This window comes from Candoia aspera, chromosome 14 (assembly GCF_035149785.1).
Source record: "Candoia aspera isolate rCanAsp1 chromosome 14, rCanAsp1.hap2, whole genome shotgun sequence".
Taxonomy (NCBI): Eukaryota; Metazoa; Chordata; class Lepidosauria; order Squamata; family Boidae; genus Candoia; species Candoia aspera.
In genome coordinates this window covers 17,118,106-17,190,194 of record NC_086166.1, presented here as the reverse complement: position 1 = coordinate 17,190,194, position 72,089 = coordinate 17,118,106, and the positions used below count along the sequence as shown (strand labels likewise).

General features: G+C 44.0%; 3 protein-coding genes across 3 annotated transcripts in view; 2 read left to right on the top strand and 1 right to left on the bottom strand.

Moving 5' to 3' along the window:
- The first annotated feature begins 39,025 nt into the window (after nt 1-39,025).
- LOC134505419 (mesothelin-like protein) lies at nt 39,026-49,881 on the top strand. Its single transcript, XM_063315101.1, has 9 exons — nt 39,026-39,196; nt 40,701-40,786; nt 41,081-41,207; nt 42,172-42,362; nt 43,381-43,471; nt 43,827-43,968; nt 46,337-46,521; nt 48,814-48,969; nt 49,744-49,881. The coding sequence occupies exons 1-9, from the start codon at nt 39,128-39,130 to the stop codon at nt 49,879-49,881; spliced, it is 1,185 nt and encodes a 394-aa protein (XP_063171171.1). The 5' UTR covers nt 39,026-39,127.
- A 584-nt stretch (nt 49,882-50,465) lies between these two features.
- On the top strand, nt 50,466-56,275 carry LOC134505292 (mucin-2-like). The gene is made up of 4 exons (XM_063314942.1): nt 50,466-50,599; nt 51,275-51,369; nt 51,885-53,598; nt 55,596-56,275. The coding sequence occupies exons 1-4, from the start codon at nt 50,479-50,481 to the stop codon at nt 55,673-55,675; spliced, it is 2,010 nt and encodes a 669-aa protein (XP_063171012.1). The 5' UTR covers nt 50,466-50,478; the 3' UTR covers nt 55,676-56,275.
- A 9,130-nt stretch (nt 56,276-65,405) lies between these two features.
- MSLN (mesothelin) overlaps nt 65,406-72,089 on the bottom strand; it is a 16,126-nt gene continuing 9,442 nt past the window's right edge. Inside the window, exons 8-12 of the mRNA XM_063315100.1 lie at nt 71,784-71,914; nt 71,026-71,159; nt 69,087-69,181; nt 67,208-67,382; nt 65,406-65,553 (exon numbers count right to left, since the gene is read on the bottom strand). Of these exons, the coding sequence (XP_063171170.1) occupies nt 65,546-65,553; nt 67,208-67,382; nt 69,087-69,181; nt 71,026-71,159; nt 71,784-71,914 (543 nt within the window). The 3' untranslated portion in view covers nt 65,406-65,545. The remainder of the gene's footprint in view (nt 65,554-67,207; nt 67,383-69,086; nt 69,182-71,025; nt 71,160-71,783; nt 71,915-72,089) is intronic.

Here is a 72,089-nt window from a genome sequence, read left to right as displayed (position 1 = left end):
CACTGCGTGGCATCCAAACACAGACGGATCAACAGAGATCCTAAACTCAACACTTGAACAGTTCCTGAGGGCATTCATAAATTATCAACAGGACAACTGGGTAGACCTACTACCTTTTGCAGAGGTGGCCTATAATAACGCGGTACACCAGAGCACTGGCCACACCCCTTTTAAGGTGGTCTATGGAAGGGACTTTGTACCGATACCAGAATTGCCGCAACCTGAAACCCTGCCCTGCTCACCAGACGATTGGGCGGCACAGCTGGCAACAACCTGGCCTATCATTCAAACGGCCCTAGCAGACGCACAAACAACGTACAAAAAATATGCGGACAACCACAGGGCGGAGGCACCGAACTACAAAGTGGGAGATAGGGTCTACCTCTCCACTAAGTTCATAAAGACCTCGCAACCCTCGAAGAAATTGGCACCGAAATTCATCGGACCTTTTAAAATCATACAGGTAATCAACCCAGTTACGTTCAAATTGGAACTGCCTTACAATTTGAGACGGGTCCACCCAGTGTTTCACTGTGCACTACTGAAACCAACGAGCACATCCAAATGGCATACGGAAGAACCTCCACCCCCACCCATAATGATAGACAACCAACAACATTTTGAAGTAAAAGAAATACTGGACTCAAGAAAGCAAAGAGGAACACTCCAATACCTCGTGAGATGGAAACATTTCTCACACCCAGAGTGGGTCCAGGCACGACACGTCATGGCTAGACAACTAACAAGACAGTTCCATGAGGCATACCCAGAGAAACCAGCACCATAGAACATCTTTGGGGGGGCAGCATGTCATGACCTCGTTGCAAGGCACAAAGAGCCTCACAACGTGGATCATGATCATTAAGGAAAAGGGGGAAGAAGATAATCCAATCAGGGATTAAAACAAGCACCCAAAGACACCCACACCCATGATCCCATCAACACCTGAAAAGAGGGACGTCAGAGGGGTGAAGATAAGGAGCACATGGTGCCCCGGAGAACTCAACCGTTGCAGGAAGACAAAGAGGACACCGGGGAAAACGCCCACGCAGCCATCAAGGATCCCATCAAGAGGGATCGGGGCATTGAGGGGTGGGGAAGCCCGGGGCCATACAGGAGGGTATAAAAGGGGCACCCCCACACTACCTACCCCGTTCCCGTTTTTCGATCTGTCAGCTATCATTCCAATAAACCAGAAATCCTTAATACCCATTAAGTGAGTCTGTGTCTTATTGCGAAGAGAGGCTGGCCCTGACACTCATCTCCAGGTGGTTGTGGCCACCTTTCACCAATACAACTCAGTTATAAAAGTTATGACATCCTCTTCCAGACGGCTTCATCCCATCCAGAGATCATGTTTAAATTGTCTCTGAAGCAGATTTCTGACCATTGTATCATGCTGTCATTGGCTGGAAATTCTTGCAAGGAAGGAATTTTTTCCAAGAAAAAGATGTTGAACCTGAACATCTATAGCTGCCTGTGTGTTCTCCCCAAATGTTTTCCTCACCACAGCTTTTAAATTTAAATTTAAGGCAGTTCTTAGGCTAATGACAAAAATGATTTGAATATGCAAAGCTTCATCATATTTAGTTGTACTTCTGATTCACTTAGTCTCCATTTAGATTTTCTGTTCTGGTTATTCATTAGATGATTTTTTCATCAGCTTTCCCTCATGTAGATCCTTGTAGGTGTGCTAGGATTGGAAATCCCAGAAACCCAACCTTCCTAACTGGAGGCTAGTAGTTTTGTTTCTTGAAGTCCTCATTTGTGTTGGGGATGGCTTGCCATTTTCCTGACTCTCTAACTGTAGGTGTCCAAGGCTGAGTTGGGCCCCTTCTGTGCACATTGCAGGTGTTCTGCTGCAGACGAGGAACTCTTTCCTGCCAAGCTCGAATCTGTGACGCCCCATTAATCAGTCTTTGTTGCAAAGCTTCAGTGTACAGAAAGAGTCATTTGTTTGCTTGTGTATATACACACACATATACACATACACTATATATTTATGTATATAGTTTAGCTGCTTTTTCATTGATGAATGGAATACAGCATTTGTTGGAAATTTCCCATATGTTTAAACCACAAAACAGCTAATCCTCCTCCTGTCCTGCCCCCCAGCCCCACCTCCACCCTGTAGTACAAGACATGGAAGCAAAAAATTGCTCACAAACAGAAGGTACAGCATTAACCAAAGGCCAGGGATAGATAGATAGATAGATAGATAGATATTTCATATATACAGTATATATACAGTATATACTGTATATATGAAGATATTCAGTGTAAGAAGCTTACATTGAGTCGCTATATGCATGCAATTCAGCGTAAGCTTCATTTTGTCAGTGAATCCATTAATTAACTGGCTAAAATATCTGTAATTGTCTGTAAAAAAAATGGAGACCCTAAAGTAGATTTCCTCTGTGTGTGTGTGTGTTGGATACATGTGTTTGACGGCACTGCAAGCTGGAGAATATAAATGACGTTTATGGCTGTCCTTGGTTTGGGCTGTATCTTCTGCAATAAAGCTGTTGATTCATTCAGAAGAGTGCTGCCAGCCATAGTGAATGCAAAGCATTATATTCACCATGCCCCAAAACATCATCTGGAAGCACCACTAGTCTGACAAGGTGATAACCATCTCCTTCTTTGAATATCCTCTCTGATTGTGTCTGTCCATGATAACAGATGGTAAAAACCATTATTTGGGGAGAAGCATGCAGTTCGCAGGCAGAAGCAGAGGGTCTCGTGTTTATTTTCTGACACGTCTAGCTGCAAGGATCCGAGTCGCAGGGTCCACTTGAAAGCTCTTTCTGGCTGGAGGCATTAATGGTGAACCAGGTAGCCAAGTGGCCTGGCCAGAAAAAGCAAAGGTCCCTTTCTAATGGCATCCCTCTTGTTTTGCAGCTTTCTTCGTTGCCACAGTGGAAGGTGCATCTGTAAGTTGCTTGTCCCTTTTGACACAGTCACGGTGCTATCCTGGCCTTGCTGAAATTTGCAAGGTGGTGGACACGGCATGTGGTGGCAGCCTTGGCCCTTTAGTATGCGACATCTTGCAGACTTTGATTTCCTCCTGTTGGGTGCCCTGGGAACGGCAGCTGTCCTGAAATTATCAGCAAAGGCGTCTTCCACCCATTTGTCGAAAATTCCATATCCTTGTTCCATAGTTGTGGGGCTTCTCCTAAATATTTCAGATTTTGAATAAACCTTTACTTGGTCATTCTCTTAAAGAAAAAACGGCAAAAATTAATTTAGCTGCCTGACACTTGACTTGGCGGAGATTCTTGGTGGAGGCACAAATTTCCAAAGAGGTAACAGCTCAACAAGGAAAGAAATGGTAGAGAATGGATGCTGAACATTTTTAAGCAGTGCTCCTATTTTTATAAATACTCTCCCTGCCAGTTGAAAAGTAATAACATAATATTGTCTTGTATTGGGTTTATGGCAGCATTATGAATCTGCAGAAATATAGGCTAGATTAATTTTAAAGTTAAGGGTTCTTTATTCTGTATCACAGTGTGCAATAAACCCATGCACCATGGCTGTGAATTCACTGGCGTATTAATTTGAAGGATTCAACATTAATTGTGCTTTTTCCCTCTTCTTTGTTTTAGTGTCCTGCTGCCAGGATTAATGGTATGTGATATATTGCAACATGTGGCACCTGACGTTCTCTAATAAGTATTCCTTTTCCGGGAGAAACCTGCTATTTTTTTTCATTTGTTTTTTGGTCTTCTTTCTTTTTTGCAGTTTCCAAAGCTTGTGAAGATGTAGAAAGGTATTTTTACAAACCAATTAACCAATTCCTGATGCTGGGAATGAGCCTCCCCCCACCCCCATTAGTGTAAAAGAGTCCTTACTTGTCTGCACTCAGGACTGCCATTTTATTTTATAAATCCTTGTTCCTCTGCTTTGAACAATATTTTAATCAGCAAACATGTCAGCGTTTATTGCTGTGTTGCCAAAAAGTTTTGCTTCTTGATTTCTGTAGATCAAAGCAGGGGTCAGTTGGGAAGAGCTGCTGCCTGGAATATGGTAATTTGCAGAGTAGGGCATGTAGGGACAGAAGGTATTCACTGCACGGAAGACAATATTTTGACTGGATTTTTTGCAAGTGAACGAACTAGAACGAAGGATGAGATAGATCAATATTGTGCAGTCTGTGGCTGGCTAGGCATCATAGGAACCGTACTCCCAACACATCTGGAAGGTGCTATGTTGGGGAACATTTGAGCATCTTTCTTTCTGGTGATACAAAACCTGTCAACAGTCACAATATTCCCATAGAATAAAGGAAGACATGGGTGTGGATAAGCTCTGAAACTGGAAGGAAAGCTGAGACCAGTTCCAAAATACAAAGTAAAAAATTGAAGGGAATGGAGGATTTTTAAATTTTTTTTTCCTCTAATGTGATAGGGAATAATTAGCACAAAATTAAAGTTAGTAATGGAAAAAAAGAACCCATCAAAACTTGGAAATTCTTTGGAAAATATGAACATTTTTGGCAGGTTAGGGATTTTTTAAGACTATGGGTGGGTCATATACCATGTCAGCTGCTGTAGAAAGTGGCCTGCCCTAATGAATGCATGGAATTAGGATAGCCTTTGCCACATTCTTGGATTCTTCCGTTCCCTTTTCAGCCATTGTCCCTCTGTGCCTGTCCTTTTCCCCCTTTTCTTACAGCATTGATGTCAAAGTGTCTGCCAACCTTACTCACCTCGTTTGTGACAATGTAAGTTCTCAATGTGCTTGCCTGACAGCATGCCTGCAATAGATTAAGATCAGGTTCGACCCAGAATGGGTGCAGGATGGGCCCTGCTAGTGTTTCACCCCTGGCAGAGGCTATGCCGGACTTTGCCAGCCTGATGCCTCCTCCGGTGCATGCTTCTAGAAACCCTGGTCGGGGGGTGGGGGGGACAGCTGAGGAAAACTGGACTACACAGAGTACAAATTTAGAATAGGGTGCCTCGAACACAACAATTCATAAGGAGTCCAGATGTTTTGTGTCTGGTAAGCCTCCATATTTTCTCACTACTTCTTTGGTGGCTTGGGGGTCAAACAAGTCAAGATGGCAGTCATGACTGTACAGTCAAAGCCCTGCTCCTTTTTTATATGCATTGCAATATGAACATGTCACCCCTGTGCGCAACCAGTGGCTAAAATCAAACCAGGCCAGTCTCTCTTAAAGAAGCAAAGAGAGATTTGCCATTTCATCAGCTGTAAGGATTCCTTTGGGAGAAAGTCTGTCCAATTTCATTCATGTAGATTTCAGAAAAGGAAGAACATCTGTTAATCCATCAACATCCTGATAGGCAGCTGGATTAAAATGTGTTTAGTGTCTAGCTCCTTGACTATTGGTGTATTGTTTTTAAACTGCTTTTGGGTGCCAGTTTTCCTAATTTTTTTTAACCCTCTCTCCCTAGCTTCAGAATCTGAGTCAAGTTAACAGTACTTTTATAATTCGAGCCTTGGAATTTGCCCTGAGAAAACGATATGACCTGCCCCTGAGTGTAGTCAGAGTCCTTCTGAATCAAGTGAATGGGGAAGAGCTGATCAACGCACTGGAGGAATTTAATGAAAAGGTAAAAATATAAACTGTTAAAGAAGAAATGCTTGCAGTCTTGTGACTGAAGAAACATTCTTGCTCTGTGTTCATAACTGAATCAGGTAAAGATACAATGCCTGCATTCACACAACATGTGATTATTTCTTTTGTGGTTTGGCTCGTGGTATAAAGGTGGGAAAGGAGGAGAGCCAGTTTGGTGTAGTGGTTAAAGACACCAGGCTAGAAACCGAGAGACTGGGTGTTCTAATCCTGCCTTGGGCACAGAGCCAGTTGGGTGACCTTGGGCCAGTCACTTTCAGCCCTAGGAAGGAGGCAGTGGCAAACCACCTCCAAAAAACTTTGGCAAGAAAACTGCAGGGACTTGTCCAGGCAGTCACCAGGAGTCAATACTGACTTGAAGGCACACAAAAGAAAAAGGAAGAAAGGTGGGAAAGGCAGGACTACAGTTCGTAGGGATCAAATATATGGAGCTACTGTTTGATTAAATTCTTAGCTGAGCGGTAAGCTTTCCATATTCCTGATGCCATCTAGATAATGTTGGATTACAGTCAACCAAAATGATTTTCTCTGTCATACAAAAGGAATTGTTAATAGTTAAGCTAATATTTATCTAATTACATTGTATTTACTTTAGTTTACTGTGTATCAGAGACTAAGAAAAGAAAGGGGGATATTTCAAAACATAAAGCAGGTGAACATAAAGCAGTGTCAAGCTTATTTGGGAAAAAGGCAGCTAGTCCTTTAACTCCACAGTTGGGAAAAAGGGGTTCAGGCAACTCACAGAGACCTTGCCTTACTGCATTCACTCACAAATCAGGGCAAGAGTTCTGCTTATTCCATTCCAAGATTATGTATCCTTATTTCTTGACATTGAGCAGCTCACAAATTTTGCTTCCCTGATCATGCTCTGCTGTTGGGGAAGCAGTTTATGAATTTGCTAATGAATGATGGATCCTAGCAAGAACAGATACCGCTACCTGTGGCTCATGGAACCCAGGGCAGCCTTCCACAAATAGGCCGTATGGCCTGGGACTAAGAGGAGATGTCCTTGAACATGTCTGGAAGGTTCAGAAATCTTGGGACGGCATTAACTGTTCTGACTGCCTTCATCTTTCCAAGGTCCCATACATTTATTCCTCACCCGGGGATATTTCAGCTGGGGCTGCTGGCTTGTGAGGGAGACAGTTGCACACGTTTACAGCAAGGGGCAGATGGAGTGAGGCAGAGTCGCCTTACTTAGAGATTTTTTTTGCATGATTCTCCTGCTAAAATGAGGCTAAAGCATTATGTGTTCCAAAAAACCTTAATGATACAGCAGGCATTGTGGGATGCATCCTAGAGCTCTTCCTCATGATTCATTAACGTCAGCATGAAGGTGCCGCACTGACTGTTACTAAAGGACATATCAGTGTTCTTCCTCTTCTGACACAAGTTTTGCCGTACTAACAAACTACAATGCCCTTTATATGGTGCTGGTGGTGATATGGTCAGGGACTGGGATGTGCCCAGCCCCTCTTGGCCTGTTGTGGCGACTGTGGGCGTGCCTCCTATCCTACAGTTGCTTTGCACTACCCTACAAGGCCTTTTTGGCTTGTTATACATTAGGGTGAGTTAATTAAGGCGAAGACTCTTTGGAACGCTTTCTCCCCATATCGCTAACATCTGTGCTGTTTCTTCTCACATGAGCCAAACTCCTGGCCCCAAGCTTTCTTCTTACAGCCTCTCACAACTTGGGCTACACGCCTGCCTTCTGTAGCTTCCAAATTGCTAACCCCCATGACTGCCACCTGTTTTTCAGGCTTGCAGGAGAAATGGGAAGGGACAGGTGAAAGGAAGGGGTTAAATTATCACCCCCCCCCCAATTCACCATACTTCTCCCTCCTGTCACCTCTTTTTTGGGCTGGCGGGATGTGGGGAGAATTTAGAGAACATCAGTTAACTTGTCTCCTCCCTTAGGGAGAGCAGTTGGTAGTTATTTTTTCTGCTGGCAGGTGACACAAGGGGATTCCAGCAGTTGCTTTCCTGAAGTTGTCCCACATCAGATGCACCCGCCACTGTGTGAGGCAGAATTGAGCTTGGCAAAGATGGCAGCTCAAAAGGTGCTGGCAGATGTTTTTGCTGCCTCAAGGGTTAGAGGAGAGCTCTTCTAGCGTGGTTGTGAGGAAGGCCTTCTAGATTTCCTAGTCCTGATTTTTGGGATCTTAAGCCATTCCTCATGTTCTCTGAGTTCACATCTTCACTCTACACCCACCACTAGGTGTTCCATTTTTTTCTCAGGCTGCAGTTTCTCTGCAACTCTCATGCTAGCCACCTGTCTCCCCTCCAGATTGTGAACTCTTCCCTAATTTCCAATGAAGCAAAAGCTGTCATAACTCGAGCTTTGTGGGATGAGAAGATAAGAAACGAAGATCGCTTCAATGAGACAGCCTTTGTGACATCCTGGTTCCAGAAAAGACTTAGCCCTTTTATCTCTGCAATTTCCACAGATATGCTCCAGTGTCTGCACAATGAGACAATGCAGTGTGAGCAATACCAGGCAATGTATGTGGTGGGACTATCAATCTTTACTGTAGTCACAACTGTATTCTGTAGTCTTGTTCAGCTACTCCCGGGGATTACCTATCACCCTGCTAGCATGTCTGCTGAAGAGAAATATTGTCAGTACTCAGGCTTCAATTATTTTGAAAGTGTGGTTCGTAACCTCGGCCATCAAATAGCAGCCTGAATATTAGGTGTATAGAAAGGAAGGGCTGTAGTGGAGAAGACATGCTTTACATGCAAACGTTTCATTTTAGCCACAGCATTGACTCTACAAAGGCGGTGTTGAATTCCATAGGTGGGTGCAGTAGTTTTCATAAGAACATGCGTCAGCTTAGGCCATAAATCCATCTGTCTCTTTTATCCATTTAGTACAGCATTTGTTAAGGGACACGGTGGCGCTGCGGGTTAAACCGCTGAGCTGCCGATCGGAAGGTCGGCGGTTCGAAACCGCGCGGCGGGGTGAGCTCCCGTTGCTCGTCCCAGCTCCTGCACACCAAGCAGTTCGAAAACATGCAAATGTGAGTAGATTAATTGGTACCGCTTCGGCGGGAAGGTAACGGCGTTCCGTGAGTCATGCCGGCCACATGACCACGGACGGGTCCTTAGGGACAACGCCGGCTCCAAGGCTTAGAAACGGAGATGAGCACCGCCCCCTAGAGTCGGACACGACTGGACTTTACGTCAAGGGAAACCTTTACCTTTACTTAGAGCATTTGTTAACTTTGGTAACTTCCGGTTATGTGGACTTCAACTCCCAAAATATGGCTATGCTAGCTGGGGAATTCGTAGCGTTGGAGTTCACGCATCTGAAAATTGCTCAAGGTTGTGAAGCAAGGCTCTAGTCTACGCTGAATATTTTTGTGGTGTTCTCCAGAACCTCTCTAAAAGATCTTGCTATTCTTTACTATCTGGTCTTTTTAACTAGATTTATTGGGAGATGATCCTGCAAAAGAAAACATTTAGTAATGAGCAACAATGCTTCTCTCATTTAAACCGTAAACTCTAGGTTGGTGGGGGGGTATTAGGGAGCTGCGCCACATCAACAAGATAGTTCTCCCCTGAGGTCTCTGACCCAGCCCTTCCCTGCGCAGTACCTTATGGACGTATTTTGCTGCAAGTTACAGGTGACCCACAGAGCAGCTGCTTTGTCCCGATGCGATCTGCCCTTGTTTTAGACACGTAGGTACTTACTGTCCCTAGTAGTAGACCTCAGAACTATCTCATTATTTTTTTTTACAAGCATGAAGGATCCAGTGGTTCTTCACTATATTATCGCTGCTGTTGTTATTTTGCTCTTTCTCCCAGTGACCCTGCAGTAAGAAGGAAGCTCTATTCTTTGCTACCTTTTCTTCTTCAATCTGTGGAAGATTGCTCGGGTTTGTTTGGAACTCCAACAATCTGACTCTGCTTGCGTCTGGAGGGCAGCAAAATTGCAAGGAGACCAGTTCGTTTCTGTGCTACACGTGGCTTCATTCCCTCCACTTTGGAGGATTTAGACCACGGTTCGAAATGGTTAGGCATTGCTCTTTAGAAGCAAGGACCACAGCAGAAATGTGGGTCGATGCTTCCCCAAGTGGTGCCCTTGGGGCGTTTTGGGAGTGCAGTTCCCAGAACTGGGGAAGGCCACAGATCACATCTGGAGGACCCCAGATTGGGCAGGCTGGTCCTACAGAACAATGAGTATTTAACCTTTGCCTCAGAAGATTTTTTTTTCTTCCTCTTTGTTCCGGTCTTCATTTCTCTACCTATTCCTTCTCTCCTTTTGCGAAACATGCTTCTGTTTCTCAGTGTTAAAGGGTTAGATGCAGAATTTATGAAGATGGATCACCACATCCAGTATGAAGTTTTCCACTCGTTCCAGCTTCTTTATTTAAAAGGATTGAATGCTAGTGGTAAGACAACAATTGTTTATCTCTATCTGTGGTCCCTTGGTGGCTTGTCTTAAATGCACTGCAGTGCAGTCACTGGATAGGCCAAATGATTAAAGAAATTGTTTTATAATTTTATAATGTTGGGCAATTACAAGATAACCTAGGGCCTCAGTATATGCATACTAACTAAAGCACATAGAACCTCTCTCTTCCTACCCCTGGTTGGGGGAAAAATAATTCCACTGGAGATTCAGGTAAAAAGATGAAACAATTAGTATGTATTATGAAAAACAAATCTTACCAGGACCTCTAGAAAGCTTGCAATCACTCCTGCCTCACCTTCTCATCCAATATGAGCTCTAATTTGGTGAAAATCCATGTTTCCCCATCCCCTGACCATAGTGTTTCCTGACAGACCACATGGAGTGCAGAGAAACCTCAGTCATCCTGCTAACTGGTCATCTGGGGCATCTCTGGGTGGGTGGGGGGAAGTGGACAGTGTGATTGAACACCACCCCTTTTATGTGTGGGGCTTCAACTATACCATCTTGACTTTTTTACCCCCACTTCACTTTGCCCCCATGGATGCCTATAGAATAAGCATGACAACCCCAGTCTCCTCTTGTGTGCACACACTGGCTGGATTCACTCAAAATATTTAAACCAGGTCAGCCAGGCCCATCCATATAACTTGCTCTACCTTAACAGATAAACCATATAATGGCTTAGCTTGAAGAACATTAACATACTAAGCAAACTGAGTTCACACAACTCACTAATCCACAAACTACCAAATCTCAGCCTATTGCAAACCCAGTCATTGCTGTTAAAAATATTCCATGAAATAAATGAGTTGATGAGCACCCCAACCGCATCCTCTCCAAATGTGTTGGCCTACAAACCTAACCCAACCCTCAGTGATCAGCAGTGACTTGGGGGTAATGGAAGGTCTGGGCAATGAATTCAACAATAGTTTTCACTTTTTAGGTATTTTAATTTTGTTAAATTTGCTTCATCTACCTTTTCTCCCCTTTTTTCTCATATACTAACTATATATATAGTTAGTAATACAGTGGAGAATTTAATATTAAGTAATTAGCTTAAGATCGAAACCATTATCATATAACCAATACTTTGATGTGAGCTGCAGCAGTTCTTTTGTTAATGTTCTGTTTAACTCTGGATGAAAAAGCCAAGTAATTTTATGTTTGTAATACTGACATCCTAAATTGTAATGAATATTAATAGATTTTTTCTTTCTGTTCTCTATTTTCAGTACATTAAGCTATCTAAATAATAGAATCTTAATAACCTCTAAACATATCATATAAACTTCACTGAATTGAAACACTACAATGTATCAAGATTAATGACAATATAATAAAAATAAAATAAAATAAAATTCAGGGGAAGAGATCTGAGACAGAGAAAAAAAGAAAATATTCAGTTGGAGAAAGCTGGTAGAGGGATCTTTAAAATGCAAGACTTTGTACTTCCACCCCAGCCTAGTTCTTTTAGAGGTTCTCTGAACTCTGTTTATGGGCCTAATCTTACCTCCCAGCTGTTTAATTGCAGGGTCAGCATGCAGAAAGGGCCTCAACAGCACCTCATGGCTGACGGTCAATTTTGCACATTTCAGTCGATATGCCAAGTATGAAGAGCTTCTTTCTCTGAATTCCAGGTTCAATGATGTAAGTAATTGCTTCAGTCTTTATAGGGAAGGGTACTAAGTACTCGCTTGGCTAGTTAAGTTTCCTAAATCTTAATGTATTTTATTAGCTCAAATTTGTATCAAATGTTTCTTTACTTTTACATGTTGTTGCATTGTTTTTTGGTAATGTTTATAGATGGTTATTTCATAGTATTGTGTTGTTTTATAAGACAACTAAAGGATGTGTAATAAAGATGTATTGAAAAAATGTTTGTAGGGAAGAGAATTAAACAAAATAATGACCTGGTCTATCTGCAAGTGGCCTCTGACCAGAGTACCAATGCAGAAGTCCTGTGCTTAGATGTGCAGTGTTTCTAAGAGTAGCTGCCAATGGATGGGGACAGGCGAGCTACCTAGGAGTTTCCCACAGGAATCTGGGTGAAAATGTTGGAAATAGGAAGCTGGACCTGATGGAACTTCCTTGGCCTCATCTGGCAATTCTTTTGTTCTTAGAAAAATTACTCCTTACTTGGTAAATCTGATTATGTTCAGGGTGTAGGAAAGAGGAAGAGCCTGCTCAGTTTGGTTGTGGCCTCTAGCAATCTGAAATGAGGTATATTCTATTGGTCATTCCTTCTTGGAGATTGCAAGGGTTCAAATCCATCACATTGCCTGTGGGGTGATAGCATAGGAGAAGGCATTTAGGGTCAGTCTCAGAACTCCTCACCTTCTTTGTAGGAGAAGATTAATTGTAGCTTGCCAAATGGGAGAAAGAAACTTGTATGGTCAATGGTGATAAGAAGACAAAAACCAGATGCACAAGGAATAACGATAGAACATTTCCACTTCCAGCTCAAGAAAAAACAGAGTCTCTTTCAAATCCACTGGTGCCATTTTCATGGCATGACGTGGAAATGGTTTGCCCTTGCTGATTCCCAGGGTGTTTTTTCAACATCTCAGTGTAACCTATAGCTCTTTCCTGGTGGTCTCCTGTCCAAGGACAGATCAACTGATTTTCCTTAGCTTTCTAAATCAGCCAAAGTTAGTCAGATGCTGTCATTTGCTGAGGACCAGTCTCAAAGATTCCCGTCAAATTTTTGACGCACGGGTACCAGTTCATTATGAACATTCTATTTGATCCACATTAGTAGAACATGGATTGTTTGTTGGTTGACTAAGAAAAACCAGGCCCTTCACCAGCCCCTGCTTCTTTGGGTCATTGCTGGAGCCCATTACCTAGCATGGATGAACTTGTTCTTCTGCCTGTTATTAGACATCAGCCTGATTTTCCTGCCTGGTGTCCTGAACAGCACCAGCTGGTTGAATCTATCATTTCAGTTTCCCACAATGCCTCTGAAGCACCCTAGAATGGTGGGAAATTAGAATGGCAATACTTAACTCCATTAGCCTTTTGCTACCAGCTACTGGTGGTTGCTCCCAGATGTGATGGCCAGGATGCATTTAGACCTAGAAGTGACCTCAGAAAAAAGTAAATATGGATGAAATTACTTCAGTCATGCCCTCCCCTACTCTCCCTTCCAGTGTCCCCTCCAGTTCCAATCAAGGCAGTAGTAGATTTAGAACTGAAAGGATTGCTTTATGCACCACCTAAATCATGATCTAATTATATACTTGACAAGGATTGTTCCTAAATTTATTGATACTGGTCAGTCCTGAGCATTTGCTGGTCCTGGGAATCTACTGGTACTGCATTGCGCCTACCCAGGTGTTATAACTTTGGAACACCACAACAAATGTCTTGTCCTGAAGCTATAGGGTGAGAGTTGCAAAAACTGCAAAACTGACTTTGCAGGGTTTCATGGTGTTACCATGGTGAAGCAGCAAATTTATCTGATGTTGTCCAACATTTACATCCTATTCCTAGACATCTTACCCTCTGTTGCCATTTTCTCCAACCAAGTATATTCAACTGCCACTATCCTTAGTTAGTTAGCATGGCATTATGGGAGCTGAAAGATATTTTATAACTTTAGGATTTCTCAATAAGTAAAAAAGTGGCATTTGGGAGCAATTTTGTTCTCAAAAGATGGACTAGAAATATTTTGAATACATAGATTAAAAAGCTGCAGTTTGATTGCAGTTCCCATCTTTCCACTGACTTGCCTGTTTTCCTTCTTAGTTGGACGTTCTCGAGAAATTAACAGTGAAGCAACTTGCACAATTTTCTGCCTCTGATGGAGCTCTCAAGACACCCAGAGATGTTGAGAGTGTGATGGATCTCATAAAAACATCTACACTGACAGAATACATTGATGAATTCAGCAGACAGGTATGACAGCAGATCAGGTGGCATTAGATTTCATGAAGTGTTTTCAATCATTACGGCTGCATTCAATTAACCATTGATCATTTGATGATTTTGCAATTCACTCAGTCTTCCAGGTTTGCATGACACACTGAACCACAAACTATTCACATGTAGGGCTAAAATGTGGCAGGCAAGTTTGTGGTTGCCACCAGGGTCCACAAATCATGCATAAGGAAGACTTGTGTTGGGAGAAGATGGAAACACCACAATGGATTAGGGAGATAATACTTAGGGGTTGGATGAATGTTCTTCCAGGACCTATACCCATGATGGGTATAGGTCCTGGAAGAACATTTAATAAGGCATCTTTGAGCCACAGTTAGGAGACTTGGGGATGAGCCTGTAGACTAAGGGTCAGTCAATAATTCTCTTATTTGAGAACTTTATTTCAACAAGACGACTTCCAACTACTTATTCTCTATGTCCCTCCAGCTCTATCTTTGTTATACTGTGCTGACTTATTTTCCTTTTCCATGTCTCACTGAGCTAGCTTTCTGTTCTGCAACTCTAATCCACGTAGCTAATTTCACATACATTTATTATACTTAGAGGACTGTCCCCTTAATATGGGTCTCATGCATTGATCAGAGTAAACTTTCTAAAATTAAATTATGTATCATTCATTTTCTCTGGGCACATCTGGAAGGCTTGTCTTTCCATCTTCCAGTCTTGATTCTGGTATGAAATGCACCCATTTTTTTTTTAAAAAATTGTGGATCTACGGTATTCCCCATCTTCCCTTTCTTACAACTCTTCCAATGGGGGTTGTAGCCCAGATAAAGCGAGAAGGAGAGATACTGACTAGAGTTCATTAGCAGGAAGTGACTGTTTTATTTTAAATCAGTTTCAGACAGAACAGGTACCTTGAAAGGGAAGTACATCCATCAAGGGAAATCCTTGGGTAGATACCAAGCATTCATACAATTGAAAAGCTTTAGTCACTATCCCATTGTCAGGTTCACTGATTCAGTGTAGTTTATACATCGTAACGTTTCCCATGCCATGGCGCTGACGCGTGTTTCTGTTTGGGAGGGAGCTGCTGTGAGACCTTGTGCCAAGCTCTGTATACGGAATCAGGACAATGGAATGTGTTTGGGTTATGTGCTCTGTTCAAGGCCTTTTCCCGCAGACCATCAGGAACCGTTAGGAGCACCTGGGATTGTGGACTTGAGAAGGTTCTACGGGGGGAGGGGTTTCGTTTGCACCGAGGCTTTTTCAGTTTGAATTTGGCACACTTTAATCATTCTCAGCTTTCTTTGTGATCCTGCATACTATTCTTTAATAAATCAGATATCTTTGAATTCCTGCTCATGAGTCTGATAGTGTTTTAGAATAGGCAACCATTACACTCATCTGATTAGCAGGGAGTCCACCTTGTGCCAAAACAGGGACTGCCTTCATCTAATATCCCTAAGAAACAATACAATATTTTTTTTCCTTTTCCACATAATTGTACATTTCTGAGCACATCTAGAAGTGTGGTGAGATTTTCTTCTCCATTTGTGACAGGATGGTATAAATGACCAACTTACCACTTGCTCAGCTGTATCACTCCACAGTCACACTCTTCTGACTGTTCTTCCTTTTGCTTTCAAGGACAATGTTGGTCTGCCAAAGGAGATCCAAGCAAGCCTCCTGGAGCGCATACTGATTGCTGCCCAGCCCATATTCCAAAAGGCAGATGATGTGGAGTTTACACTCTGGATGGTGCAATACCTCCCAAAATTGATATCAGGAATAAACAGTTCCCTTGTTCCACTCTTATTTGAGGATCTGGAGGCCAGAAATTGCTCTGCTGTCAGTGCTGTGTATGTGCTCTATTACTTATATATAATTGTTTCTTTTCAATAATTTCTTTAATTGCCATTATTGGTATAAGTGCCATATTATTGTTATTGTTGTTGTAGATATCTCATCTCACATTATTTATTTATTTACTTACTAGTTTTATAAGGCTTCCCAACTCAGAAATGTGACTCTGGGTGGCATAAATCCAGTAAATATGCTATGTTTGCTATGTCTTGTCTTGTCTTGTCTTGTCTTGTCTTGTCTTGTCTTGTCTGATCTCTTATAGACAGGAGAGTACAGGAGATGCAAAACAATTGGTTTTCCTAAGAAATTCATGGCTAATAGGGATTCTTTGCTCTTTCCTGGGCTTTATATTCCTTGTTGCTTTCTTCCCCAGCCTGGGTCCATTTCTGGCATAACAGTTGGACTGGGAAACGAAGTGCTCATAGTATGGGGAAGAGCTATACTTTCCTGTGTGTCCCTTTTTGGGTAAAAAGACCTAGAATCTCCCCAGTTTAAACATGAATGGCACATCAAAGTTGGCTGTTCTGCAGTGGAAGGTCTTCGGTTCAACTTGGCCATTGCAGTGGGATAAGGAGAAACTGTAGGAATCTGTTCTTAAGCATGCTCCTTCAGACTGCTGCAAGCTTCCTCAACATGGTGCTTCTTGTATAAGCTGGACTTCCACTCCCATTATCCCTAGCCAGCATCTAACACATGTGAAGGATATCAGGTTGGGGAAGACTGTTTAGAGGCTTCATATGGACTGAACTTTGGTCACAGAGCCTATGGTTATTATTTAGATAAGTTGAGTGGCTGTTCCCCTCAGTCTTCAAACTGCCACCCAATTCTGTACATAACTGCCTGACTATAACATGGGGTTTCTTGGGGTATTTCATATGTTTGTATTGTCACACACACAAACACACACCGAGCCTTACAAGGGCAACTTACAAGCAAGGTAAATAAATAAAAACAAAGTTACCCATTGTTCACTGTTTATTCAGCACAGTTGACTGAGTTTGCACAACACCCCAACCATAAGCTAGATACATAGGCAGGGGCATTCACGGTTTTCTCTCTCGTGTGTAAAAAAAAGTCAAGATGGTCCCTGCCTGTCTTGTATGTTTCCAATGTGAGCACTTTGCATTCCTTCTGAATGGTTGAGAGTTATAATACTGTTTCTGTATTACAGAGTAACTCTGTTAAATGGCTCCCTTGGTCAATCTGACAGTGCTACCCGACAGAGAGTTTACGAAGCCATCCTTAGGGTGATCTCAGGTAACCAGCAACCAGAGCAACCTCCAGTGCCTTGAACTGCACCAAGCAAAAGGCACATGTGCTGCATTTAGGATGGAGGGGGTAGAACAACAGACAGTGAGTGGTAAAGGACACTTTCACAAGACCCACATTCATAGGACTTCATTAGATGCCTTAGGATGCATTGTTCCCCCGGTGTCTGCATCCCTCTGCCCTTGGATGTGCAGTATAGGGATAATAGTGTTGACTTACCTTTTACAGAGTTCTTGTAATGATTGTTGATACGATACATCAGAGGAACTTTGCATAACATTGTCAGTTTTTCAAATAAATTCTGAATATGATTATTGCTAGGAATGCAGGCTTTGCTTTCATCTTCAGTAAAGGTAATGTTTAAATCTTAAGTATGAATTTGTAATTTTGGAGGAATCAGGCTTGAAGTTTCAAATATTGAACACCCTGATAATTTTTTACTTTGGAATTTTGAAAATTCTTAAGTGGAAAAAGTCTGAACTGATTTTTATTGAAATGTCTTTTGTCCTCCCCTCCTTGAATTCTTCAGCCTTCCCTCTTCGATGCTATGCTTCAAACACCAATTTTTTGGTGTTTCTGGAAGAGACATTTCAGGGTTTTATTGACTTCCTGACTTTGAAGGATCTGGAAACTCTCATTCCCTCCTCTGACCTCCAAAAGGTACTGTTGTTAGCATGGACATCAACATTGTATCTAATTATTCATGCAGGAATGACCCAACAAAAAAGTCTTACAGTCCCATTTAGCCAACACCAAAAACACCAAGTTTGTTTTTATTTATTTATACCTGAGGAGCTGCAGATTTCCCCCCCATAATTATCTGTTTCCCTGTACAATCAAGCCATTAGTATTTCCCCCTACCTCCATAGGCTAAGGTGCCTCTAGTCTCCTCATTTTGATGCTGATTTTCTATTCTTTTTCTTTTTTTCAGATTATGAACACAGTTTTACCAGATGTTCTGGCTGATCTGTTTTCTAGAGAGGGATTTCTTCATGATGATCCTTTCTTGACTGCTGTGTTAAAAGTCTATAATAAGAATGGCTTATTTATTGACAGGTTTAACCAGAAAGACATTATTGTAAGAAACAATTGTGGCTTATTTAACAAACCATTGTTAAAGTAAACTTTCAGTAAATATGTATGTACAGTATAAATATTATTTTCACTATTAGATTTAATGTAGTTTTAATATAGCTACCCATTCCAGTGGACTCTGGGTAGCTTATAAAATATAATACTAAATTCAACAATTAAAAACATAAAATTTTAAACAGCAGGGTGAACTAAAAACAATCATTAAAACAAAGCCCAAAAGCCCCACCCCCCCAAACACACCCCAGGCCTGGGACCAAAGCAAGGCTTTAAGGGCTCTCTGGAGCCCCAGGAGAGATGCTGGGCCAGAGGGTTGGGGCCGCCACAGAGAAGGTGCACTTCCTCGGACCCTTAAGATGATGATGTTTAATAGGAGGATCTGGAGTGCACCCACTCTGCCCAAATGTACTAAAAAAAAATGGGAGGCTGGCAGTCCCCCCGATAACCAGGCTTACGCCATGAAGAACTTTAAAGGCAAGTACCAGCACCTTGAATTGCCCTCATGTAGCCGCAGTGACACACCGGCATAGCAGATGTGCCCATTGCTGCTCGTGCCAATACAGTCTGAACCAACTGTAGCTTCCAGATGGTCTTCAAGGGTAGCCTCATGCAGTAGTCCAGTTGTGAGGTGACTAGGATGTGAGTGACCGCCTGCAAGTCCTCCCAGTCAAGGAAAGCGCAAATGGCACACAAGATGTATCTGTGCACAGGCCATACATCTTTATGTTTTTGGATTTTTCTCATCCTTGAGTTCTCATCCTATCAGATTTCTAGCACTCAGTTCTCATTTCTGTGGCTTTCCTCTTGCAGCATATTCTTCCAGACAGCACCAAGGCAGCTCTTTTGGCTGGGGTGTGGCCCAGCGTGGTTTCTGGCAGCAACGATACAGAGGTGTCCATGTGGCTTGATGGCCGCCTGACTCATTGTTTCATGTTTCTTAATGGTGACATGTTGAATGCTAGTGAGACCTTGAGCACCAGCTGTGTGACATTCCAAAAAATGTAAGTATACAGGTATTTGAGTATGCTGGGAAGGGAGTCCTTCCTCAATTTGGAATCCTCCAGATAGACGGGACTGCAGTGTAAGACATATAAGAATTAGGGGTGGAGGAGACAAAGGCTGGACCAGATCTTTGTGATACAGGTAGATCTGATACCAGAATTGGTCCTACAGAAGTCAGTCTCATGTTCCAACAAATGCATTCCTTATCATGAAAAATTGCTTTCTGTTAGTGATTCGGGATGAGAGTTTTGTCAGTTTCATTTCCTTTCATTTTTGTAATTACATCAAATTTTTTTCTTGATCAAAAATGTATATCAGGGGAATATCTATACAGGCCTTAATACCACATGTATCTAAAGTAATTTTCCTCTCATATCCTTAGTAAAGATTTATGCTGGCAACATTGCAGCCAAAACAAAGAATTAAGAGAAAATCTTGAGGGAATTCCAGATTTGTCAGGCTCTGCCTGCTACCCAGTAAAAACACAGACGCTAGTGTAGGCTTAGTTCTTTAGTTCTGGATGGGGTTGCACTGCCCCAGACAGACCTGGTGCATAACTTGCGGGTCTTCCTGGACTCACGGCTCCTGCTCAAAAAGCAGGTGGCAGCCGTGGCTGGGAGGGCCTTTGTGCAACTTCGTGTTGTGCGCCAGTTATGCTCCTTCCTGGAGCAAGAGGCCCTTCGTACGGTCACTCATGCCCTGGTTATCTCCCATATAGACTACTGCAATGCGCTGTACATGGGGCTACCTTTGAAGAGTATCTGGAAGCTACAGCTAATGCAAAATGCAGTCGCGCAGGCGATCTTGGGTTTCCCAAGATCAGCACATGTCACCCCTTTGCTCCGTGAGCTCCATTGGTTGCTAGTCTGCTTCCGGGTCCAATTCAAAGTGTTGATTATCACCTTTAAAGCCCTATATGGCACGGGTCCAGGTTACCTAAGGGACCATCTCCTCCCCATCACATCAACCCATCCCATCCGGTCATGCAGAGAGGGCCTGCTGCAGACCCCGTCTGCAAGAGAATCCTGTCTGGCGGGGTCCAGGAGGTGGGTCTTCTCTGCAATAGCCCCTACCCTTTGGAATATCCTTCCCCCGGAAGTGAGATTGGCTCCCTCCCTCCTGGACTTTAGGAAACAGCTAAAGACCTGGTTCTGTAATTATGCCTGGGGCGAGAGAGAGAGAGTAGCCATTCCTGGGGATGGTTAGTTTCTTAGAAGGACCCTACTCTGCTTGCAAATCATAAAGAACTTCCAGCCATTTGCTGTGTATATGACATTCTTTTTATAAAAAGCCCTAAAGGAATTCCTTTGATCTGCCTTTCAAAAACTACCTGAGCTTGATCAGAGTTGAGCATGATAATTAGCCACAGAATTTTTACTATGGCTGACTTACTTTGGCCATGTCATACGTGCAAGCTCACTAGACAAGTCAGTGATGCTAGGAATTGTTAGTGGAACAAGAAGAAGGGGCAGGCCAAGAATACGCTGGCTCGACACCATCAAAACAGATACCAAGATGAACATCCAGCAATTAAAAGAAACCGTGCTTGATAGGGCTGCATGGAGAGCTCTCGTCCATAAAGTCGCCAAGAGCCGGACACAACTGAATGATAAGAAAGAATGAATGAATGAATGAATGAATGAATGAATGAATGTTTAGTATCTTTTTAAAAATAGTAAAAGCAAGGGAGGGATGGAATGAAGTCTCCTAGAGGAGAGAGTCTAGCTGGCTGGCTTAAACTTCAACTCTAAGAAGCAAGATTCTACTCAGGATTCCATTTTCTTTATCTTCTGCTTGTTGCAATTTACAGCAGTTCCAACACAGCCAATAAGATTTTATATTCTGAAGCAAAGAGATTGTTTGTTTTCATGTGTGTATCTAACAGTTTGGCCAAGTGGTAGTCAACTAGTAAAGCTAGTGAGGTTGCAAGAAAGAAGCCTGCTTCTTTTAGATGTTTCTAGCTCTCTAATGGCCAGTACTTACTCCATGCCTCCCTTTCTGCAGAGTGAGCAAACTGAATGAAAATATTGTGATGTTCAAAGACAAGGAACAAGAGATTTACTTTTCCATCAAAGCTTATCTGACTGGTGAGTGTTCAGGCCATGGGAGAAGTTCTCTTTCTGTGTTTCCCTTGCAAGGGGTGCTTACATGGAGAACTGACCACAGGCCCCATATCCGACTATGCATAGCTCCTTATCATGCAACCTCCACACCTTCTCAAATCAGTACATGGCGCAAGGACCTTCACATCGGAATCAAGTTCATTCAGTGTCTACAGATCTTAAATGCAGCTCTGAATAGGCTGGCCTGTTAAAGCAGATGTCCACCTGATCTGGAACCTCATGTAAGATTATAGACCTCCTGCAATGTCTATCCAACTTCTGTGTATAAAACCTACCTCACAAGTCTAAAGGAGGAAGAGACGGTCCTATATCTGTAAGATAGTGGAAAGAAAGCTATCTCAAACTGCTGACAGTGGTAGAAATCCCTTACTTCATGTGCAACCATGAGAGTTTGGTACAACTGTCTTGACCTCACCTCTTAGAGTTGAGCTCAACAGAGGCTGGTCCTGCTGGTTTCATGCCAGAAACAATCAGACCGTGCAAGGTAGTAGGCAGTGCCACCTGCCTCATTCCCATGACATTGTCAGCCCTTCATCCTGAGTGTTCTGTTAATATTAACTTGTTTGTTTATAGCATTTCCTAGTGGTGTTAAAAAGTGATTTACAATACTTATAAAAGAGTAAAATAAAAATCAAGATAAAAATGCAATGAGGGGACTAATGTTTGGAATTAGGCTTCTTTAAATGTATCTAGCAGGACCTTTCTTACAGCAAGCAAAACCAGGCCTCAATGCTACAATGCCAGTGATCCAGAGACGTCCAGTTGGCTTGCTACATATCTTGGGAGCTATATTCGTTATAGCAGTGCCAGAGAGATGCGATTACTCACAAACAACAGTGCAGTCACAGTATGTATTGCTGCTGGAATTGTTTTAAACACAACCTTTTGGAAAGACTGAGGTCTGAACAAATCCTCTATGGAAAATAGTAACTTATACCTGATACATTTATAATCGGATTATATTCAACCTGTAGGCATAACATCACGTTGTTTTAGAACAAGAGAATGATCAGTAGGGCCTTTGCAGGGTGGTCAATAAAGCCAAGATGGCAACTGTGATTGTGTGATTAATGGGCATATTAAAAAGGGACAGAGCTTTAAATGCACAGCCATGGTTGCCATATTGACTTTTTTGACCCTCATAGGAATAAACATGTAAAATATATTCAAAGTATTTCACAAACATCTTTTTCTTAGTTAAGTTTATTATCTCTTATAGTGGCTTATACTGTCTATGCCCATCAAAGGAATTTGTGACGGATATGGAATTAAGCTAGAGACTTCTAGAATCAGAATGCACTATTATATTTTGAAACAGCATACAGAGAAGCATTAACTTTATTTATTCATGCAATTTAGAGTCTGCCCAACTCTGTAATATTCTAGGATAGCTTATAGTGTTAAAAACAGGAATAAGTCAAATCATCTGTGTCTGGAAAAAAACAAATACTCCATAAAAAAAATCTACAGGGGCTTGGGACCCCCCTAATCCAAGGCCTGAGAGAACAGGCAGGTTTTCAAAGACTTCTTGAAGATCACCAGGGTGGGAGCCATATGGATCTCTGGAGGAGGCTGTTCCAAGGGCAGGTGCTGTGACGGAGAAGGCCTGCTTCCCAGGTCCCCATAGGTGGCATTGTTTGATCAAAGGTAGCTGGAGCACACTCATCTGCCTGATTGTACAGGGCCAGCAGAAACTATTGGAGAGAGCTGGTCCCTCAGACAGGGTTAGGCTTAGGGTATCTGTGATCCATTAGAAATATATAAAATTTGTAGATGGTCTCTCCTATACTGGAAAGTCCTGGCAGAGATTTGTATTTTCTTAGTTTCAGGATCTTGCTTTTAATCGAGACAACCTGGAGCTGATCAATAGAAATAAGATCCGTAAGGATTTGGCAGAAATGTATGCTACAGCACTATTTACTGTTGACTCAGATTTCAGCCTTGAGAGGTGAGTGGAAATGTCTTTATGATGCAATTAAAATATTTGGAATAGACACCCAGTAACTATGCATGTTTAGGGAAGAAGCGAGAGGCCCTCCGAACAGTCACTCATGCCCTCGTCATCTCCCATATTGACTACTGCAATGCACTGTACATGGGGCTACCCTTGAAGAGTATCCGGAAGCTTCAGCTGGTCCAGAATGCAGCCACGCGGGTTATTTTTGGTGCCCTTATATTGGCACATATAACACCTTTACTGCGTGAGCTGCACTGGGTGCCAGTCTGCTTCCGGGTCCAATTCAAGGTGTTGGTTATGACCTTTAAAGCCCTACATGGCATGGGGCCAGGCTATCTGAGGGACCGTCTCATCCGCACAACATCAACCCGCCCCACCCGGTCAGGCAGAGAGGGCATGTTACGGACCCCGTTGATAAAAGGGTTCCATTTGGCGGGGTCCAGGAAGTGGGCCTTCTCTGCAGTTGCCCCCGCCCTTTGGAACATCTTGCCCCCAGAGGTGAGGCAGGTGCCTTCACTTCTGACCTTCAAGATGGCCCTGAAAACCTGGTTCTGCCATCTTGCTTGGGGCGGGAAGGTGGGCAACCATTCATGGGGTTGGCTCGCGCCTTAGAGCCCCTCCCACCTGATCAGAATTTTTAACCTCTTGGATTTTATACTTATTTATATTGTATTTTATATTTGCAAATTGTTTTTATAAGATCTTAATTGTTTATTATTATAGTCTTAATTTATTGTATACCACTCAGAGTCCCTCTTTTTGGGGGGATGGGCCATAGCAAAATTTGAAAAATAAATTAATAAATTAATAAATAAGAAGGGCTTGGTGGACGAGCAACTATTTTTTTGGTATATATAAGAGACAGAATTGTTGATACTGTTCCTTGAGGAAACAGGTAAGAGCAGAAATTCAAGGAAAAGTATTTGAATGCTGATATTTCAAAGATATGTATGTGAAATTTGGCTCCACCTGGTGAGAAAGTCTTCATAATTCTGTAGTTGTTAAAAAAAATTCCATTTTTTGATCCATCTTCACATCTTAATTGAGCTAACTCAAGAAAAATAGTATGCAAGCTTTTGAGCTCCAAGAAACCGTGGTGAAAGGAAATAAAACTGGCTGACATTCAAGCCATGAGTCTGAACTTAATGAAGTAGCACGATAAAAGCAATAGCTAGTTTTCCAGGGGTTTCACAAGTATTTTGCAATATGGGAGCATATTTCCTATAAATAGTTTAGAGAAAAGACAGATAGTAATATCATTTATGAATGCACACTGTCTCCCAACCAGTGATTCAGTGCTGAGAGTCACAAGGATCTTAAGGCATCTCTTTTACTTAAAGATTTAACCACAGCTGCTTTAAGAGATCCTTCAAGGTCCTATATTTGTGCTCCTGCCTGCTCCAAAGCACCTTTTGACATTGAACTGCAAGCACAGCACAGCCATACTGTATTACATCTAACCTGTATATTTGGCTTGTCCTCCAAGAGACTCCTTTTATCCTTAGAACCACTCTGTGAGGAAGATTCAGCTTGAGAAAAAGTAAGTGGCTGACGTCCACACAATGCTTCATGGCTAGATTTGGATTCAGGCTTTTTGGATTCGGCCCAACATACTTACTGCTTCATCATGCCAACTCTGTGGAGTAAATTCATATTTTGGGCAGGGGAAACAGAGTCGGCCCTACCTATCTTAGCTATCTTTGTTGGTCTCTCAGCATCCTGGAAGGCTGTTCACTTCAGCCTGAAACAGCCATTATATGAAGCACATTGTAACTTGTGCACAGGTAGCAACACTAGTTGACCTTGTTTGGTCTCGAAAAAGCAAAACAGGGTCATAGCTGATCAGTACTTGGATGGAGGACCATCAGGAAATCTCAGGCAGGCTAGAATGCATAACCTAAAGAAAACTCAAAAGAAGATGATGGTAAACTACATCTATATTATTTCCAAAACACCCTACATAAACGTGTCCATGAAGTCATCAGGAGTTGAGCCCAACTCAAAGGAGGCTTTACCTTAACCTTTAGCATTGAGTGAAGGTGAACAGAGTCTGTTGCTGTGGGCACCCTCCTTCCACGTGCATACTGTCCATAAAGCCACAGTTAAAGGCATCCATGAAAAATATGACATTATTAAGCAGTAGGTATAGCACATTACCCATTCAAAGGACACTAGGGACTCACAGCAGTTGCCTAGAGTTAACAGAAACCTTCAAGCATATGAGCCTCTGATAAATTTTAAGCAGCTACTAGGCTTTGCTTTCTTTTCAGTCTTCCAGATCAGCTCATCTGTTTTACGCAACGTTCAACCATGATCTCCAATCTGAGCCCTGCAGAGGCCCTGAGCTTCATTGCCCTGGTCAACCTCCACTGTAGCTCTTCTGAACCATCTGCCTCTGACCATCAGGTGAAATAAGTCTGATTTTATGTTTGCATATCCCATGACGGGGTTGCTCAGAAAATGATAGTCCTAAACTCCTTATACATATAGAGGTTTATTCCTGAGGAGAGATTCATGGGGCACTGCTTGGATTGGGAGGTGACAAAGGATTGGGACAGCTAACCTTTCAAGTCTAGATCACACAACATGCTAAGGTTTAATGGCATTTGTTCTTTGGTTAAAGATGCAGTCTAAACTAACCAATTGTTTATACAACTGGCTTCTTTTTAAAAAATATTTTTATTATTAATTGTTCAAGATATAATTAAGGCACATAATGCAGAATATAAGACCAATAGAATACAAGTCTAAAAAAGAAACAGGAAAAGCTAAAACGGTACAGGAATAAGCAAAAAAGCTTATCAGACCAGTGGCTTCTGACTTTTCCAGCACAGGTATAAAAGTACATAAAAGTTACTATCTTATTTACAAAGATAGTTACTATCTTACTGTCTTACTATTAATTAAACAATAGTAATATTGTATCTCTAAAATCAAACCATTAAATCATCAAAACCTAAAATCAAGACTTCATTCTTTTGTGTTACAAACGAATAGTCCAAGAGCATCTTCCAGATGGAAACGAATCTACCTACAGTGTTTTCTCTTATCAATGGTGTCAGTTTAGCCATTTGTGCCAATTCCATCAATTTAATCATCCAGTCCATTGAGGGGATTTGTGCATTCTTCCATCTTTGAACATGTAAGAGTCTTGCTGCTGTTATCATGTATAAGAACAAAGTTCCATGTTGCTTTTCAAGCTGTTGGTCCATCAAACCAAAGAGCAACAGCTCCGGTTTCAATTGTAGGTTCACTTTAAGAATCTTTTCAATAGTACTACATATTTGGTTCCAGAATTTCTTAGTTTTTCCACAAGTCCACCATAAATGATAGAAAGTTCCTTCCCCCTGTGAGCATTTCCAACAGACATTTGATATCCCATTATACATTTTAGACAGCTTATCAGGAGTTAAATACCAATGGTACAGCATTTTATAAAAATTCTCTTTCAATTTATAGTTCCAAGTGAATTTCAGACCTTTGTTCCACATGTTTTCCCATTGTTCTCTCATAATATTGTACCCAAAATTCTTAAGCCATTTAATCATACAATCTTCAACATATTCATCTTCTTTGCCTCTATTATACCTTAAAAAAATCAAACCAACTTTGAATCATTATAGAAAAATAGAATCATACAGCCTTGAAATCAATCCACATACTTATTCTTAATTTCTTATCCCACCTCATAGTAAACCAGAACATTTATTTGTCTCCATGTTATACACAGGACATTTTTTATAAATGAATTGAGGAGCCCGAGTGTCCCCCTTAGAATGTCCACAAAGAACTTCCCACATAACAGAGCTATCTCACTCTCAGAACAAACCCTGAGACAAACAGACCAGTCGTTATCTTGCAAGTCGAATTGCAGCTCCTTCCTGAGCAACACATATCCATTGCCTTTTGTTGTCAGTGTGATGTCTCTGCTCTTAACTATTTTATCAAGATTTGTCATTGCTCTTCTCCCAAGGATTAAGCGTCTTCTGATTTCCTGACTGCAGTCAGCATCTGCAGTAATCTTCGCACCTAGAAATACAAAGTGTTTCACTGCTTCTACATTTTCTCCCTCTATTTGCCAGTTATCAATCAAGCTGGTTGCCATAATCTTGGTTTTTTTGAGGTTTAGCTGCAAGCCAGCTTTTGCACTTTCTTCTTTCACCTTGATCATAAGGCTCCTCAGTTCCTCTTCGCTTTCAGCCATCCAAGTGGTATCATCTGCATATCTGAGATTGTTAATGTTTCTTCCAGAGATTTTAACTCCAGCCTTGGATACCTCAAGCCCAGCATGTCGCATGATGTGTTGTGCATACAAGTTGAATAGGTAGGGTGAGAGTATACAACCCTGCCATACTCCTTTCCCAATCTTAAACCAGTCTGTTGTTCCGTGGTCTGCTCTTACTGTTGCTGCTTGGTCGTTATACAGATTCTTCAGGAGGCAGAGAAGATGGCTTGGTATCCCCATACCACTAAGAACTTGCCACAATTTGTTATGGTCCACACAGTCAAAGGCTTTAGAATAGTCAATAAAACAGAAATAGATGTTTTTTCTGAAACTCCCTGGCTTTTTCCATTATCCAGCGGATATTGGCAATTTTGTCCCTAGTTCCTCTGCCTTTTCTAAACCCAGCTTGTACATCTGGCAATTCTCGCTCCATGAATTGCTGAAGTCTACCTTGCAGGATCTTGAGCATTACCTTACTGGCATGTGAGATGAGTGCCACTGTTCGATAGTTTGAACATTCTTTAGTGTTTCCCTTTTTTGGTATGGGGATATAAGTTGATTTTTTCCAGTCTGACGGCCATTCTTGTGGTTTCCAAATTTGCTGGCATATAGCATGCATTACTGTCATGAGTGCCGTTGAGCTGAAGACATCAGCGCAATGGCACACATGACAATAACAAGGAAACAGGGGAAGGGGCTCAAGATAAGCAGCCATCAACTCACAAAGACGAAAGAACAAGATACAATGGCTAAACGGATCGCAAGGCACACCCAAGCTGTTAGCGCTAGCGCAACAAGATCGCCCAGCTGACAGCAATCACCGGAGGAATAGGGAAACCGATGATGGGCGATCCCGGAGCGCCAGCGGGGCCTCGCAACCCCTCACCTACCGGCAAGACAGCATGTTGGACAAAGGGGGGGTGACGTAACCTCGAGTGAGGGGGCGCTGACCGGCGCGGGGTATTTAAACTCCGCACCGGCGCGCTCCTGTCACTCTCAGCTTTTTTCTACCACTGTATCTACACTACGAATAAACCAGAGCCTGCTTCAACGGAATCAGTGTCTGTGTGTTACTCGGAGGTAGGCAGCGCATGACATAAAGCTGAGAGTCACAAACTCAGCCTCGCCGAGCCCCACCGGACGACAACGAGCCGCGGGAGGAGTAGACGGCGAGAAGACCAGAAACGAGGCCGGCGCGACGCGGACAAGGGGGGCGAGCCGCACGGCAAGAAGCAGAGGAGGACCGATCGAGGCCAGAGGCACCGCAGACTCCCGGAGCCATGGACACCCACCCGGCCCAACCCGAGCCTCAGCTCCAACCCCAAGGGGAGATGGCGACGGAGGCAACCCGGCCACGGGAGAGAGCAACATACCTCCCGAGACCAGCGGAGAACCCCGCGCCCCACATCGCACCCCAGCCACGGGCGTGGAGCGGCAGCCCAACGGCGGTAAGCACGGGGGAGGACGAAGAAGCAACCCAGCCGACGGCGGAGGAAGCGGGCCAACAGTCGGGAGTGCCTGAACCCCACCGGCGACCCACCCCCACCGACACACCGATGGAACCGGCCCCAGCGGCGGCGCAGATCGCGGACGGGGACGCACAAGATAGACTCGCGGCCATGGAGACCCAACTGAAGGAACTCCGGACCATGCTTCAGTCGTTGATGTCCCCCGCGCCGCCCAACGACGTCCCCGCACAGGTCCACGCCCCGAGCGAGGCGCCGAACTCCCACGGGCCAGAGGACGGTCAACAAACGGCACAGGCGGACGACGCCACAGGCTGGGAAGCGAGAGGAAGGGGCTCACAAAACGCCCGGGCCCCAAAGGACTTCTCCATCTCCTTTGATGGGAACCCCGCGAAACTGTCGTTCTTCATCACGAACGCCAGGGAGTTCATGGGGAGGCACGGACACTCCTATGACTCCGAAGCGGACAAGATCGCAGCCGTGGCGATCAAACTACAAGACTGGGCGGCGGACTGGTACGTCCAACTGTACGAGTCCAGCTCCCCGGCCCTCGCCAACTTCCACGCCTTCATCAACGAGATGAAGAGCTACTTTGAGGACCCACTAGCCAAAGTGAGGGCGAAAAGCGCACTCCAAAGACTTAAACAGGGCGCACGCACTGTCCTGGACTACGCCCTCGAGTTCAAAGCCCTCGCAGGGAAGGTCAACGACTGGTCCGAGACCACCCTGCTGGAAATGTTCAAAAGGGGGCTCAACCGCGACGTACTCCAATGGGCCCTCTACCGCGACGACCCAGAGACTCTACACGGGTGGATCCACCTCGCGGGGAAAGCAGAACACGCGCACCGCACCTTCCTCATGGCAATGACGGAAGACACGACCAACACCTGCCAAAAGGTACCCGTGCCACACGTGGGGACGGCCGGTCCCACATACCCAAGGAAGAAATTTAATCGCGGGCCCTGCGGGAGGTGTGGAAAACTGGGGCACAAGACGGCAGATTGCTTCGCCAACCGACCGCCGGCCAGTGTGCCTAAACCCGCCCCGAAAACTAGCCTCAAACCACCTAACCCGCCGCCGCCCCCTCACCGCCGAATGACCGGAGCCACAGCGACACCAGAGGAAGGCTGGGACGCCTACTGAGGGGGAGAGGACGCCGTAGACCCAGACCAGCCGGCGGGAAACGCTCCCCGCCTGCCCTGAAATGCGTTGCGAGGCAGGCGGTGGGACAGCAGCGCGGACCACCTCGACGGAACGGTGAAAGCTCCATTATAATGGCGGCAATCAAACTCTCTGCCGGCAACGGAGCCATCACGGCCGCGGCACTAGTGGACTCGGGGTGCTCGAAAAACCTCATCCACCCCGACCTAGTCGCCAAACTCGATCTCCGCTGCTCCCCCCTCCCCACGCCACTGGCATTCCACCAGCTGGATGGCTCAACAGCGGGAGGGAAACCAGCCACAATGCAGACCGAGCCGGTCACCCTGCAAATGGGCACTCACACCGAACACACATCGTTCGTTGTCACCCACATCGGACGACCCATTGCAGTCTTGGGGATGCCATGGCTCGCGACGAACAACCCGCGCATCGACTGGGAGACCCGCACCTTCATATTTGGCGACGGCGAGTACCGGGCGCCAGTTCCGGCGGGCAGAACCAACCCCACTGTGGGACGAGCAGAGGCGGCTACACAGGACAACGCAGCTACCACAGCAGACCTACCGGAACAATACGCTGACTTCTCCGAGGTCTTCGGAGAGGCGGAAGCTGACCAACTACCCCCCCACCGCAAGACGGACTGTCGGATTGACCTGCTGCCCGACGTCCCCTTACCTAGACCGAAGATCTACTCGATGACCCCGAAGGAGATGGCAACCCTCCGGGAGTTCATCAATAAAAACCTAGAGAGGGGATTCATAGAGCCAGCATGCTCACGGGTCGGAGCCCCCGTCTTATTCCGGGAGAAGAAAGACGGCACCCTACGGCTCTGCACCGACTACCGGGGCCTAAACGCGGCTTCCCTGTCCAACAAATACCCCTTACCCCTGGTAAAAGATATGCTCGCCCACCTGTCCACGGGCAAGGTCTTCTCCAAGCTGGACCTTCGCGAGGCGTACTACTGCATCCGAATCAGGGAGGGGGACGAATGGAAGACTGCGTTCAACTGCCCCCTAGGCGCCTTCCAGTACAAAGTGCTGCCGTTCGGACTCGCGGGGGCCCCGGGGGTGTTTATGCAGCTCATCAATGAGGTCCTGCATGAACACCTGTTCAAAGGGGTCCTCGTCTACATAGACGACGTCCTTATCTACACTAAAACGCACGAGGAACATGTGACCCTAGTCAGACAAGTCCTCGATAAGCTCAGAAGGGCACAGCTCTATGCCAAACCCGCAAAGTGCGAATTCCATAAAGCGCGCCTAGACTACCTGGGGTACCGAATCTCCGGAGACGGCATAGAAATGGACCCCGCAAAAGTCGAGGCGGTGCTGAACTGGGAACGCCCCCGCAACAGACGCCAACTCCAGAGCTTCCTCGGCTTCGCGAATTTTTACAGATCATTCGCCCGGGGGTTCGCGGAGATAGCCCTCCCCCTAACGGACCTCCTCAAAACCAAAGGGGTGGGGGACACCCGACGCGCCAAGAACCCGGGCACAGTATTGAATTGGACTCCCGCGTGCCAGACCGCATTCAATAAGTTGAAAGCGCTGTTCACCACAGAGCCAATCCTCGCGCACCCGGACCCAGAACGGCCGTTCGTGGTCCAAGCCGATGCCTCAGACTTCTCCCTGGGGGCCATCCTACTCCAAAAGGACCCCACGGGACTCCTGAAACCATGCGCCTACCTGTCGAGGAAATTCTCCGAGACAGAAAGGCAATGGCACGTCTGGGAGAAGGAAGCCTTCGCGGTAAAATCGGCGCTGGAAACATGGAGACACCTACTCAAAGGAGCCGCCCAACCATTCGAGGTCTGGACCGACCACCGGAACCTCGAGGCCCTCCGAACGCCCAGACGCCTCAGCCCAAAACAGGTCCGATGGGCCCAATTCTTCAGCCGCTTCAACTTCCAGCTGAAGTTCATGCCGGGTAAAAAGAACTTCCTGGCTGACGCCCTTTCCCGACTGCCCCAAGACGAAGAGCCCGCCCCAGACACCATTGGGACGGTCCTATCCGCTTCTCAACTGGGGATGGCCGTGACCACCCGGAGCGGCGCTCGGAGGCAGCTCGACTCTACGGCGCAACCGACGGCGGGACAACCTGTGACCAGACGACGCCAACCGCAACTACCAGGGGGGATATGCACGGACCTCGCCGCCGCCCTCAAAACCGACCCCTGGTTCCTGGCAAACCCCGACAAGGTAACGATGGCACAGGACCTGGCATGGGGGGAAGGCAGAATCTATGTCCCGGACTCGCAACGCCAAGCGATCTTGCATAGATCCCACGACACCAAGCAAGCGGGACACTTTGGGTTCCTTAAGACCCTGCACCTAACAAGGCGTCAATTCTGGTGGCCCGCGCTAAGACGGGACGTGAAAGCTTACGTAGCGTCCTGCCCAACGTGCGCCAGAGCCAAACGGGCACCAGGCAAACCCTCGGGGCTTTTACAACAGGTGGCAGAACCCTCCCGCCCATGGGAGGAAATCTCCATGGATTTTATAGTGGACCTCCCACCCAGCCAGAAGAAAATGGCCATTTGGGTGGTGAAAGACTATTTTTCGAAACAGGCCCACTTCATCCCCTGCACATCGGTCCCGTCCGCACAACAACTAGCCAAACTCTTCCTCATCCACGTGTACAGGTTACACGGATGTCCCGCACGTGTGGTGACCGACAGGGGCACACAATTCACTTCTAAATTCTGGCGGGCCTTCCTAAAGCTGACGGGGACCCAACAGGCCCTATCCACTGCCTGGCACCCCCAGACGGACGGAGCCACAGAGGTCCTCAATGCCACCCTAGAACAATTCATACGCTCATACACCAACTACCATCAAGACGACTGGGCCGAACTGCTCCCGTTCGCCGAAGTCGCATACAACAACGCCGTTCACACGAGCACGGGGAAAACTCCGTCCGAGGTAGTCTCGGGGTGCGACTTCGTCCCCATACCGGAGCTACCACAACCCCCGGAACCCCAGGTGGACGCTAGCGACTGGGGACGGAAGATTGCGGAATCGTGGCCAATAATCACGGCAGTGCTGAAGGAAGCACAGGCGGCCTACAAAGAGCAGGCCGACAAGCACCGACGCCAACAACCGACGTTTCAGGCTGGGGATATGGTCTACCTATCCACCAAATTCCTAAAGTCGCCCCAACCCTCGAAAAAACTGGGGCCTAAGTACATCGGGCCGTTCCGAGTCACGCAGATAGTGAACCCGGTGGCAATACGCTTGGACCTGCCACACAACCTACAGAGACTCCACCCGGTATTCCACACCAGCCTCCTGAAACCGGCAACTACCTCTCGATGGCACCCAAGCACGCCACTGCCCGCACCGGTGATGATCGACGGCCAACATCACTTTGACGTAAGGGACATACTCGACTCCCGCAGGCAACGGGGAACTTTACACTATTTGGTCAGGTGGAAACACTTCCCCCACCCAGAATGGGTGGCGGCGCACAACGTTAACGCGCCTGACCTGACCCGGGCTTTTCACCGGGCGTACCCCGACAAGCCTAAGGCAAGACTAGCAAACCGGCACCTGCATACCCCCTCCCCCGTGGGCCCCCCCGCCTACCGTGCCCCAAGGGAAAGGGCCCCCCCAAGCCCGCGACTTGGGTGGACCTCCCCCCCCCGGGACTCACCCCCCCCGCCCCGGGCCCACGAGGCAGTAACAAGCGGTCGCCAGCACCCTCCCCCCGCCCTGGGCCCACGGGGGAGTGGCAATCAAGTCAACAGTGCATCCTGGGGGCAACGCCCAGGAGCACACACAACAAAGGCGACGCACTTAGAATAAAAATAAGGGCCCTACCTGGAGCTGATAAGCACCCGACCAGCCACGCCTCTCTCCTCGCCGAACTGAGCCAAACAAACAGGGTGTGGCCGGAGCATGCGCACGCCCAGGGTGTGACCGGGGCATGCGCACTGAGAACACACCCTAGAGGGACACGTGGTAGAGGGCGGAACAAAGGGAGGGGCGAAAACACTTCGGCGGGAAATTCAAAAAAAAAAAAAAAAAAAAACCATTTTGACAGCTCTCCTGGTAAAAAAAAAAAAAAAAAAACCGGAAAGCCGGGGGGGGGCACTATTCGGACAGGGGGCAGTATGTCATGAGTGCCGTTGAGCTGAAGACATCAGCGCAATGGCACACATGACAATAACAAGGAAACAGGGGAAGGGGCTCAAGATAAGCAGCCATCAACTCACAAAGACGAAAGAACAAGATACAACGGCTAAACGGATCGCGAGGCACACCCAAGCTGTTAGCGCTAGCGCAACGGAGATCGCCCAGCTGACAGCAATCACCGGAGGAATAGGGAAACCGATGATGGGCGATCCCGGAGCACCAGCGGGGCCTCGCAACCCCTCACCTACCGGCAAGACAGCATGTTGGACAAAGGGGGGGTGACGTAACCTCGAGTGAGGGGGCGCTGACCGGCGCGGGGTATTTAAACCCCGCACCGGCGCGCTCCTGTCACTCTCAGCTTTTTTCTACCACTGTATCTACACTACGAATAAACCAGAGCCTGCTTCAACGGAATCAGTGTCTGTGTGTTACTCGGAGGTAGGCAGCGCATGACAATTACCTTGACAGCATCATCTTGCAAGATTTTGAACAGTTCAGCTGGGATGCCGTTGTCTCCTGCTGCCTTGTTATTAGCAATGCTTCTTAAGGCATTATATGGGGCATATATTTGGATCACTGTGATGTTAGATGGCTTGCCCTTAATTCGAATTGAGATCATTCTGTCGTTTTTGGGGTTGTATCCAAGCACTGCTTTAGCCACTTTACTATTAATTATGAAGGCTACTCCATTTCTTCTGTGGTCCTCTTGTCCACAGTAGTAGATCTGGTGGTCATCTGATGTGAAGTGGCCCATTCCAGTCCATTTCAGTTCACTGATGCCCAGAATGTCTATCTTTAATCTTGACATCTCACCAATAACCACATCCAATTTGCCCTGGCTCATAGATCTTACATTCCAGGTTCCAATGGTGTGTTGATCCTTAGAACATTGGATTCGCCGTTCACCACCAGCACTGTTGGCCGCTAGCCGTCCTTTCGGCTTTGAGCTAGCTGCGTCATCACGTCTGGGGCTAGTTGAGCTCATCCTCTGTTCCTCCCCAGTAGCATTTTGACCATCTTCCGACCTGGGGGTCTCATCTTCTGATGGTATACCGACATATCTCTGGTTGTACTGATCCATTTAGTTTTCACGGCAAGAATACTGGGGTGGGTTGCCATTACCTTCCCCAGGGATTGCATTTAGTCTGACCTCTCTGTCATGAGCTTCCTGTCTTGGGTGGCCGTTCACGGTTTAGCTCATGGCATCATTGAGGTGCTCAAGCTCCAGCACCACGGCAAGGTAACGATCCTTTGCTGAAGTGAGCAACTATATACACAAACAAATTAAAATGTTTTCATGGAACTTTCTCCAAGTCAATTTTGTATTCCAAACATCTCAACTTCAAATAATTTTCATCTTTTATTCTCTTTTCCAGCTTGCTGATATGCTTGTGGCTCAGGTCAAGACTTTTGATAAACAGACCTTGATAGCTTTGGGGCAGCAAGCCATGGGGCTCACCACTGGTCAGATTTCAAATCTAACAGCACAAGATCTAATAGATCCCAAGGTCTTAGAATCACTTGGACAAGTCAAGGGCTGGGACAGAAGACAATCCCAGATTCTGGTAAACAAGATCCTCCTCAATTACAAGGTAAATCTTGTGACTTCCCATTTATGATCTGTTAAAATCAGTGTGTGTCACCAATTTTCATCTGGTGGAAATATGATCCAGTAAGATACACATTTTTTTTAAAATTATTTTTTTTTAAGAAAAACCATGATGGAGGGAAAGAAAACTCCAGCTCACTGTAGATATACAAATTAGGAAGCAGGTCTCAACTGTGTTTTCCACTCCTGTCTCTGGAATAATTTCTTATTCTTCCATCACCCTGACTATCCCATTAATGCATGCCCTGTCAGAAGCAACCACAAGGTAAAAAAAAGTCAGAATTACAGTCACAGTCACCATCTTGACTCCTTAAAATTCTCCTGTGGAGCCCCTGCACCCTATTTTATATGAACCATAGTGACTTACAAAAGCACATCAGCCAAAGATGGCAGTGGTATCTGAACAGCTCTTCTCTATAATGGTTTGAGTTGGCATCCAGGCAGCTTGAAATTCTAATTTCTGTAATGCTGTGAAAGGAAAAATGTAGGAGAATGTCTCTGGAATAGTTAAACTGGAAAAGGAAGGCCTGAGCATTCATACTGCTGGTTCCTAGTTCACAACACCACCGTATGAAGGGAAGAGATAAAGAAGGAAGCGAGAGGGTGGGAGAAGAGAAGGAGATGAAGTTACATGCCTGTCTTCTTCAATGTGGGGCCATTTTACGTAATGAGACAAAGGATGGATCGGGAAAGGCAATTCTGCACTTGATGTGATGGAATGTGTCCCTGAAGGGAGTGTGTGTGATGGATTTTGGGCCAGAGGAAGGAGCGAGTGCATCCCAAGGAGATGAGCGTTCTCACAGCCTTGAGAGCCTTGTCGGGCAGACAAAGAGAGTTAGAGTAGCCCCGCCTTAGAGTTCCTGGGGTATTTGCCATTAGGTTAGTTAGGATAGGTTTAGTCTGGCAAGGTTCTCTTTTATGGTAAGATCAATAAAAAACTAGAGTTGGAATATCAGCTCAGCGTGGTTCTTTGCTCAGTCCATTGACATCTGTACACAGCCTTCTTTCCCAATGGATTTCCACTGAAAACGGATTGGTGTCAGGTTTGGTATTGCTAACCTGCAGGGCTGTGTGGTCCTGCTTCTCCTCTCACCAAGCAGAGAAAGAGCAGAGTGGAAGGGGCAGAGCAGGAAAGAAAACAAAATAGAAAATTAGCATCAGTCTTTTTGGAACCTCCTCCTGCTTCAGGGCAATGGGCAGAGTGGGATCGGAGGAAAGGGAAGAGGTTGGGCAAGGTGGCTGACAACAGTAGAAAGTGTTTGACTCCTACCCCTCAAACCTGGGGCAAATCCTGCCAGAGAATTCATGCCTTGACCATCTGCCTCTTTCTTCCTGCAGCTAGATACAGCTGAGAAATTTGAGCATCTTGGCACCCTGGCACAAGGCTTGCCAGGCCACAGTTTTGACACGGTGGCAGTCAGTGTGATAATTCAGCTAGCTAAGAATGCGAGCTTCCAGAGAGCTTTCAAGAAAAGTCCTGATCATGTGAAGAAAGCCTTTGTTAGCAAGGTAAGAAGACAGAAGTGAGTATAAGAAATGTTGGGAAGGGGGTGGGTCCCTTTAGGACTGCTCAGACAAACAGGTAAGTTTCAACAAGATGAATATGCTATAAATAATAGAATCTCAGAGTTGGAGTTAGAGATGGCCTTTGAGGCCATCCAGTCCAATCCCTGCTCAGGGCAGGAATGCTAATTAAAGCATCCCTGACAGTTGGCTGCAGAGCCCCTGGTTGGACACATCCAGTGAAGGGGGAGCACCACCCTTTTTGCCCCTGTTGAGATGCAAATTGGGCCAGTCTTACTCTACCTTTTATTTTTATTTCTTGCTTCTGTCAGCTACTGGTGAAGAAAGATGCAATGCTATGTAGAGCTTTATAACCCTACAGTATAGCTTCTCTGCCTTTCAGCTGGACTGCGAATAAACAGTAAAAATCGTCATTCTGTTTTGTATTTTTATTTATTTATATATTTACTTCCTACAATTATGTATAACTCTCAGAAGAACAGCCCACCCAAAAGCAACTTCCCAGTACTAGAAGTACTTAATTGTAAATAAGCATACAAAGGTATTGGGTCCTTCCCACAAGGCCATTCAGGATAATGACCCTGGGGGGGAGGAGTCTAGCTGTGCAGAGTTGGGTCCTAGTTACCTCTGCTCTCCTCTGCAGCTACTTTTTCTGGAGTTTAGTCCCCTGCTTTTAAACAGATGTTCTGCCTGCAAACACTTTTTTAAGACTGCAGGTCAGAGCAGTGAATCTGACTTGCTTCTGGCCATTTGCAGATCCTCTCAAACTCCTCCTACCTTGGTGACATCCTAAATAATGTTCCAGATGAGTTGATAGAATTTGTTCCCAATTCGCTCCTGGTATTCGGAGGCGAGATTCCAGATCTCCGCAAAATCAATGAGAAACAGTGGTCCCCACAACAGGTATGGCTCAGACGTATTTGCTGGCTGAACCAGGGTAGACCCTTGCATTTCCTGCATCCTCATGTGCTTTTCTCTTTCCAGGCAGCTGTGATGTTTGGAGAAGTCTTCTCCAGGATTGAGAACTGCATAGCGTGAGTTCTGGGCCCACAGCAATAAGGGAGAATGTTGTGGTAAGGAGGAGAGAAACAGGATAGAGCAGCCAGAGTTGGTATTTATTTATCTATTTATCCCTCCAATTAGTCCAGGAAATTTCAATTACATACTGTATGGGGAATGTTCACACAACCATGCTTAACCAACTTGTATCTTTACAACATGCTAAACTTAGGTTGTGTATGTATGAACTTAAATACCTATTTGGTTAGTTTATGGTTTAGTGTATTGTGAAAACACAGACAATGGGTTAAGTTACTAACCATCTTGAGTGTGTTGTGCATGCAGACAGTAATAATTTTATTTTTCAAATTGGCAAAGCATATATTCTGTTCTTGGGAAACTTACCAAGCTTTCAACGTTTCAAACTGAGCTTCCGTCTATTTGAGATATTTAACTGTAGCATCTGCAGAGAGGGTAAAAAAAAGTCAAGATGTTGGCCATGACTGTGTGATCAAATCTGTGCCCCTTTTTTGCATGCATCATGCACAACACACCTAAAACAGGGGCAGAACTTTGATTACAGTATCATGGCTACCATCTTGATTTTTTTGACAATCCCCCCTCCAGATGCATCTGATCATCCATTTTTTTTCATGCGGGGAAAAAAGCTTCCTTGAAGGAATGAAATCTCATATAATTGTCCTCTAAGACCTGATCAACTGACTGGTTGATGTACTTCTGTGGCTTTCAGGCTTTCTCCATTTATCTTGCAAGGCTTCCGGTGCAATGCAGCAAGTAAACTGATGCCTGGGCAGCTCTCCTCCCTGGTCCGAGAAGTGAAAATTAAAAAGGCCAATTTGAGTGAAGAACAGGTGAGGGGATCCCTTGGGCCAGGAACAGCCCAAACCAGATTCAAGGTAGAAAAAGAGTGAGCTACACAGGGCAAGGGTAGAAGCAAAAAGCCTGAGTCGCCTGGCCAGTGGCCCAGAGCAGGAGACTAGCAGATCATCTTCCCATGTAGTTGGGAGAAACAGGGACAGAACTTCACTTCTGATATCCATCCATCCATCCATCTCTATAAGCTGGCTTTCTTCATTAATGGCTTTTCTAGTGTTTGCAACAAAACTGCCTTATCAAAAGCTATGTCCTTGAATGTTTGCTTGTAAGACTTCCAGTACTGGTCTGGGACAAGCCTGACATTGGCTGACAGGATATTAGTTTGAGCAGAACCAAAGGATGGCTGGGGTAATTAATTTCCTGTGCTTTGCTACTTCTTAAAGTGGGTGAGACCATCAAGCCACCTGTTTATTTCAAGATTATGTAGAAGAGGGAATTTCTTCTATATAACTTGTCCTTCTTAAGGCAGAAACACATCTAAAACTCTCTTTTCTACTTGATGATTAATGACTCTGGAGGTCTTCTGCCTGGATAACATACCATGAATACCATTCTTGGAAGAAATAGTGCAAGGAATCATCCAAAGAGCTGATTTTATTTATTTGTTGGTTTGTTGGTTTGTCAAATTTCTCTGCCGCCCATCTCATACACAGCTCTGGGCGGCTGGATTTTCCCATTCATTCCAATTATAATGTGCAATTGAGTCTCATACCTGACTCTGTCAATGCACTGCTTTATGTCTATAATGGGAGGTGTGGCATTCAGCTGTGCCTCTAAGCATATATATCTTAGTTTATCCCAAGAGACGTTGTTGCTGATCTCTCGCTTCCATTTCACTTTGCTGACAGTTTCACAGTCTTCTAAGGAAGAGTTAAACTATGATCTCCAGCTGAAAGAAGCACTTTGTAGCACCATAAGTGAATTGGCGCCAGAATGCACATGATGAATAATAATTACATTTAATTATTCTTATACTTAGCATTAATACTTAGCATTAAGTTAAATATTTAGTAAGTTATAGTTTTGATTATCCGAAGTGTTTCACAAATACCTGGTCAAAATCCTGACTCTAGCCTTTCCCAGCCATGTAACCTCCAGGTGTTTGGGGCTTCACTCCTATTTTATTTTATTATCACCCAACTCCAATGGACTCCTCAGAAGACTCCCTTAAGACCTCTTCCCTGTGCCAGCATGGCTTTCGATCATGCTGATCAGGGCCACAACTAGGGTTTGTGTCACCCGGGGCAAACATGAATTCCACGCCCATTTTGGCGCCCCCCCCCGCACAGCGCCAGGGGCACCTGCCCCACTTGCCCCCCCCCCAGTTGCGGCCCTGATGCTGATGGGGATTAAGTGGGCTGAAGTGCAGCACACAGGAGGGCACATGGTTGGAAAGGCTACATGCAGTGATAAATATACAATTCCTTTTTTGCTTTAGGGGGACATTGTGACAGCCATATCTTGTTTTTTTTCCATCAGCTCTCCTGCATGGCAAGACTTCTCATCAAAAGCAACCTGACAACAAACACCAGCAGCTACCCAGCAGATGTTCTGCTTTTTTTCCCGTGAGTTGCTCTGACGCACACTTTCCATGGGGAGCAAAGGTTGATGGCTTTTCTGCCCCCTTCAGGCCAGCTTTTAAAGCCTTTCTTGTTGCTCTCTGTTTTTAGCAGTTCTAGTAGTATTAAACTTTCCCCACCAAAACAACCACTGCCCAAAAGATGGGTCACAGGAGCAACAATATTCTTCGGGCCATAATGTGAAATATTTGCACATTTACTCAAAACCTAGGTACTGGGAAGTAACAAACCATTTATTTTTCCCATGCATCTCAAATGATGAAGGTTCTGTTTTTCCAGCTTCAGCAAAATAGATCATCAAAGCTGTGAAATGTTTTACGCTTTGGCTTCTGAAGGGAACCTAAGTTTACTGGCCAGTGGATCATTCCAGCGGACCAGACTCTTGGAGGATGCGTTGTGTTGCTTTGTGAGTGACACCTCTCCCTTCCCCCTTCTGCTCTTCCTGGCTGCATTTTCTGTTCCACAGAGTATGCTCTCCAGAGTGGGGTGTGCACATCCCAAGAGGTGCACAAGATGATCCATTGAGATGTGAGAAGATATGTTAGAATGCCTATTTATATTTATTTACCTCTTCCTTTTCTAATTTCTTTTTTTGGGGTATGCTTTATCATGTACATAATATTTTAATACAGCAGTACATGTATATTATACACACGCACACACACACACACAGTTTATATAACTGGGGATTCATGCTTAAAAGGCTTTTCCTGATAAGGGTATATAGTGAAAAAAGTTTGAAGACCTCGGCCATAGAGGATGACTCTCTTCTGCAAATGTTTCTTCCTTTTTTTTATCCTGAGGAAATCTTCCTCTTTCTAATGGTCTCTTTGAAAGTAGTGTTTTTGAGGAGGGATGAAATTCCTCAAAAGCCTGTCAGTTTTAGATATGGATGGACATTTCCCCAGGCACTGACATCCATTGCAGCTCTGGATTTGAGCGCAACAGGTTCTGATTGCTCCCTCCTTGGTGAATATTCTAAGTACTTCTGAATGACCCTTTGAATTTCCCACAATGCCTACAGAAGATGGTGGATTGGAGGCATAGTGGGAAATGAAAAGGTGGCTAGATCCAAACAATCACTTTCCTGGGTTGGCTCTTGGCAGTTGATGAAGAGTGCCACTTGTTGATGCTAATGCTGGACTTCGGCAAGTTAATGCTTCTGGTACAATCCACTGGTCACATGGGAAATCCGAACCAACCCTCCCCCCACTCAAACATTACAGTCTTCTTGACTCAAAGCACTGCTTTGTACTCAGGGAGTATAGCTCCCAGCATGACATTCATACAATTGCAGGCTAAGAGGTTGACAAATAGGTGCTAAATGATGGTTGCCATGGTCCAATATTAACCTCACTCTGTTTTACAAGGGAGTAAAAAATGCCTCACTCAGCAAAGAGCAGCTCCAAAAGCTAGGAGGCTTTGTGTGTGACATGGAGCCAGCCACCTTCACAGACTCTGACCCGACAATCCTGGAGAATTTGAAGCAGTGTCCAGACCTCACAGCTGCTCAGAGAAAAGCCCTCAATGTGCTCCTGGGCAGTGGGAACACCTTATACAGGTGAGTGAGGTTTCTTTAAGAGTGATCCTTAGAAGAAAAGTGGCTTTTTCTAAACTACAGTTAAAAAACAGGAGGGAGGCAATGTTCAAACACATTCCCTCAAATTTTAATACAAAAATTCCAATTTTCATCACACAAACATAGCAAATTCTCAAAGTTCTTCTTTTTATGTAGTCAAATTGGCAACAACTACACAAAAGAGGGGGTATTAGCCCTTTAAGAGCCAGTTTGGGGTAGTGGTTAAGGCCCTGGGCTAGAAACCAGGAGGCCGTGAGTTCTAGTCCTGCCTGAGGATGAAGCCAGCTGGGTGACCTTGGGCCAGTCACTCTCTCCCAGCCCTAGGAAGGAGGCAATGGCCAACGACTTCTGAAATCTTGTGAATAAAACTGCAGGGAGTCGCAGTCGCCAGGAGTCAACACTGACTCAAAAAAACCAAACATACATACATACATACATACATTTATTTATTTGCACGCGCGCGCACACACACACACATGCATGCGCGCACACACAGATGTATATCCATATCCATATCCATATACCTTTGGAATTCCTCAGGCTGGCAGAAAGCCCCCCAGAATTCAGAAAACAATTATTGTGTGAATCATTCCACTTCTGTAAGAGCCGAATAAGGAATTGGCATGCTCAGTGGGCACCAAAAATTGGTTGGCTGTTAAGGAGATGGAAAGTGATATGGGAAACAGAAACGAACAGAAGTCCTATTTAGTTTCCAACTAATTCCATATGTATTTATAACTATGGGATTATGCTGGTCAAAAACTGCAATCAAGTTTATTACGACTATGAAATACAGGGACACACATATATGATGAGTACTGTTGAGTTAATGGGAAGGGAGTATAGCTGGAGGTCTTGAAATAGATCTTTCAAATGTATTTGCAGTCAGAATTTGCACATTTACCCCATTATTAGTTTTTGCGTTGCTGGCTGCCAGCTGTGTCCTGCACAATAATATTGCACAGCATTGCCACCTAACCCCTGTTTCCATGTGACACAGAGCTCCTGCCTCCTGGGATGAAGCAACCCTTGAAAACCTCGGGCCCCTGGCCTTCTACCTAAACCACACCACCTGGAATTCCATTAACAAGGTAGGAGAAGCAGATGGACATGCATCACATGGTCCTCCCTTGGCATCCATGGAGGTGTCAAAAAAGTCGAGATGGCAGCCACAACCATGTAACCGAAGTTTACATGGCAGCCACAACCATGTAACCCATGTAAGTCCCATGATTGTGGTCACCATCTTGATCTCTCTCATCTCAGGGCTGAGAGGGAGAGACTGGCCCAAGGTCACCCAGCTGGTTTTATGCCTAAGGTGGGAGAAGAACTCACGGTCTCCTGGTTTCTAGCTGATGCCTTCACCACCCCACCAAACTGGCTCTCTTCCCATGTTCTTTGCAAAAATGTGTGATGCATTGTCCCAACTGATGTTCTGTTCCACAGGAAGAAAGAACAATCTTCCTCAAAATAGTGATGGATGGGTACCATAGCCAAAGTGCTTCTCCAAAGGCAAAAAGAACCCTTTTCTTAAACTCGGTCAGATCGAAACCTGCTTCCTCTCCTAGAACTAAACGGGCAACTGAAAGTAAGGAAAAAAATTGGCCTCTTGCTCTGTTGTACATGCACACACACATACAGACATGAAAAGGAGATGATCCTATGAGAGTTGGAAGCACAATATGAAAATAAATGCACAAGCATGAAAATGCATTGAATCTTTCTTTTTTTGAAGTCCCTTTGCAAATTGAGGGCTTGAACACCCAAAATAAGAAAAATATACAGTAATATTCAGGGCATATAGATAGTATAGTGTGCTTATTATACTGTTTTGTCATTCAGCATACTCTTCAGCATTTATCTGGCATTATTTATTTATTTATTTATTTATTTGTCGTATTTTTTTACCGCCCATCTCATAACAACAACTCTGGGTGGTTTGCAACAGTTAAAAATAGAGAATAATGTGTTATTAAAATAAAACAATATGAATATACATATGAATATAGAAGTAAGTGCAAAAATATAAAATATAAAATTCAAGATGGCGAGTAGGACTGTTGTTATTGGCCCCCTCACAGTGCCAACCACCCCCAAGATCATCTCTCCCCCCTCCTGCCCCAAGCAATGTGGCACAACCAGGTCTTAACCCCCTTCCGGAAGGCCGGGAGAGTGGGGGCCTGCCTTACCTCTGGGGGTAGTTTGTTCCAAAGGGCGGGGCTATGGCAGAGAAGGCCCCCCTCCTGGACCCTGCCAATCGACAATCTGTCATAGGCAGGGTCCGTAACATGCCCTCTCTGCCTGACCGGGTGGGATGGGTCTATGTGATGAGGGGGAGGTGGTCCCTCAGGTAACCTGGACCCATGTCATGTAGGGCTTTCAAGGTGATAACCCACACCTTGAATTGGACCCAGAAGCAAACCGGCAGCCAATGCAGCTAACATAGCAAAGGTGTTGCATGTGCTTGCCGTGGGGCACTTAACATTGCCCACGCGGCTGCATTCTGGACCAGTTGTAGCTTCTGGATACTCTTCAAGGGTAGCCCCATGTAGAGCGTGTTACAGTAGCCTATACAGGAGATTAGGGCGTGACCAGAGGGACTCCCGATCCAGGAAAGGGCGTAGCTGGCACACAATGCAAAGCTGAGCAAAGGCTCCCCTGGCCATGGCTACCACCTGCTCTTTGAGTAGGAGTTGTGAGTCCAAGAGAACCCCCAGGTTCTGCACCTGATCTGTCTGGGGCAGTGCCACCACATCCAGAGCCAAAGATGGTAAATTCCCAGATGCCAGGGAGCCCCTACCCCACAGCCATTCCGTCTTACCAGGGTTCAGCCGAAGCCTGTTGTTCCCCATCCAGACCCTCACAGCCTCCAGGCACCGAGAGAGGGTGGTCACAGCATCACTTAAGTCACCTGGGATGGAGATTTATAGTTGAGTATCATCAGCATATTGCAGTCATAATAAATTATAAAAACAGATAACTTTTTAACATCTTGCCAGTTTTATGGGTATAAAACCATCTGTTGTCAGCCCCTCTCCCTCGGCTGTGCTCTATCATGGACATTCTCCCAGCTCAAGAACCTGGTGCTGGGACAGAATAAATGCATCTCATCAGGAGAATGAGATGTGGAGGGTAACTTCATTGAGGGCAAAAGCAAGGACCAGCTGCTTCTCTGGGCAAGAAGAAGGACAGAGAAAGTCAGGGAAATTATATTAATAAATGTTAACAATAGATTGAGTGCTGCAGAACAGAGAGGCTGAAAGCGTAGGAGAACTATAGAAGAAACAATATGCAGGGGCATCCACAGGGAGTCAAAAGAATTAAGATGGTGGCTGCAATTGTGCAATCAAAGCCCTCCCCTTTTATGTGTATCACATGTGCAATGCATACAAAAGAGGAACTGAGTTTCTATCATACAGTTGTGACTGCCATCTTGACTTTTTCAACTCTCCTTCCTCCATCCCCCAACCTAGACACCTTTGTCCATATGTACAAATTTCCTTAAAAGTGCGGAGAATTGTGCTGTTGGTGGTTGTGGTTCTAGCAAGGCTTGGCTCATGCTCCAGTTGGACCATAAAAATCTCCCAAACCATCACGCGTTAAATTACTGTGTTAATCCACCAGATACATTAGAGCTCACTTTGGTGGCATGCAAAGTTAATACGTTGTTGTTATTTACCATAAACATTAAACTTCAGAGGCAGGGCAGCCAAAGAGAAGGAATTTGGTGGACGAGCATGAGAAGGAGGAGGAAGTTGGTGGGTGACTTGAAGAAAAGTTGGCTCAAGAAGGAAAAGGTGAGACACTGAGACAGGAGGAGACCTGGCAGAAAGAGAGTTGAAGTTGGGCTCTATGGCCGCTGGAGCAGCAGAACCAAAGAGCTGTGATTTTCAGAATTCTTCCTTTTCAAAAATCTGCTTAAGAGACAATTTCTGCCCTGTGAATTCTGCCAACAGGTTGCCTGTCTGCTCCCATCACCAGCAGCGTGCTAGAAGATCCGCTTTTCATAATCCAATACGACAGTGCCCAGCAGTTTGACGCATGTCTGAGTGGCGAGGTTGTGAAAGCCAGCCTGGGTCCTGTGCTCGAGCAGCCCCTCCCAAATGACTATTTGGCTGTGGTTAAAAAGAAGTTAGACAAGGTGAGTGGGGCATTGACTGAGGGCGGGGCTGGTGTGTCCCAGGGTGCTCCCGGGGGCGTCTGCAGAGGGGTCCCAAAAGCTGAAATGGCAGGACTGAAGCCTCCCCCTGTTCTTGCTTGCATTGCATACGTGATGCATATAAGAAAGGGATGGGCTTTGACTGCGTGGTCACAGCCACCATCTTGACTTTTTGACCCCCCAGGACAGCCCTGATTTTTGTGTTGCATCTGATGATGAAACATGTAGTGATACACTAAGCTTAACAAGAAAATGTTTGGAAAGTTTTTTAAAATTGGTATTGATAAAGAATTGCTACCAAGGTAGTCATATAGAAAACAATAAATAAGCCAACAAGATTTAAAATGTCATTTTTCAAAATTCTACTACATATTCATTCTTCAAAACAACATTTTAAAACTGTGGCCTTTAGAAGTGGCACAATATAAAATGAGTGCAATTTTTATTGTAATATCTAATTTGTAATATTGGCTTCACTCGTGTTGGAGATTTGAATTTAGCAGAAGCATGCTCCTGAACGTAAGCAGAGTGCTTGAAAGACTACTGCGGAACTGAGTAGCAGGATGTCTGTTACAGGCTGCTCCAGGTCCGGCTTATGGTCCGTCGCTGACACGCTCACAGCCTGTTGAGGCATGCAGATCTTGTCAGCACCCCCTACCGGCTTTCTGCCTGGGTTTTCCAGAGAGGTGCGGCTTGAGCAGACAAGACAGAGCCCTGGTCAACAGCCAGGAAGTAATTAGGGACACACAAATCACTTCCAACCAAGCGCTGAGGCACAACAGGTTCTTTTAATACACGGAGATCCAGTGAATTTAAAGGAACAGCAAACTTTACTGGTTGCAAGGTATATTTGCTCTTTCTCACATGCGCACACACACACGCTCATCCACACTTAGCCACATCCTTCCCAACTAGGCTGCCAGGCACTAGCCGGAGGGATGGAAGCCACCAAGCCTGGTCTCCAGGAGTGGGCAGGCTCTGGGACCCCTTTTATCCCCAAAAGTCCTTGTTTTGTTGATTCACAAGACTGGCAGCTACAACATTGGCAGCCTTGTTAATTCACAAGTTTGGTAGCTGTTGTTGGGATTGGGGGGTGATTTTCCATGTGCTCAGGCCCAATTTCCTTTGTCTGGTTCAGGTGACCTTTTTCCTTTGTTTCCTTAAGGACTTGCTTCCTTCTTGTCTACCTACCTGAAGGGATCTTATAGACAAGATTCCTGGCTTTGGTCCTCTCTTGCTTGCGTGCCTGCTTCATCTTTAGTTATGGCAGCTTCAGCCATAACGGGTCTCACAGTCCCGTGGAGAACAAAATTATTCATACTCGAGTTGTCTTGGGTGCAGAGTATGGGCTTAGCCATGCTAACAGAGATTCACTGTATTTAAAGTAAATGTTAGATTTATTAAGAAATGCATGAAGATAGAAAAGCCTCACTTCCATCCACGCTATGCCTTGAAGGGAGAAAGAAGTCCCTCTGTCTCCTAAGCAGAGAAACTCACTTCCCTAACAACAGGCCAGACCCGGAACAGCATCACGCTCCCAAGAGCACTGCTCACCCAGAGAAGCAAGATCCACCTGGAATTTCATTAATCAATCAGGTTTAATGCCAGGATAAAAGGGGTCAGGATGTAGAATCTTGGAGACAGAATAAGCAAAACCGCAACGCTAATTTATTCGTCAGTTCATTAAGGTGAGGTCTCTGAATTGCTTCAATTTCTTTATTATAGACTGTTCAATGGACAGGCTAGTGGTTCTTTCACCAGATAACACTGAAACATCAATCTGTTCTCTGTCATGTTTTAAAACACTCACTTTACTTTCACAGCCCTCAAGGATTCTCCCACAGACAATGTGTGAAGACCCTTCTTGCCATGTGCCCTAATGGTTGAATAGGCTCTTTATCCTACCTTGTTGATTGACTGATTAATTAAGCACTGTGGAGTCAACTCTTAGCAACTACATACACTTTTTCCAGGAAGATCTGTCCTCAACCTGGCCTTTGAAGTCTCTCAATAGTGCATTTATTGCTGTTTTAATCAAGCCCATCCACCTTGCTGCTGGTCATTTGTGCCACAAGTGAGATTTTTGATTCATTTGTTTGGTTCCTGATATCCATTATATTTTCAAGAATATTCTCCAACACCAAAGTTCAAAAGCATCAATACTCTTTTTATCCTGCTTCTTCAAAGTCCAACTTTTGTTTCCATAAGGCATCACCCTGTTACACAGTTGTTAATGAAACACATTTACTAATAAAGCCCCCTGCCTTTTCTCAGATCTACCCCGATGGGATTCCAGAAGATCAGTTGAGACTGCTCAGCTTCCTCTCACGTCAGTACAGCATAGACGAGATTGGCAGTTGGAACATAACTTCCAGTGACACCCTTGCTGCTCTTCTGAATCAAAAAGATGGTGCATGGGAGATGCCACAGGTAGTGTATCAAAAGAATCTCTCTATCAAAGGCCCCCTACTGCCCAAACAGAATTGCTGTGAACTAGTAACAGCAAAGGTTTTTGGTTTGTTTTCCTTTTTAAGCCTGATGTGCACTGAATAGTATAGGTCTGTTACTTTATCACCTTTCTGACTGCCTCCCTTTATATTTTTACACAAAAGTGGCATTGTGATATGGGTGCTTATTACTGTTATACAATATTAAATATTCTTTAGATACCTCCTGCTCCAAAGACCGAGTGTCTCAGTTCTATTCTACCCTTCAGGGTGTAAGAGCCTAATACATTTGTTCATACATTCTGAGATCTACAGCTGTGCTACCAGTTCTATTAGGAATTTAATGTTCCATATTATTAGGGTACTTGCTCCTCTCTTGCTTCCAGACCAAGGCACAGGAAATACACTTCTTCCTGTCTTTGGAATGATAATTCCAAAGCTTTATCTCCCTCTGTCTTAACTTGGCCAGCAGCTCTCTTTTCAGAACAGTTTTGGTTATGGTGGTTGTTACTATTATTACTATTATTTACTTCTGATCTTGTGACTCGATCTGAAAATCCATTAATCCCCAATCAGTACCAGAAAGTGAAGTTTGCATCCCCTGGCCTGAACAAAAAAACCTATCAAAATTTAATTTTATCTAATTTCTTAGTCTACATAAACTCTTAGGCATTTTTTCTAGTTGCTTACCAGCCTCACTTCTTGCACCTGCTATGGACATGCATATTTTCCTAAAACTTGACTCCCTTTCTTGCAGCTCAGGCAACTGGTTGTGAGATATATGGAACTGGGAGGCACACTCACTGGTCCCTTACTTGACATGCTGGGAGGCAAATATCTGTGTTTTCTGGATGAAGATCAGCTGCGGGAAATCAACCCAACATCCATTAGGTAGACTGTTGTCTCTTACTGGGGCTTTATTTACTAAAGGAGGAGGAAATTTTGAATCCTTCCAGGGTTCAGTCTGGAAGCTACAATGGAAGAAGGTTGGGGAACAATTAGCAAGTAGTATGACACAATAGAGGAACTGGTGTTCTGAGGAGATTTATTATAAATTAATTATTAAATATGGCTCTTGGCAGCTCACGTAGAAAAAATACAATATAAAACATGCCAGTACAAAAATAAAAACACAATAGCACAACAACCATTACAAGCATGGATCATCCATGCTAGTCATCTTCCTCTCAGTGATTGTCAGCCTATGGCTGTTCTTACCCTTCATCATTCTAAGAGGATGGAACTTCACACATGCATGTGTTTATACTGGCTTTTCCCAAGCTGATGTTCTCCAGAAGTTGAGTAATGGAAGAAGTCACACTGAGGGAGGCTAGTTTAAAGATAGGAGGCACAGCATTCAGGGATGCTTTTTAGGTTCAGTCTTCTCTAACCTGGTGCCCTCCAGATGTTCAGAAATGTTCCTGGATTTCTTAGTAAAGTCTCATTGATAGAACCTCATCTATTACATTTTATATTCTTTAGGCATGCTGAGATGTTAGATATTTCTACTTGTTCCCAAATGAAGAAAGATATCCTGTACAAAAAAGCCCACACTGCATTTGCCAGCCAAGAAGGAAGAAGTGCCTACTATCCTCTTATCCAGCCATATCTAGGTATATTTGATAGGCTATTAAGATACTTCCTTTCTTGCTTTTTCCTAAAGAATTAACTCACCTACTTTCTCATTTACCTGTAACAATTCAGACATGGGGGCACATCTACATGGACATTACACCCCATTAGCATGATTACTGTCTCACTCACAAATTACAGGACACATTCTCCAAATCTCCTTCAGGTCCTATTTTCCTACAAAAATCCATTTTTAATCTCTTTTTTAATTTTTAATCACAACAACTTTTGTGATTAGGCTTCCAAGCAACTGTGTCTTTCATGCAATGCCATTTCTAGAAACATTTCAAAATGGACTAAACCGGATAAAGAAATTGATCAAATCAAACTGAGAATATGGGGGTGTGAAATTGATTATAGAAGGATAAAATATCATGGGAATAATGGGATTAACATGCACCCATTCATTCACATTCATTGTTAATTATATAAAAGAAAAATTAAGACTACAGTCCTCCAGGATTTGGAAGAGTAGTAAGTTTCTTGTTTATATGATGAGGTTGGTTAACTCAACTGGACAGTCAACTTCCCCTGCAACTGAGCATATTTTTCCCACTTTGAATAAGAACAAATCTGCTTGAATTCAAGGAGGACTCTAACATATGATGTTACCTTTCCCTCAGAAATCTAACCCTTTTTTCCCTCTTTTTTTTAAGTGGGAGCTTCTGTTGAGGAGCTGAAAAAGCTGGCTAGATCTCAGGTTGCTATGGATATTGATACATTTATTAATTTAAATCCAGAAGAACTAAAGGTCAGTTCTGACACTGTGTCATATTTTGGGTTAAGGCAAGGTGGGTTTACATCAAGGTTAGCAATGGGCTTCTCCATCCAAAAAACCTGTCTGAAGTCTTAAAAGATCACATTTTATGAGAGTTGGGCAATCTCATCCTGAGGTCCTTGCATACATTTTCATGAACAGACCAAACTAATGCAAGTTTCATAGAAAATCATATCCAACATCTTTGAAAGGCTCCTAGGTGAGGAAGATGGTGTTAAACTGTTGTAAGGACATTTCCCCAGTTGCTCCTGGTTTCAGTTATTTTATCAGGTGGCTTCAGAATCTCTAACAGAAGATTCAAGCTAGAACAGGAGAAGCTGTGAAAGTTAAAAGTATTTCACAAGCTTATAATATAAATGACAGCTGTATCTGTAATGCTTTCTGGATAAAAGTCATGTAGAATATTTTTGGGAGAAATAATCATGAACCGAAGAGCTGGTGGTGATGACATTGCCTGAATGAACAAAGGTGTTGCAAATATGTTTCAGAAACTCAGTGTCCAGGATGTGAAAGATCTGCTTGGTGTTAATTTACCTCACTTGAAAGAAGTTGAAAATCATCCTTCTGTTGCCATGTGGATCAAGAACCACTTTCAGTCTGAACTGGATACCCTTGGGATTGGTCTGATGGGAGGGGCAGCATCTCTGTCCTCCACTTCTATGGGCAGCACTGTGTCAAGTATGTCTGTTGGTACAAACTCTAACAATGCCGTAACTACCAACTCCCCTGTTATCCCTATCATGGAATCCACCTTCTCTAGTCCAGGCAACATCCATATTACTACCACCTCCTCAGATTTGAACCCATTCATTTTCAGAGATGTTACTGAGTTCCATTCAACTCCCATCTTCAAAATCGCTGTTACAACTAATGAAATGTCTTACTCCATTGACAACACCCAAACAACTGCTTCTGCTAAAGATTCTAAAGATGCTTTCCCCATCAATGTGTCTTCCAATGTTACAGCTGTTCCAGATAATACCATGGCTAGGACAATTGTCCCTACAACTGCAAGAAATACAGCTGTCTCCACTGAAATTACAATAGATTCCAAGAGCACCACAACCAACAGAACAAATTTTCCTGTGAGTGGAACCCCAGTCCCTTTCACTGCAAGAAGGATCAATACAACCACCTCTAAGGAACTTACAACAGATTCTAACAATATCACAGCTAATAGCACAACCACTCCTTCCATCACCATAAAGTCCTCTATTTCAGTCCCCACCGAAGTTGTGGTTCCCTCATTGAACATCACTGCTACTTTAAATGAAACTGGTGACATTCTAGTCCCTACCATCTCTACCACTTCCAGGATTGTTGTCAACGGAACAACCTACAGAACAGTTGCCACAGATTTCAATAGCAGCACAGCCAGTAGAACAGTTCTTCCTTCTATATCAACAGACTCCACCACTGTTGTCCCCACCACTTCCCTAAATGTCACAGCTATTTCGGATGGAGCATTATTCCCCAGCACTGCAAGAGATTTCAGCACAACCATCTCCAGTAAACCTGTAACAGATTCCAACAACACCACAGTCAGTGCCCCAGTTCTGACTACCGTCACCTTAGATTCCACCACTGCTGTTACCACCAAAACCAGAGCTGTCTCTTTTAATGTTTCAGCAACTTTGAATGATACCATCAGTGAAATGCCGATCCCTTATACTGCCATAGATGGCAATGTGATCCCTTCAGTTGAAACAACAGTAGCTTCTGATAGCAATGCCACAAGCAGTCACACAGCATTTCCTAGCACTGCCACAGACAGGGATGTGACTGCTGGTGTCAGTGTAACTATTTCTCACTCACCCACCATCAGCATAAACTTCACTGTTGGTGCAGATACAACCACACGCAGAACTTATCTTCTATCTCCTGTCATGCCCAATATAACCAGAACATCTTCTGAACAGCACTCCACACCACCTAAGCATGTGCCAACTGCCACAAATCCAGCATCAGTCAGCAAAAAGCCCATAAAAATTACAGACAAACCGCCAACAGCATCACACAAAACTACCTTCCATTCCCAAGAAACAGCCCACAAGACAGCTGTTCCTCCACGGTCCTCCCCAAATCAAACAGCAACAAAGGCTGCTGCATCTGCACAGAGCAGCAGCAGCAAAGCACCTCCACGAAGAAAGCCGCCATCCTATCCAACACCAAATGGCTACATTAACGTTAAGCCACTAAGTGGTAGGTATTTGTGTTTATTTCTCAAATTGCCTTTGTTTCAGAGGAGGGTGAAACTTTTCAGTAAAGAAAATGTAGCCATGAGCTCTGCCAGCCACTGAAACAGCTCTGAAAAATGAGCCTTCCATAATAATTCTGGGTATATTAGGTGGGGGAAGAAAGACATTCAGATTCATTAAAAAAGAGCTATATCTTACCTCTGAGATGTGTGAAGGGGGCAAGGAGGAGGCAAGTGACAAAACATGTATTGCAATGTTGCCGGCAAACTCTGCCTTTTACGTACATATAAGTACAAAGGAGTGGAGCTTGCCCTGTGATAACACGGTGCGTGCTTCATTATTTTGGCATTCTTGTGGCTAGTGGCAGATGCTTACGCCCATGAGGTCTTGAGAGCAGATAGTGGTGAAGATATGCATTCTGGGACTGCTCTGTACTGAATTTATGGATAATCCTCCATACATTCAGTCTGAATGCAAATACAACACTCCATGCAATTCTCTGTCCCTTGCATAATTTTGGACTTCAGATCTGAATCAGCCCCCATCAGCATGGGCAGGGTCACGTAATTGTGAGAATTATAATCAAAAATATCTGCAGAGGACCAGGAGGTAGCACTGACCAACCTCAAAAAAGCTAAGCTAAATCAGGTCAGACCTGATTAGTGTTTGAATGGAAGGTCACCAAGGAATACTAGAGATATAGGCTAGAATGGGAATTTTAAGAAAAATCCCAAAAGATAATGGCAAACTACAATACTTCCATACTGTTGCCAAGAAAAGTGCTGGGGTACATCTGTGAAGTTACCAAGGGCTCAATTTGAAGAAGATCTTATCTTTACTGTCAGATTTCTCTGATAACCATCGAGACCGAAAACAGTTAATCCCAAAGAACAAGCATCTCACAGCTCTGATAAATTAGATGTATTAGAAAGTAGATTAAGGTAACAAAGAAGAATTCCAGCAAGCACACTACTTTCAAGTGAGAAACCTCTATACAGACAAATTAAGGTGGCAAGGTTCTGAGGTTTCTTTTTCGTGTGCTCTTTCTGAGGGAAGGGACTGGTCTCTTTTTCTGAAGGTGGGGCAGACTTCTGTTGTTGATTTGGAAGTGATTACTAGGTGTCTTATAAGTGTGAGCACCTCTCTCACATTCGCTTGCATTCAAGTACAATTTCTCCCAGCTGAACACTTGGGACAGCGGGAGAGTTCAGAGACAGCCGTGCTTTCTATTTATTCCTAAGCCCACATGTGCTCAGGTGAATGCCTGAAGAGCAACTTTGGGTTCTGTAATGCAAACAATATCCCTTAAATTTATAACAATACTTTTTGTTATACAGATCTTTATCTGTAATTTCATCCCACCCTTCTATAAGGAGAAATATGAAGGACCTGGAGATCACTGAAAGTGTGGTATATCAGTTTATGCATTATCTCTAGGATGTACTGTAATAGAATATCAAGAAATAACTGAGATAATATACATGAAGAGGTGTGACTATGGGTCAAAGGTGTAGTTCTCCCTCGCTTCTTTGGGACAAGACTTCTTGGTTAAAACTGAGAGGGGGTAAGACCTGCCTTTGCTTTTAGAGCAGGGTCCACCAGACATGGATTTAGCTAATCCTAGCCATAATGCTCACCCATTGCACTAAACCATAAATGTTAACTATAGTTTGTTGATAAGATTGGATGGTTTCAGTCATCACACTTAGGCATAAACAGTGATCTGCAAGCTTCAAGGACCATTGCGTTAAACCATAAAGAAGCAAACCACAGAATGGCTCCACATGATATGTGAATCCAGCCATATTGTCTATTTATATTATTCCATATACTCGTGGATGAGGAAAAGTAAACTTGGTGGGATGACTGCACTGTGGGCATGGTCTACCCACTGTTCTTGAGTCTGAGCTTGTATTGAGTAAGATTCTTGAAAGAGCTTAAGTTGTTCATGGTCTAAAATGCAAGGAACAGATCTTGATTCTTTTCATTTTCTCCATCTAGCATCAGCTTCAAACACATTCAGCTGGACATTTTTGGCATTGTCTCTCACCATTGAAATCTCAATTCAGAAGTTTCTCTGAAAATATTGTTTCCTCCCACCCTAACAATCATTGGTGATGGCATCCATAATAGTTTCAAAGTTCTACTACAAATGCCATGTTGACCTTTTGGAAAGATATCAATCCTAAATGGACTATGGTATGTGTCAAACTTTATGTAGAAAGTCATTGCGCCATCATTGCTTGAAGATGAATCTGCATTTATTGTTCCCCTTCTTATGCCCTAATTGACCATATTAGTTGATCCTATCACAATCATATTTCCAATGCATGGAGATGCTCCCTTCCAACTGGAGTTTTTCTGTTCTGAATGGAAGCAGGTCTGATGAGCTACTTGAAACAGATTTCTTTTGGGATCTGCGTTGGCACCTGGAGTTTCAGCATCATCATTATCACTGTTTGATTCCCAGCAAAGAGAAGAAAAGGAGTCGACCAGCTCAGACTGATTTTCTAAAAGCACCAACTGGCTGTCCCCTGGGTTGAAGTCTGGGTTAGATAATTACTTCCAAAGATCTGAGCAGATACACATCTCTTCAAGTCACTTCTGAACACCTAGTCCAGTATTGGCTCTGAAGCTGTTTGTCTTCATTGTCTCTTGTATATACACTTCTAGTTTCTCCATGACAAGAAAGTGCTTAGCGTCTCAGCAGAACTATCATGTCAGAGCCAGCAGTGGTAACACTCTTTGGAGCAATGCTGTTGTCTTAGACTGAATATATATTTCACAATGTATGTGTGGGACAGAGTATTGCCCAAGTATTCTAGGACTTGGATTATTTGGAACATCTCCCAAATTCTCTGGCTCTGGCTCATAGTGCTCTGGTAGTATCTCTTTGAAAGTATTTCCTTGCCATTTACTAGCCCTCAAATTTTGAACCAGCTTAACAGATGGAGCAAATTGAGAGCTATGCCCACTTCATAATTGCTCTTAAACACTAGTTGGGTAGTGCTAATCACAAAATAATAACTTTTGAATGCTAGGAAATGATAGTACCATTTTATTGTAAACCGCCCAGAGTCCCCCATGACAGGGAGATGGGCGGTGAATGAATGAATGAATGAATGAATGAATAAATAAATAGTCCTGCAATAGAAGGCACATTCATTCATCTCAAATTGACCTGGAAGCAACCATTTCATATCCTCTGAACTCTGCATCTTCACAGAAAAATTTAAATAGAAGTTTTCATCTTGCATTGTAGTTAAAACTTTAATTATATCACAGCTGGAGACGCCACACCCCTGAGGATGCCTGCTGTACACAAGTTCTGATAATTGTATGTTTTGACAAGACAGAAGAAAACATTCTTAAATATATAGGAAGTAGCTGTATGAACTCAATTCTATTATCTTCATTTCATCTAAGTTTTTATTTTAAATCACATTTAGTGTTGTCCTGGCCCTGCCCACTCATCTTAAGTATAGTCCCTGATGTGCCTGTCACTCAAAGGCCAAATGCAATGCTCAGCTCCCCCCCGTGCCCCAAACGAGTGTGCCTCTTGGGAAGTCTCTGATCCTCGTGATAATGAAGTATGGGTAACATGAAATGGATTGGGGGTAGGTGGGAATGGGCTTTTCCCACTGAAATAGCAATTCCTCACAGAAAACTACAAACCAGGTGGGCTTTAGTTATACACGTGGAAGCTGTGAGTTTAAGGGGTTTCACCTGAGCATTTTAGGACAGAATCATTGATACGTATATATGACATTTAAATGTTTATGTTGGTGACTGATTGTGAAGTTCATACTTTCCTATTTGTGGAATGATGTGTTAGAGCTTCTAGGTTGATCAAACGGTCTTTGTGTTTATTCCTCTGGCTCTGTCTTGGAATGGCAATTCAGGTAAAGCCCATGGAAATCAGATTAGTGCTAAGGGATTTTTTTACATGAAGAGTACCAGGAATCCCAGAAAGTAATGGCTGTATTTGCATGACACCATTATCAGAGTAAGAAAAATCTATTCATGGTTAACTTAACCACAATTATTCTTGATTTGCGTGACTCACTCAACCCTAAACTAACCACACAAGTTGGGAGTCCAAAATAAGTGAGGTTAAAATGTGGTTGGCCAGTTTGTGGTTCTATACATTATAAGAATGCAGCTGATGCATGGCAGCCAAACTCAGAATACAGTAATTGGCTTGATGTCTACTATGCTTAAGCAGTATCTAAGCTGATCAGAGAGCCTGAGATCAACAGTTCTCAGGGGATCACAGAATCATTGGGTTGGAAGGGACCTTGCAAGTCTTCTAGTCTATCCCAAACCTCTGCCCAGTGCAGAAATCCTTGCTACCCCAGACAAATGGTTGTCCGATCTTTTCTTGAAAACTTCCAGTGATGGGGCACCCATGATTTCAGGAAGCAGCATGTTCCATGGGTTAATAGCTCTCACAGTCAGGAAATTCCTCCTTATTTCAGATTTGGATATCTCATTGTAGAGCTTGCACCCACTGGTTTTGTTTTACCTTTGGGTGCTCTGGAGAATAAATCCACACCCTCTTCCCTGTTAAATCCCTTCAAGTATTGGAAGGCTGCTATCGTGTCTCCCCATAGCCTCTTTGTAGGATTTAGCCCCAAGCCCCTTACCATCCTCGTTGCTCTTCTCTGCACCCTTTCTAGTTCTTCAGCATCTTTTTTGTATTATGGTGACCAGAACTGGACCCGGTATACCAGGTGTGGTCTGGTCAGTGCAGCCAACTGCGGTACTGTCACTTCCCGTGATCTGAACACTACACTGCTATTGATGCAGCCCAAAATTGTATTTCAGCAAAGGATCGTTACCTTGTCGTGGTGCTGGAGCTTGAGCACCTCAATGATGCCATGAGCTAAACCGTGAAGGGCCACCCAAGAGAGGTCAGACTAAATGCGATCCCTGGGGGAGGTAATGGCAACCCACCCCAGTATTCTTGCCGTGAAAACTAAATGGATCAGTAGAACCAGAGATATGTCGGTATACCATCGGAAGATGAGACCCCCAGGTCGGAAGATGGTCAAAATGCTACTGGGGAGGAACAGAGGATGAGCTCAACTAGCCCCAGACGTGATGACGCAGCTAGCTCAAAGCCGAAAGGACGTCTAGCGGCCGACGGTGCTGGTGGTGAACGGCGAATCCGATGTTCTAAGGATCAACACACCATTGGAACCTGGAATGTAAGATCTATGAGCCAGGGCAAATTGGATGTGGTTATTGGTGAGATGTCAAGATTAAAGATAGACATTCTGGGTGTCAGTGAACTGAAATGGACTGGAATGGGCCACTTCACATCAGATGACCACCAGATCTACTACTGTGGACAAGAGGACCACAGAAGAAATGGAGTAGCCTTCATAATTAATAGTAAAGTGGCTAAAGCAGTGCTTGGATACAATCCAAAAAACGATAGAATGATCTCAATTCGAATTCAGGGCAAGCCATCTAACATCACAGTGATCCAAATATACGCCCCAACCACAGATGCTGAAGAAGCTGAAGTAGAGCAGTTCTATGAGGATCTGCAGCACCTACTGGACAACACGCCTAAAAGAGACATTATTTTCATCACAGGAGACTGGAATGCTAAGGTGGGCAGTCAAATGACACCTCGAATTACAGGTAAGTATGGCCTGGGAGAACAAAATGAAGCAGGACATAGGCTGATAGAATTTTGCCAAGACAACTCACTCTGCATAACAAACACTCTCTTCCAACAACCTAAGAGACGGCTTTATACATGGACTTCACCAGATGGACAACACCGAAATCAGATTGATTACATCCTTTGCAGCCAAAGGTGGCGGACATCTGTACAGTCGGTAAAAACAAGGCCTGGAGCTGACTGTAGTTCAGATCACGAACTTCTTCTTGCACAATTTAGGATCAGACTAAAGAGATTAGGGAAGACCCACAGATCAGCTAGATATGAGCTCACTAATATCCCTAAGGAATATGCAGTGGAGGTGAAGAATAGATTTAAGGGACTGGACTTAGTAGATAGGGTCCCGGAAGAACTCTGGACAGAAGTTGGCAGCATTGTTCAGGAGGCGGCAACAAAATACATCCCAAAGAAAGAGAAAACCAAGAAGGCAAAGTGGCTGTCTGCTGAGACACTAGAAGTAGCCCAAGAAAGAAGGAAAGCAAAAGGCAACAGTGATAGGGGGAGATATGCCCAATTAAATGCAAAATTCCAGAGGTTAGCCAGAAGAGATAAGGAATTATTTTTAAACAAGCAATGCGCGGAAGTGGAAGAAGACAATAGAATAGGAAGGACAAGAGACCTCTTCCAGAAAATTAGAAACATTGGAGGTAAATTCCAGGCCAAAATGGGTATGATCAAAAACAAAGATGGCAAGGACCTAACAGAAGAAGAAGAGATCAAGAAAAGGTGGCAAGAATATACAGAAGACCTGTATAGGAAGGATAAGAATATCGGGGATAGCTTTGACCTAATGGTGTGGTCAGTGAGCTAGAGCCAGACATCCTGAAGAGTGAGATTGAATGGGCCTTAAGAAGCATTGCTAATAACAAGGCAGCAGGAGACGATGGCATCCCAGCTGAACTGTTCAAAATCTTGCAAGATGATGCTGTCAAGGTAATGCATGCTATATGCCAGCAAATTTGGAAAACACAAGAATGGCCGTCAGACTGGAAAAAATCAACTTACATCCCCATACCAAAAAAGGGAAACACTAAAGAATGTTCAAACTATCGAACAGTGGCACTCATTTCACATGCCAGTAAGGCAATGCTCAAGATCCTGCAAGGTAGACTTCAGCAATTCATGGAGCGAGAATTGCCAGATGTACAAGCTGGGTTTAGAAAAGGCAGAGGAACTAGAGACCAAATTGCCAATATCCGCTGGATAATGGAAAAAGCCAGGGAGTTTCAGAAAAACATCTATTTCTGTTTTATTGACTATTCTAAAGCCTTTCACTGTGTGGACCATAACAAATTGTGGCAAGTTCTTAGTGGTATGGGGATACCAAGTCATCTTGTCTGCCTCCTGAAGAATCTGTATAACGACCAAGTAGCAACAGTAAGAACAGACCACGGAACAACAGACTGGTTTAAGATTGGGAAAGGAGTACGGCAGGGCTGTATACTCTCACCCTACCTATTCAACTTGTACGCAGAACACATCATGCGACAAGCTGGGCTTGAGGAATCCAAGGCTGGAGTTAAAATCTCTGGAAGAAACATTAACAATCTCAGATATGCAGATGATACCACTTTGATGGCTGAAAGTGAAGAGGAACTGAGGAGCCTTATGATGAAGGTGAAAGAAGAAAGTGCAAAAGCTGGCTTGCAGCTAAACCTCAAAAAAACCAAGATTATGGCAACCAGCTTGATTGATAACTGGCAAATAGAGGGAGAAAATGTAGAAGCAGTGAAAGACTTTGTATTCCTAGGTGCAAAGATTACTGCAGATGCTGACTGCAGTCAGGAAATCAAAAGACGCTTCATCCTTGGGAGAAGAGCAATGACAAATCTCAATAAAATAGTTAAGAGCAGAGACATCACACTGACAACAAAGGCCCGCATAGTTAAAGCAATGGTGTTCCCTGTAGAAACATATGGCTGCGAGAGCTGGACCATAAGGAAGGCTGAGCGAAGGAAGATCGATGCTTTTGAACTGTGGTGTTGGAGGAAAATTCTGAGAGTGCCTTGGACTGCCAGAAGATCCAACCAGTCCATCCTCCAGGAAATAAAGCCAGACTGCTCACTTGAGGGAATGATATTAAAGGCAAAACTGAAATACTCTGGCCACATAATGAGAAGACAGGACACCCTGGAGAAGATGCTGATGCTAGGGAGAGTGGAAGGCAAAAGGAAGAGGGGCCGACCAAGGGCAAGATGGATGGATGATATTCTAGAGGTGACGGACTCGTCCCTGGGGGAGCTGGGGGTGTTGACGACCGACAGGAAGCTCTGGCGTGGGCTGGTCCATGAAGTCACGAAGAGTCGGAAGCGGCTAAACGAATAAACAACAAACTGACTTAAGAATGGTTTGGGATTCAAGTAAAACTTTCATCAGAGGTTATTTGATACATATGAAATAGTAAGTATGAATTTTGGAGAGACTTTTATAAAGTGGATAAAGTTGATTTATACCTCACAGGAAGCACAAATCATTGTTAATGGAGATCTAACAAAACCTTGTGAAATACAAAAAGGAACAAGACAAAGTTGCCCATTATCCCCTCTTCTGTTTATTTTGGCTCTTGAAGTTTTGAATAGCGGTATAAGGCAAGATGAGAGGAAATAAAACATAATCAAGGTTTGACATTAGAAGGCTGTACATGTCAATGGATTCCCCATGTACAATTACTAGAAAAATTTAAAGTAGACAAAAGGACTTTTGGTTTTGACCATTTTAAGACTGAATTTGACACAGAATTATGTACAAATGATGAACATGTCATTGCTAAAATGCATAAACTTACTGAAATTTGAAACAGAAAAACAAGTGAAAGAATGTATGATAAAATGGGCTAAAAATTTTGGTTATAAGCATACAAATGGAACAATGGGAGAATATGTGGATGCAAGAACTGAAATTTACATTATGTTACAAGGTTAAAGAGAGTTTTTATAAGATGATGTATCGTTGGTATTTGTCACCAGAAAAATTGTCTAAAATGTATAAAGGTACTTTGAAATTATGCTGGAAATGTGAACAAGAGGACTTTTAATTATGCTTGGTGGACGTGTAAAAAAGCTAAACAATTTTGGATTCAAATACATACATTAATTCACAAGATTTTAAAGATTAATATACAACTGAAGCCAGAGTGTTTCTTTTGGGATTGATTTACAAAAAGTTGGAAAAAACTCATGGAACTTTGTTTTTATATATGATAACTGCACCGAGACCTTTATATGCACAATGGTGGAAAGACTTGGCATTATCCACAATGGAAAAGTGGATGGTGAAAATGATGGAGCTTGCTGAGATGGCTAAACTGACAACCTTGATCAGAGAAAAGACACTAATTAAGTTTAATGCCAGTTGGAAACCCCTTTTGGACTTTTTGCACGAAACAGAAAAAAATGAAATTATGATATATGGTTTTGATGAGTAGAAGAAATAGTAGATGGTAGAAAAAATGAAAGTTATGTTGTAACCATAGAGCAAGAGTTTAATCTCAATTTATACCTATAACTGCTGTAAAAGAAAATCGAAAGTCATTTCTTTATATTTCTTTTTTTTCCCCTGCACTTTTGGCTTTGTTTTTTTCTTTTCTTTTCTCTTTCCTTTATCTTCAATATTAGTTTCTGTTAGTTTTTATCTTTCTTGTTTAAAATTCTAAAAATGTTATTATGAAAACTGAAAGGCTGGATTTTTTCCCCTAAGAATGCTTACCCCCAGAAGCCATTTGAGAGAGAGAGAGGGATGATAGTGGCTTTCGATACCATCGACCATGGTATCCTTTTGGGACGGCTCAGTTGGGGGTGGGCGGCGTGGTTCTGCGCTGGTTCACCTCCTTCCTCCAGGGCCACTCCCAATCGGCGGTGATAGGAGAGGAGAGATCCGACCCTCGACCCCTCTACTGTGGGGTGCCGCAGGGTTCGGTCCTCTCTCCTCTCTTATTTTACATCTATATGAAACCACTGGGTGAGATCATCCGTCAACCACGGGATGAGGTATCATCAGTATGCCGATGATACCCAAATATACATCTCCATCCCGGGTGAGGTAAGCAATGCTGTGACTGCCCTTTCTCGGTGCCTGGGGACTGTGAGCGTCTGGATGGGGAACAACAGACTTCAGCTGAACCCTGGTAAGATGCAGTGGCTGTGAATTGACGGCACCTCGGCACTGCCCCAGACAGTGCATAATCTGGGGGTTCTCCTGGACTCACGACTCCTGCTCGAACAGCAGGTGGCAGTCATGGCCAGGAGGGCCTTTGCACAACTTCGGGTTGTGCGCCAGTTATGCCCGTTCCTGGAATGAGAAGCCCTCCAAACAGTCACTCACACCCTGGTCATCTCCCATATAGACTATTGCAATGCACTCTACATGGGGCTACCCTTGAAGAATATCCGGAAGCTTCAGCTGGTCCAGAATGAAGACGTGCGGGCCATTTTTGGTGCCCCTATATATAACCCCTTTGCTGCGCGAGCTGCACTGGGTGCCAGTTTGCTTCCGGGTCCAATTCAATGTGTTGGTTATCACCTTTAAAGCCCAACATGGCATGGGGCCAGGTTACCTGAGGGACCGTCTCATCCCCATTACATCGGCCCGCCCCACCCGATCATCCAGAGAGGGCATGTTACGGACCCCATCAGCAAAGGAATTTCATCTGGCGGGGTCCAGGAAGCGGGCCTTCTCTGCAGTGGCCCCGCCCTCTGGAACATCTTGCCCCCGAGGGTGAGGCAGGCCTCTTCACTCCCGACCTTCCGGAAGGCCCTGAAGACCTGGTTCTGCCATCTCGCCTGGGGCGGGAAAGTGGGTAACCATTCCTGGGGGTGGCTCGCACCCTAGAGCCCCTCCCACCAGCTTGGAATTTTATAGCCTCTTGGATTTTATATTTATTTATTGCATTTTATAATAATTGTGTTTGATTTTTATGAGATTTTAATGTTTATGACCATAGTTTGATTTTACTGTAACTGCCCAGAGTCCCCCTTCTGGGGGAGATGGGCAGTAATTAAATTTGAAAAATAAATAAATAAATTGGAGTCCTCCCTTCCGTCCTCATGTCCTCCATCTGGCAGGCATAGTCTTAAAATCAAATATTGTCTGGCTTTTTGAGTGCCTTGTTTTTGTTTTTGTTCTGGACTGTTTTCAGAACAGTAGTCATTCAAGCTTTTGTGTATTGTAACCTCGTAAATTGTCTGCTTCTTTCTTTCCCTTGTCCATCAACAGACTCGACAGCCAGACTTACGTTATTTAATTTATTTCCTGATTCTGGCAATTGGCTTCAATCAAACCCCTCCAAATCTGTGATCACTGGAGTCTGTCGATCACTTGACTTATCATATGTTCCTATGGTGAAATCTGGAAAGCACGTCATTGTCAATTCTGTGTTACCGCTAGCGTATGTCTTCAATAAAGATTTCTTGGAAAAATATTGCGATGGGAAACCAGTCTTTCTGATGCTGGAGGAAGTAATTTCATATGCAGGTAGGCCTAAGTACAATTTTCTGCAGTTCTTCACTATAATTTTTGTCTCAGAGGCCAAGAAAGTTCAACAGTTAGCACGTCCTCCTTTTCCTCATTTGCCCTCCTTCCCAATTCTCCATGTCCTCCTTTGCCTCTTCAGAGACCATGTTGTTATCTGTGTTAAAGGGTAATAATAGCTAAAGGTGTCTCTTTCTTGTTTATCTCTTTACCTGCATAGATACATTTTCAAATAGAATTTATTAGGATTAGATGTCTCCATTTTCTCCTTATGAAGAAGTTAGCCCTCTAAACCTGCATCTGTGGGTGTGGTGCATCTATTTTAGAGGTAAAAGAAAGTGTGAAAGGTCCCCTGTGCAAGCACCGAGTCATGTCTGACCCTTTGGGGGGATGCCGCTTTCGCGACGTTTTCTTGGCAGACTATAGAGTGGGGTGGTTTGCCATGGCCTTCCTCAGTCATCACCTTCCCCAGCAAGCTGGGTACCCATTTTACCAACCTCGGAAGGGTGGAGGGCTGAGTCGACCTGAGCTGGCTGCCCAAGAATCCAGCTTCCACTGGGATCAAACTTGGGTCGTGGGGAGAGTTTTCAGTTGCAATGCTGCTGCCTACCACTCTGCACCAAAGGAAGTAGGAACAAACAATTCTTGCATTACATACTCAAAACACTAGATTTATTAATTTTTGTTTCCTGAACTCTTCACCTGCAGAGATAAGCTTGAATAGGTGGTGCCTGGTTGAAGTAAGAAGCCAGTTAGCAGAAGCTGGAGTTTCAGAGCTCAGTGTTGCTTCTTATGGCTCTAGTAGAAACATAATAATAATAATAATAGTAATAATAATAATAATAATAATAATAATAATAATAATAATAATTTTACATCCTGTGATTATACCTTTAATATTATTAAACAACATCTGCCTATCCCAGGTTCTTGGGAAGGGGCTGATAGGTGGACAAAATTGCCAAATCCAGTCTGAACATCTGGCTGACTGTGATCAACCATAATAATATAGGAAAAATAAATCACATTATGCAATTCTACTTGATTGCATTATATACCCAGGTCCCGGTATTTTGTGGGTCTCACAAACCAGGCCATGCATAAAACACAACTGAATTATTTACATATTTTTCACAGAATACCATACATGCACGAGAAAAACTACCCTTACCTTCTATTAAATAGAAACCTTCTATTTCTCTTGCTAATTTTACTCTTGTCAGACCAGTGTGTGTACACTGTCATGTAAGCAACAAATAGCTTCTCACAAATACAGGTAGTCCTCACTTACCTACCACAATTGGGACCAGCAATTCCATTGCTAAATGGCGTGGTCATAAAGTGAAATGTCATATGACCCCACCCTACTTACAATGTCGGCTCCGGCTGCAATTGTTAGTCGAATCCTGCACAGTTGCTAAGTGCGATGTCACATGACTATGATTTGTGACTTCCTGCTGGCTTCCCCATTGACTGTGCTTGTTGGAAGCTGGCTGTGAAGGTCACAAATGGCAATCATGTGACTGTGGGACACTGCAACAGTTGCAAATGCACACTGGTTGCCAGTTGTGATCACATGACCTCAGGGATGCTGCAGTGGCTGCAACTTTGAGGACTGGTTGCAAGTCTCCTTTTTCAGCACCGTTGTAACTTTGAACAGTTGCCGAATGAGTGGTTGGTAAGTGAGGACTACCTGTATACTGTGTTCTATAATATGTTGTTTAGTTTTGTTGGCAGGAGGCAGTGTTACGGTTATTCTGTGCGCTCTGGGAAAGTCTCTGTGAGATGATGTTAATACCCTTTTTCTTTTTGTGCTGAATGAAGAACAAAGTATCGGCCACGCTTGCAGTACCCTCCCGATTGGGAAGGGTCCAAACTGAAGCAGCGTCTCCAGGTCATCAACACACTCGGCTAACAATTCTCCCTGCTGCTGACACACCTGAGCCTTGTCAGAAAATTCTAGCAGAAAGCTTAGGTGGAGCCCCAAGTTGTTATTGTTTTTAGGAGCAGAAGGCTTTCAGAAAGGGAGTCAAGCTGATGGCAAGGTCAGGAGGGAGGCAGGGCAGATAGGGCCGGGAGGAAGAGGACTGGCAAGGGGCCTGCAGAAAAAGAGAAGCGACAAGAAGTAAAGTCCCAAGATTCCTGGAAGTGGAATGATTGCCACTGAATTATATGTGCCTTCCACACTGCTCTGCCGTTCCACTTCTGTCTCTCTTGCTCCCCCCCACCTTCCATGGGCTAGTTAGTGCTCTCATGAGGTGAAACGGGGGAACCCCGTATGTGTCCTGACCACCTTGCCAGAAGGATGGCACACAGAGCTAGGCTGAATGATGCATAAAAAAGCACACCTTGCCACTGCCACCAGAAAGCCTTTTCCTGTTCCTTCCCCACTAATATACAGAATTTGCCTCCTGTGCTATCGGTCTCAAGGCAAAGGCGGCAGTGGCCTTACTTGTAAGAATAATGTAGCCTTCAGGAAGGCCACCTCGAAGTCCCAGGCCCAGGCTGTCCAGATCAGACTGCTTCTGACTCTGGATCCACTCTTTTGTGGGCGATACGTTCTGATAATCCGTCAGGCTGTTTAGATTCGTGCCCAGCAGGCCTTTAACATTTTCAGGGGTCAATTCCTGTGGAATCAATAGAACAAAACTAGTTATGAGAAATCTTCATTTTGCTGCTTTCCCATTTCTTCCACCCTGTAGATAAAGACATAAACTTTTGATTTGCTTCAGGGAAGGAGTGAAGTTAACACTGCCCTCTGCACTTGACTGAAGCCACTGCAAGCGGGCAGAAATACTCCTCCTGCTTTTCCCACTGTTGGGGTCAATTCATCCCTCCAAAATGGTTGTAAACCTGAGAGGGGAAATGCTCAGTTCCCCCAGCCTGCTGAGGGACATGGACGGACCAGCACAGACTCACCTACAGGCATCATGCCGCTGTCCTAGCTAGTCAGTTGGCCATACGGGCTAGCTGAGCCCCACGCCGGCTTTCTCAGGAACTTACCAACATCTGTAGGCAGACAGGGTAGCACACCTCACCCAGCCATGCCCTTAGCCTAAAAAAGGGAAAGCCAGCCTGGAGTGTGGGTGGGTGGGCGGGAGAAGATGAGACGAGGTAGAGACCCCTGGGCAGGTGCAACAGCAACAGGCAACCAAGCAGACTAAGACCACAAGTCTGGGTAAGCAGCCCACCTTGGTTTGATTCCTGTCTGGAGCCTGGCTTGGGAGTGCAGCTCGGGTGTTCAATGGCAACATTGCTTAAGAACAGGACTTGGAGCTTGGCTTGGAGCTTGGCAGCAATTATAAAAGGAACAACCATGCTGAGGCAGCTCATAATCCCAACGAACACAAGAACCTTTGGAGGGAGGCAAGGACTGTATGCCACTTTATGAACTTTAAGACTTCTAACTGCCCTAAGGACTGAGACCCGAAGACTTCTATGCCAACCTGGAAGGGCTTGGAGGCTGGAGTTAGCCCTGTCCAGCCAGGGCCACAGCCTATTGTTGGGGAACCATAACAATAGGCTACCATAAAGCATTATGTAAAGTTTTCATCTGTGCTGTGGTGTGCCTAGTCATTACTATGAAGAACGCCTCACAGAACACACCATCAGCACTGACACTTCTCTGGTTTTGTGTGCATAGTTTCCTTGAAGTGAGATTTTTGAAGCAACTCTGCTCAGAGAATAATTCATACTATTTCCAGAGTTTCGTGGTTTGCTAGAAGTGCCCTTTCTTAATGGAGCTGGATTAGGTGTCTTCCAGCTCTACTTGATGCCAACTGATTGATTGGAATAGAGCTAAATCTCTTAGAATATAGACAGAAAAGTGTATTTATTTATTTATTTATCCAATTTCTATGCTGCCCAACTCATATACAACGACTCTAGGTGGCTGGAACATGCTTAGGGTAGAACTGGACTGTGGTTGAACTTGTGGCATACTGACCAAAATGTGCCACAACTGATGGGCTAAATCCTCATCATTGGTGTGTGGTATGTGCAACTAAGGCTGATAGCCTATTCTATGTTTTCTACCTTACTAAAAAGTACTATGTGAATGTTGACTAGAATGTTGATTGACTAGAGCTAGCAATTTGATACTTTAAAATTCAAAAATTTGAATTAGAAGCTTTGAGATCCAAACAATATATTGGCTTTTTCATTCAAAGCCTGAGAAATGTGAAATCGACCTTTTCCTCCCACACATTCTTTTAACTTTCATTAGCATTTCCCCTCCATCAGGATTCTTTGAGAATCTCCAATAATTACTCTGCCAGAATGGTTGGGAAAAACTGACTTACCACCACTTTTTATCTTAAAGTCCCACTCACCTTTAGAGAGCTGCTTTTTAGGCCCAAAAAAGTGTTAATGTCCATGTTGATATCATTTTTGCTAAGTGCCCTGAGATCTACACCTGGAGCACCTCCTGCAAGCAATGAGGAAACCTTAGCTGGTATCCTTTATTGGTCTTCTCAAGTGAAAGAGTGGTGGCAAGTTTTTCTTGAAATATTTTCAACAGGTTTTATTAATAACTGCACATTTTCTAAATTATTTCAAACCATTACACATGGTGTGCCCCCAGTGTTTCACAGCTTTATCCTGGGGCTTGTCACAAGGTACTTTGTGTGATATTGTAACTCACTGAAACACTCCTGTAAATAGTGATAGTCTGAAAATGTAAATTATTTCCAATCCATGTGAAATCTAGGTGATGAGAATAGAGGACAGACAGCCCTTAACACTACCCATCAAAATAGATTTTTGAATAGTTTAATCTTTGTCACCTTAATAGACTTTCTGCCATAAGGAAAAAGATGAAAGACATGATAGGAGAACAGGGAAATATTACTTACGAAATATGACAATATAGACTAAAAATGGAGGGGAAATTGATCTGGTGTGCATTCTATATGCAGATTAGACCTTCTTGACCTTTTCCAACCAAATAAATAAATTGAAACTCAATTAACCTATGACATTCACAATTCATCTTCACAATCCAAATTTTGCATTGTATTTGCCTGTCTTGCACCAGAGTACCTCAGTATATTAGAGAAAAGTCTCTACCCAAGTGCATGCACTCATAATATTAATATATGAGCATGTATTACATTTGGGATTTTTAAAATCTGTTCTATCATGTCCAGTTCTCGGAGACTGCCTGGACAAGTCCCTGCAGTTTTCTTGGCAAGGTTTTTCAGAAGTGGCTTGCCATTGCCTCCTTCCTAGGGCTGAGGGAAAGTGGCCCAAAGTTACCCAGCTGGCTTTGTGCCCAAGGCAGGACTAGAACTCACGGTCTCCTGGTTTCTAGTCTGGTGCCTTAACAACTAGACCAAACTGGCTCTTGGGGAAATTATTTCCATTCAAAATGTATACATTAGGTAGAAAAACGCATGCTTCTCTTCAGTTTATATATTGTATTAAGAGGAATATATATAGTACATAGAGACACTGAAATTGGCAGATTTGTTTGGACTCATAAAACTCAGTTTGTGCTAGTTTTAGTTGTGCTAGTTGACAGTAGTGATGTCAAAAGCACTATGTGATTAACAAATGTATACTTCACTTGTGCAACATATTCCACATAAAGCTTTCATCACCCATGGTGGGGATAAAATCACATTTCCCAAAGTTGGCAGGGTAAAATGTGGTATTTGTGTGATAATCCAACAAAAATGTTCTACTTCGCATGTTTGAGGGTTCCAAACCCAGGCACTTCCACCCTGCAAAGTTTATGCATGCCATGGATCATGGCTCCAAACCCAGGTTGAAGAAACAGTTCTATCTTGAGCTTCAGTCTCTTATACAACAAATAAGAATTAATTCTTCATTTAGGTGTAATTCATGCAACATGTGAAACTCTAAACCTGAGTTAAGAAAACACAGAGGTTGTGTTCAGGAACATGCTACGCCCAAATAAACAAATCAAGTTATGGCTTAACAGAATTGCTTGGTTCGCACAACTTTTAAGGACAATGGCTCTTCCTAACAAGATGCTGTGAACCACAAACTACCTGACACAGTTTTAGCCTAGCCTAGCCTATTGTGAGAGTCATATTGAGCTAAACGCTGCCCCCTTGGAAAGATTTGGCTTAAGATTCATCCATCCATCCATCCATTCAACTGTATTTGTACACACCCTCTCCTCGGTCTGGGGACTACATTGTTTCTATAGATGCAGTTTAAGGCTATTCAAGGTTTGATTACAAATTGTTTTTTCAACACTCTAAACCTCAATTGGTGTTTCCTCAGCTGATTATTTCTGCTTACCCAGAAATAGCTTGATCCGTTTATAATATTCACGGTAGTAATAGTGACGATCTGAGAAAGCCCGCTTGGCTTTGGGATACAGATTATCCTTGATGGCTTGTGAGCAACTGGATGGGTCAAGGGTGGTGGCCATCCTGCCAAGAAAAGACAAGATGAGAAAAGGGAAGGGATCCAGCTCTCTCACTACTTCATCCTTTCCCCAGTTTCACTTTTCCACAGATTTTAATAGTGCTTTTAGTAGCAACTTAAGCTACTAGAGGAACTAGCTCAAAGCTAGCTCAAATTTTAAGTAAGCTGGCTAACGTTTCTCTCATCAGATCTACAACACTTTATGGTCTGATCTAGCAAACTCGCTCCATGACCCAGACCTGACTTTTAGGAGTCAATCCTATTCCATTTCATTAAATTACTCTTGACATTCTTTGGGACTCTCTCTCATCCATATTACTCTGGCCTCATCCATTAAGACGTATTAACCAAGGGCAACCACAACACCCATTCAGACAATAACAAAAAAAACAAACTCCCCAAAACAGAATAAAAATCAGGCAAACTTTGAGCCCCTCCTAACTAATATCCACTTCTGGTTGCCATTTTGAATCATAATACTGGCCTACCTTAAAAGGCTCCTTGTGGGATTACTAAAGAAAAAGTAAGCAATACAGTTTGAACATTGGATTCCCTGTCCATGTTTATAAAGTCCAGAACAGTTTTCTTTTCTTGCAGGCATGCAAATGATGATGAAAGAATTCACTCACTCAATGCTCTCTTCAGATATCATGCTGAGCTGGTCCTCGTTCAGGAGACAGATGTATGACCCAAGGATGTTCAGAAAAGGGCTATCAATTTGGTTTCCCAAATCAATGTAACGACGAATAGCTAAGGTCCTCTAAAATAAATAATTTCAGAATCAAAACCAAGCCTTCTGCGATCTTATATTGCAAACAGATGCCTTCCAGATGTGTTAGAACTGCCATTTCTAGAATTCTGGGAACACACCCAACACACCTGGAGAGTGACAAGTTGACCTCATACGTCTGGAAAGATTGCTGAATTTTAATTGC

Bases quoted from the DNA above. Each gene is read 5' to 3' on its own strand.
- LOC134505419 (XM_063315101.1), top strand. From the start codon at position 39,128: ATGCCTGGGCAGCTCTCCTCCCTGGTCCGAGAAGTGAAAATTAAAAAG. The intron at 43,969-46,336 runs GTAAGGAAAAAA...TTCTGCCAACAG, and splicing joins AACTAAACGGGCAACTGAAA to GTTGCCTGTCTGCTCCCATC. The intron at 48,970-49,743 runs GTAGTGTATCAA...CCTTTCTTGCAG, and splicing joins GTGCATGGGAGATGCCACAG to CTCAGGCAACTGGTTGTGAG.
- LOC134505292 (XM_063314942.1), top strand. From the start codon at position 50,479: ATGTTAGATATTTCTACTTGTTCCCAAATGAAGAAAGATATCCTGTAC. The intron at 51,370-51,884 runs GTCAGTTCTGAC...AATATGTTTCAG, and splicing joins TAAATCCAGAAGAACTAAAG to AAACTCAGTGTCCAGGATGT. The intron at 53,599-55,595 runs GTAGGTATTTGT...TTCTCCATCTAG, and splicing joins TAACGTTAAGCCACTAAGTG to CATCAGCTTCAAACACATTC.